The sequence below is a fragment of the Notothenia rossii genome, assembly GCF_949606895.1.
Source record: "Notothenia rossii genome assembly, chromosome: 4".
In the NCBI taxonomy this organism is placed as follows: domain Eukaryota; kingdom Metazoa; phylum Chordata; class Actinopteri; order Perciformes; family Nototheniidae; genus Notothenia; species Notothenia rossii.
Genome location: NC_136902.1, coordinates 40,915,366 through 40,987,454, shown reverse-complemented (window position 1 = coordinate 40,987,454; position 72,089 = coordinate 40,915,366). Strand labels below are relative to the sequence as shown.

At 40.5% G+C, this 72,089-nt stretch overlaps 4 protein-coding genes across 11 annotated transcripts; 3 read left to right on the top strand and 1 right to left on the bottom strand.

Moving 5' to 3' along the window:
* Positions 1-19,853: 19,853 nt before the first annotated feature.
* LOC307036302 (G2/M phase-specific E3 ubiquitin-protein ligase-like) lies at positions 19,854-27,309 on the top strand. 7 transcript variants are annotated; one of them, XM_079676491.1, is made up of 16 exons: positions 19,854-19,895; positions 21,416-21,491; positions 21,839-22,029; positions 22,209-22,410; positions 22,614-22,689; positions 22,958-23,369; positions 23,459-23,512; positions 23,619-23,690; positions 23,803-23,874; positions 24,131-24,336; positions 24,520-24,616; positions 24,706-24,868; positions 25,030-25,133; positions 25,292-25,436; positions 26,343-26,469; positions 26,776-27,309. In XM_079676491.1, the coding sequence occupies exons 6-16, from the start codon at positions 23,338-23,340 to the stop codon at positions 27,174-27,176; spliced, it is 1,473 nt and encodes a 490-aa protein (XP_079532617.1). In that variant the 5' UTR covers positions 19,854-19,895; positions 21,416-21,491; positions 21,839-22,029; positions 22,209-22,410; positions 22,614-22,689; positions 22,958-23,337; the 3' UTR covers positions 27,177-27,309. The 7 variants fall into 7 exon arrangements, with proteins under 7 accessions (XP_079532617.1, XP_079532619.1, XP_079532620.1 ...); XM_079676493.1 differs by having other exon boundaries at positions 21,839-22,034; XM_079676494.1 differs by lacking the exon at positions 19,854-19,895 and having other exon boundaries at positions 21,325-21,491.
* A 344-nt stretch (positions 27,310-27,653) lies between these two features.
* Positions 27,654-32,487, bottom strand: LOC307036304 (uncharacterized protein; the record flags this gene model as incomplete). Of its 2 annotated transcripts, XR_013807309.1 has the most annotated exons (6): positions 31,921-32,487; positions 30,674-31,342; positions 30,509-30,554; positions 30,024-30,116; positions 29,807-29,917; positions 29,387-29,658 (listed from the first exon to the last, which is right to left on the bottom strand). XR_013807309.1 is itself a non-coding variant. In XM_079676499.1 (5 exons), the coding sequence occupies exons 3-5, from the start codon at positions 29,869-29,871 to the stop codon at positions 27,654-27,656; spliced, it is 432 nt and encodes a 143-aa protein (XP_079532625.1). In that variant the 5' UTR covers positions 29,872-29,917; positions 30,024-31,342; positions 31,921-32,474. The 2 variants fall into 2 exon arrangements, 1 of the variants encoding a protein (XP_079532625.1); XM_079676499.1 differs by adding an exon at positions 27,654-27,743 and having other exon boundaries at positions 29,382-29,658; positions 30,024-31,342; positions 31,921-32,474.
* A 16,190-nt stretch (positions 32,488-48,677) lies between these two features.
* On the top strand, positions 48,678-53,441 carry LOC307036989 (uncharacterized protein). Its single transcript, XM_079677684.1, has 5 exons — positions 48,678-49,845; positions 50,587-51,168; positions 51,277-51,420; positions 52,060-52,315; positions 52,442-53,441. The coding sequence occupies exons 1-5, from the start codon at positions 49,096-49,098 to the stop codon at positions 53,101-53,103; spliced, it is 2,394 nt and encodes a 797-aa protein (XP_079533810.1). The 5' UTR covers positions 48,678-49,095; the 3' UTR covers positions 53,104-53,441.
* Positions 53,442-53,944: 503 nt separating this feature from the next.
* Positions 53,945-58,663, top strand: LOC307036990 (uncharacterized protein). Its single transcript, XM_079677685.1, has 4 exons — positions 53,945-54,769; positions 55,044-55,199; positions 55,827-55,919; positions 56,195-58,663. Exons 1-4 carry the CDS (start codon positions 54,632-54,634, stop codon positions 56,510-56,512), a joined length of 705 nt encoding a protein of 234 aa, XP_079533811.1. The 5' UTR covers positions 53,945-54,631; the 3' UTR covers positions 56,513-58,663.
* The last annotated feature ends 13,426 nt before the right edge of the window (positions 58,664-72,089 follow it).

The following is a 72,089-nucleotide window of genomic DNA, read 5'->3' as shown; positions in this document are numbered from 1 at the left end:
TTTCAGACAACTGTTACATGGGTTCACAAGATTGTAGCAAAAGTATAGCTAGTAAAGTGAATTGTAACTTAGGTCAACCTGTTATCATGTGCCAGAAACACACAAAAAATGCTTTTATTAGTTGAAAAAGCTCCATGGTTTAAATAACTCAACACACAACTCGTGCACCGGGACATCATGCTATCTGCTTCTCTATGTGCATCAACATTTATGCCATGCCCACTCCACCAGAAAGAATATAAATTAAATAAGAAAGGTAATATTTAAAGAGTGTGTATGTTTGTGGAGTTTGTAACCGCAATATTCACACAGTGCAAGTTATTGTCAAACAGTGCAAGTTATTGTTTCTTTATAACCATATCCAAACAACACCAGTACATGTTCACATTTTTCTGATTCATCACGGAGCTGAAGTCCAGAATGAAGAAAAATCCAGCTTGACCAATGTGGTCCAAATCAGCTGGACTCAGGGTCTCTGTCCCCCCAACACCAAAAGCAAGACTACAGTATGAGCAGCTAAAGGAGCGACACATGCTACACTCTTCACTGCATTTAATACCTTTTGTAGGTGAAGAACAAATATGTGGGATAAGAATAAAGAAGAAACTAAGACTCATACAGCTCATCAGCGTGTAAAGCAGAGTTGCCAAAATACAGCATTTGGTATTCTGACATATCTGAGGCTGTCACAACATGTACGAAGCAGCAAAAGTCGTTATTCCATCCATGGCTGATGAGACCTTGGTATCTACCTTCATTTAACCAGGAGAAGTCTCATTGAGAATAAAAAATCAGTTTTACCAGAGAGTCCTGGCCAAGATAGGAAGCAGCTGAGTTATAGACAACAAATTAAAAACAAGAACAGAGAGCTTATCATAGTCACAATCAGAGAGGTAATCACACAAATCATCTACAGACAGAGCTGCCTGCTTCTCGCTCATTAAGAAGCACTTTAAATCTGTTCAGAGAGACCAGCTCCTGAGTTTTAGACCCTATTAGAGCTGGTTCCAAGCAACTTGAGCAGCACGACTAAAAGCCTGCTTAGTGTGCAAAATCAATGAGTTCCTGTTTCCATTGTGCCAATGGTTTAGGATTGACAGACCATCCAACCAGAGCATCCAGGGAGCAATGGTGAATAAGGGTTTTAAGGTTTAAAATAAATCTCAGTATCCTGTTTCTAAAGTAAAAACATATTTTATCCTACATTTCGTTTAAAGTGGTTGAATGTGGGGTTTAAAAAGAGAGGATCATCAACAGGCTTGAGGAGTAAAGGGTTACATGTAACGACATTTCATAATCAGGATACAGAAAAAGTAACCTTATTCGATTACAATTACATTAAAAATAAGTAATCAGATTACTGTTACATTTAAAAAAAAGAAAAAGAGACTGCTAGCAGAATTACAGTGTTACAATAGATTTTGAAATAAAGATCAATATATTATAAGTAGATTCTGAATTCTGAATGAATTTTCTTTATGGTTTATATTTAGACTACTTTCATTCTTTATTGTAAATACATTTGTTTTCTAATGCAGCAGGTGGACACTTGATTTATTAAACACAAATACAGTCTATGCTTTTGATGAATGTATAAAGCTTAAACAGCATTTGAGAACTATTACTGTTACTACATTCTTGATGAGATATCTTGATTTCTTCTTCTCTTATGTTACTGTGTTACATACACTTAAAGTAAAACACATCTTATTGTTATTTATTTTCAAATTATTTTAATTTGCATTGCATTTGATAGTGAGGTAATCCAAAAGTATATTTTGATACTTAGGTTACTGATTAAATTTTTGACATGTAACTAGTTATTGTAATATATTACATTTTTTAATTAACCCTCCCAACCCTGATCATCATTTATAGTTCCTAGATATTTGCAGATTCAAAGGGGTGATAGGAGGGATGTTCAAGGGTTTAAAGGCCCACCACCTCTCCGATGCTTCTATCTCGAGTGACGCGATGCTGCGGTCAGAATTCTCTTCTGGTCCGTTGTGAATGCACCACAGTGGTGTTCTACAGCATGTGTGTGCTGCTCTGGAGTTGTTAAGTGTGTCGCCTCACAGGGACCTGACTGGCATTTAGGCAGAATATTCCCACAAGCCAATGTGTAATTAATTAGCCTGCTGTTCACAGCCACAGCATCCCACCTCCACCCCTGCTTCCTGCCCTCCCCCCACAACCATAAGTTAAGATGGGGATAATCAGTTCCTCTGGGAACTCTCCCCCCCATCTCTGAGCACATGCACAGCCCCATCATTACCGTGCCCTCCCTGTGCCTCTAAAGCTGCTAACTGACGCTGCATGTTACGACAGTTTGGCCCGACACCTCTCCTCATCAGTGACATCCCCATCTGGACGCACAGAACAACAACACTCAGCTGACTTCTCACATTTTCCTGTTGGGGCATCAAACACAGAGAGGCATCAATCCAGGCTGAGGTAGACATTTGTAGGGTCATTAAGGTTCAGATTTACGATGCCTCAAAGGGAATAACTTGAGATGATGTGATGGCGATGCACACTCAGCACAGCCTGGGTCACAGGGCGCTGATAAATGTTCGAGGACTTTGACTGACAGGGCACAACAGAGATGAAGACATGCTGAGAAGTAAGGCACCGTCTCTGTGTTGTCTGCTCATCAGATTTGAAGATTCTAGACTGATGGTGGCGCTAAACAAAAGGTCAGGCATATATCCTTTTCAATATATATATTAAGGCTGTCATTTCAAGTTTTTAATTGAATAAATGACAATACATGGAGATTATTTAATCAAATGAATCACTGCAATGATACAAAACGGGTTAAAACCGACCATTGTGACCATGACAGTTTTTTGCTATCCGTTAATTTGTGTTATTCTTTTTAAAATTGTGGATCAAAGTCAACATGTTAATTTGACAGCCCAAATACGTATATAAGAATGTATTAGTTGAATGTTTCTGTTTTACTATTGTCCAGCTTTTTAGCTGTCTGTATGTATTCATGTGTACAATGAATGCAACACAAACACACATTCATTGTTTTTGTACACAAAGTTGGCAATAAAGCTTTGTACTAAACATAATTACATATTGCCTTTTCATTCAACTGCTGTGTTTAATTCTGAGGTTCCACCAAGACAAATATATGTATATCATGAATGTGATTTAGCTACCAACAACTTTCCAAAGAAGTTAAAAATGTCACTCTGACTGAGTTTGCTATTAGTGCTGATAATGTAAATTATGCATAGAAAGGGGCAATTTTTGTGCTGAATGCTTATTATACAAAAACATGCAAATAGCAGAGGAGTACCATGAGAAGATGGCAGCAGAATTGGGGGTGGATTATTATTTAAGAATGGGGGGGTGGATTACTATAAAAGGCCAGACCTCTTCTGTGCATGTGTGTATGATCTCACTGGCATGAACAATACAGCAGCACCACACCTGGATGTGATGGAAACAGATCCTCTCAGGCCACTAGCCCCTTTGTGCTTTTTATATTCCCAATATCAGACCTGACGGCTGTCACATGAAGAGAGATAATGTATATAGGAGCTGCTCTTTTCACAGAGCCTTGATGAACACAGTGGGGCTGATATGATGATGTGAAAGTTAATAAATGCACTGCAGGAGAGTTTTATCCCAGCATACAGGCTCCTGTGCTTTATTCACATGTTTCCCCTCATGAATTACACTCATCTTAGATATTACAGCTCACCATTGAGTTGAGACTATATAGGAAGACCCTTTCTGACATACAGAAACACAATGTAACAGGGTGATTGCTTTTGCCTTGGGAACATATAAGGTGCACCTGTTGTACATGTGCATACAATTGCTGATTCCAATGCCCCCCAAAGGTGGTTACAATACTGGCAATAGTCCAGTTCAGCTAGCAGATGACGCACGTATGACATTACAGGCTCGATATTAAACCTGTAAAAACTAAGATAAATACAATATTATCAGTCTTAGCGGTACCTTCACGGAATAAATAATAAAACGACATTGCAGGTTAATTAAATAAATAAAAAACAACATATAAAGTGCTTTTGCAATATGATACAGTTTCATTTCCATAACCAGGCCCAATGTTATCCAACATCCAACATTTTTAAGAGGTTACTGAGAGAAGCAGAGACAAACACAGGTGACTTTAACAGTAAAATACTTTCTTGAATCCATCACTGGTGCAGCTTTTCAACTCAGTGCAGTTCTTTATCAGTGACACCACTCCTGCACACCAGGTGCCAAATATTGTGCAAGCATTGTGGCTCTGTCTTTGTGATGTCATCCTGAAGCCATTACAGAACACTGTCACTTTAACCTGTGTATGACTCCAACAATGCTAGGTGTTCCTGAACAGGGCTTTAGAAATGTATTAGCCAACAACCTAGTATATTTGGATTTGAAAAGCAGGGAAGTCGTTATTTAAAGGTGACCTATCATGCAAAATGCACTTTTGTAGGTCTTTTATACATGAATATGTGTCCCCGGTGTTCCAGGGAACTCACCAAGTGTCAGAAAACCCAACCCTCTCTATTTTCCTCCATACCCACATCTCTTAAAAAGGGGCTGCAACGGATCTGATACAGACTGATCCAGATTTGAAAACTTCTTTGAAGTCACAGAAGTGGCGCTACGGCTATCGGACCAACTCCACCAATCAGGGGGAGACAGCCACGGACATTGCTGTTCGAAAGCGCTGGAGACGCTGTAGTACATATGCCCGGCCTGCAGATGGTGCTGTTCTCACAGAATCAGCCCATGCATAGACAGAGTTAAATTGAGCGAAATGAGGAATGGCTAAAATGCATGATCTGTTTGGTATTTTGAAAAATAAAAAGTATAAATATGACTTATATAGGTATGGTCCTACACTATATTATTCAGATATAGCATGATAGGTCCACTTTAAGGTATACAAGAGGACTGCGTGAATGAGTACTTTACTGTAAATATGTAATAAAAGTAACATGTTTTACTGTCTAGTGTTGATAGAGAACAACAAATCAGGATGATTTTTGCCTGACTATAGCATTTTAGAGGGTATCCCATAGCGTTTAAAAGGGACTGGCATTCATGTACGTCTAATAGTGCACCCACTATTTAATCCTTCACCTTAGAAATTAGAAATATTTTTATGTAAAGAGATAATGCAAATGAGTGCAGTGTAGTGTCACAGTTCAAACACACACACACAGTCTCAGCACAATCATATAGGACATGGTTTTACACAAGGTGTTTACCAAGGCCAAAAAGAGTGACGCCTCCACAGACCAATAGGCCGTTACACATCCCTGAACTGCATATCCTGTTGAACCCTGCATCACCTGTCCTGGCTGGGGGCCCAAACTGAGGCCCTTAGCTTTCTAAACCCGGCACGCTTTCTTTTGCTTTTCCACTAGGGGTAGTTCCGACTCAGGGCTACTTTTGCACCTTTTTTCTGGCCCTCCAAAATCGAGGTTCTTACCTGGCCAAGAACCGGGCTGAATATGCTAAACTAGTGATGTAAACACTCTCGACTGCTGATTGGTCAGAGAGAATTGCTGGCAAGAGGGGGCTACAACTACAACAAGATGAACATATTTTTCCGTGATTTAATTGTAATACACGTTTCAAAATGATGCCGAAGCAACAACATACTGATACCGGTTAGTAAAAACCCTGAATTAATGCTTTGACAAGTCTGCAGACAAGACGGCAGGCGAAAAACCTTTTAAAATGCGTGTGTGGAGATCGGATCGATCAGGCTAAGCTAACGTTGTATATGCTCCGTCCACACTCACAACAACGACCTACAGGCATAAATAAACCAGTGACTGTATTCCCCATGACACAGACCGTCTGTGGTTTGTACTTGTTTAACTTTTGTCTAGTTTCTGAACAGATATGAGGAGCTGTGATTGCTAACAGCTAGCGGCTTATGTTTTGGTTTTGTGGTTCGCATTGAAGATGACGTCACGGAAGTTTTATGCAGCGTCGCTCCGCCCACCGAACAGTCGATCGCTCCGCCATCACTGCGTTAATATAGTTACTACCCCAGTAACTAAACTGTAATGGAAACGCAGCATAAAGTGAGCCTGAAGTGAACCATACCATACTAAGCCGTGCTAGGTCCTGCAGTGGAAAAGCGCCATAAGACAGAAAAGGCCTCTGTTCATCCAGGAAAGTCAGCATGCAAGACACCCTATACCTACACTGTTCAGCTCCTTCAGTGACGAGCTGCTTCACCTGGGGGGGGGGGGGAGACTGTAACAATCTTCTGCAATATACACTTCTTGCATTCTACTTGCGTTATTCTGCTGGTACTTCACTCAGCAATAATGCTACATTCACTGTTGTGTGAAAATCATATACAGCTGCAAGAAAAAGTATGTGAACCCTTTGGAATTACCTGGATTTCTGCATAAGTTGGTCATAAAATGGAGGAAGCCACTGATGTCCAGAAAAAACATTGCTGCACTTCTGAAGTTTGCAAAAGAGCACCTGGATGTTCCACAGCACTACTGGCAAAATATTCTGTGGACAGATGAAACCAAAGTTGAGTTGTTTGGAAGGAACACACAACACTACTGTATGTGTGGAGAAAAAAAGGCACAGCACACCAACATCAAAACCTCATCCCAACTGTGAAGTCTGGTGGAGGGAGCATCATGGTTTGGGGCTGCTTTGCTGCCTCAGGGACTGGATAGATTGCCATCATCGACGGAAAAATGAATTCTCAAGTTTATCAAGACATTTTGCTGGAGAACTTAAGGCCATCTGTCCACCAATTGAAGCTTGTCACGGAGGTGATCTCTGGGCCCATAGATCTCGGCCTCCGTTACGGGTTGTATAGCTTAATTGTGGTTGATTGTGTTCACCTGGTGCCCTGTGTTGTCCCCTCCCCCCTCACCTGTGTCTTGTTGATTGATTAGTGTGTGTATTTAGGCTCTGTTTTCCCTGTCAGTGGAGAGGTGTGTGTGTGAGATCCTGGTGCCTGCAGGCTGTGCTCAATGAAACCACAGCAGGATTGAGGCTGTGTGTGTCATATCATGTGTATGGTGTAATAAATGCCCACACCGGGTTGTATTTTGGACATTCTGCCTCTGCCTCCTTGCTTGGTCTGGCGCTCAACGGTCAGTCTCACAAAGCTCAACAGAAGATGGGTGATGCAACAGGACAACGACCCAAAGCACAGAAGTAAATCAACAACAGAATGGCTTCAACAGAAGAAAATACGCCTTCTGGAGTGGCCCAGTCAGAGTCCTGACCTCAACCCAATTGAGATGCTGTGGCATGACCTCAAGAGAGCGATTCACACCAGACATCCCAAGAATATTGCTGAACTGAAACAGTTTTGTAAAGATGAATGGTCCAAAATTCAAAACTATAGGAAACGTTTGGTTGAGGTTATTGCTGCCAAAGGAGGGTCAACCAGTTATTAAATCCAAGGGTTCACATACTTTTTCAACCCTGCACTGTGAATGTTTACATGGTGTGTTCAATAAAAACATAAAAACATATAATTGTTTGTGTGGTTTTAGCTTAAGCAGACTGTGTTTTTCTATTGTTGTGACTTAGATGAAGATCAGAACACATTTTATGACCAATTTATGCAGAAATCCAGGTAGTTCCAAAGGGTTCACATACTTTTTCTTGCAACTGTATATACCATCTCCTTTATGTTCACTTAGCTTTGAAATGCTGCTACTTATTTATTGAAATGTTGTGGAGGGCCATTGCCTGAAATGTTATGCATATTTGTCTATATTCATTTTCTAAACTCTTTCTAAATCACTTTTGAAAAAGCTGCGGCACAAATAGAGGATTTCTTTACTCAGATGGACAGGAGTCGGATTACAGGGGCCAGATGGACAGCTACCCCTGAACGTGACCCTGAACAAGGAGAAGGTCATAGACTTCAGCAGAAGAAGGACTAGTGTTGTTCTCATTAACATTTTTGGAAAGCAGGTGCAGGATGTGGACAAATTGGAGCTCACTTGATAACAAACTGGATCGGAAATGTCTCGGAAATAAAGAAGCGCACTATATAAATAGATAAAACATGTGTCCTTTAATATTAAATCATATTAATAAATCTTTATTTACACTTTTCATAAACGGTACAGGCCAAACTGCTTTAACAACATGGCGACACATCACAAATGAAAAAAGAGAACAGGAAATTCACTTTTTGCACAAATGCAGCATAACAACATAATATAAAGTGCAATGGGCACAAGGTGTGATAATAAAAAGACAATACAATAAATAATGATCCCTCTCGGTAAAATAAAATAAGACAATATGAATACAAACAAAAAAAATATTAAAACCTATAAATAACTGAAACCATAATTTAATTAATAGAAAAATAATAATAAATGTTTGCAAGAAGATGTTATAGATCTTCTACCGGTATTTTATCGCAAACTAAATGTGCAGGGTTATAGGGTGAGGGTTGGCGATCAAAACGTATCTGTCATTGTGTGTACGGTACTAGACATATACCAACAAATCAAAGGGAGTACAGATGGTTTTTCCACTTGTGGCTCACTACACATTCCCCTTTATTTACCGACCTTGAGTCACCTAATATTAACGTTATGAAAAGGTTCAGGGTCTTGAGTTTGAAAACACTCCAAATTGTAGTCTTTGAAAGGTGACCCCCTGCGAGTGTCTGCAGAGCATCACAGGCCTAATGTGTATGTTCTTTTGCACTTTTCCCTCCCCCCCCCGGGCATAGCTGCAATTCACAACAGAAGCTTTTCAAGAGCGTGACAGCCCCAGCAGGCGAGATGAAAATAGTGATTTTATTCCTCCCTCCATAATTCTAGCCTGTTTTGTCCACTACATGTCATTACAGGGAGCTGCATCTAGTTATTTGTGTCCTGTGGCCGGATGCATGTGCACAGAGGGAACCAATTTGTGTGAGAGGCGTATCAGGACAAAGAAGGAGACTGATTTCAGATCAGTGAGCCTGCAGGCAGAAGGGCTGCGTGTACTGTCTGTCACCACAAGCAGCACCACTCACTAACATTGTTTGACTGAGCCTGCTCTGCTGTGCAACAGGCTGACATCTTTACACTGCAGCTGAGATCTAGGAAAGCTGAAGCCATGGTAAACTGTATTAAACCAGTGGGAGCCAGAATGGAGGTGCAAGAACAATTTTACTGGGGGGAGGGGGGTGTGGGGGGCTGTGCCGGGCCAATGAGAAGGGGCACATTTAAAGCTGGACAAGGGAGACAAAGACAGTGTTCAAGATTTAAACGTTTCAATTCAGTATGAAGCTATAAAATACCATTACTGTTTTTTGTTTTATTAACAGATTATGTCAATGACTTGACACCATTTTAGTTTACTTTTACTTTACCATTAACCTAAATACAGTTTGGGGTAATAAATACATAAATGTTTCAGTAACAGAAACGTTTTTTCAATAATGTAATTAAATACATTATTAAAAAAAAACATTCCTCTTATCTTAGGCCCAGGTTAAAGCACAGTATTGCTCCAATACTATCACAAATTGCAATTATCATAGATATATTATTTTGGAGGGGGGCCCAAGGGGGGTCCAAGCACAGTGTAAAAGGGTCACTGGCCACTTGTTTTTACCTAAAAAATATGTTTTTTTGTTATTAACTTAGGATAATATGTTTTTTTTTTCGATTTAAATCAAAAGTTAAAAAGAGGAGCAATGGTCATTGAAAGGAAAATAGTTAATGAGCAAACATAAACCACAAGTATTCATTTTAAATGATCTTTATTACAAAAATGGTATGAAATATAATATAAACTGAATTGGGTGGAGGCAGTAAATGGGTGGCAGACTGTATGAAGTGTACATACGGTGCTACCATACTCACCAAGTATAATCACATCAAACCACACACAGAGCAAACAGGTCACTCACTTGAGCGCTCTAGTGCTCTCCACCACAGCTGCAACAAGTCCTCCAACTCACACGACCAAATAGGTTGATTGTTCAGCAGCTTATTACGACCTACTGTATAGTCACGTTTGAAAGTTTAGCACCTCTAGTGCTCGTGTAAGAAACAACAATTTGCGGCAATTGCAAACGCTCCGGAGGGTCGTATATTAAAAAAAAAACCTCTGTAAAATCCAACATTTTACAATATTTTGGCCATTAAAATGCTTTTTGATTGGATTTCTAGCTAGAAGTGTATATTGTACTTTTAGAATCCACGTCCAGTGGATGTGTAGGATCTATAGTTTGATAGATATTACGAAGATTATTTGAGGTCTCGCCAGGAGAATGTGTATGTCTTTCCCCCTATGTAAAGTTAGCGTCAACTCTCACGGGGTGAAAACAGTATTTCCGGTCTCGAAGTTTTCATAATAAAACCATATTCCCCTCACTGTCAAATGATTTCACAGTGATATCTGCTGTACTCATCCACTAAAACACATCAGTTTATCCTTACACAACATTAATTGGTTTAATTGGTTCGATTCTGAGAGACACATTTCTCTTTTCATAGGTTTTGGTAGGCTAAAACATTGAACTAATAATAATAATAATATAATAATACATAATATTTATATAGCGCCTTTCCCGAAACCCAAGGTCGCTTCACAAGTCGGGCAGGGGGGGGGAGTAGGGGAAAAGAGGCAGACAGGTCAGGGAGGGGGGGGGCAAGCAAGTAGCGGAAAAATAAAAATAAACCTATCAAACTAACTATATAGTGGGGAAAGCCTTGGTGAAAAGGTGCGTTTTGAGGGCTTTTTTGAAAGTGTCCAAGGTTGGGGCGCTGCGGATTTCGGGGGGGAGAGAGTTCCAGAGGGTGGGGGATGCTACACTGAAAGCTCTGTCACCGAAAGTCCGCAACCTGGTGCGGGGGGTAGAGAGGAGATCCTGTCCAGACGATCGGAGCCTCCGGGATGGAGTGTGGTGGCGGAGAAGGTCAGACAGGTATTGGGGGGCGAGGGCATGGAGGCATTTGTAGGTCAGAAGAAGGAGTTTATATGTGATACGGTGCTTGACTGGGAGCCAGTGGAGGTGGATGAGGGTGGGGGTGATGTGCTGCCAGGGCTTGGTGTGAGTGAGCACCCTGGCAGCCGAGTTCTGCACATACTGGAGCCTGTCCAGGGCTTTACTGGGAACCCCGAACAGGACTCCGTTGCAGTAGTCCAACCGGGAGGAGACGAATGCATGGATGAGGGTCTCGGCCACGGAATCGGAGAGTGATGGTCGTAGATGGGAGATGTTCCTGAGGTGATAGAAGGCAGACTTGGTGACGGATTTGATATGTGACTGAAATGAGAGAGTTGAGTCAAGGATGACACCCAGGTTACGGACTTCGGGAGACGGGGAGATGGAACAGCCGTCAATGTGGAGGAGGAGATCCCCAACCTTCCGGAGCAGTGCCTTGGGGACCACAACCATGAGCTCAGTCTTCTTACTGTTGAGTTTGAGTAGATTTGTTGTCATCCAGGTTTTTATGGCATGGAGACAATTGACCAGAGACTGTGGAGGGAGCTGGGCAGATGGTGAGGTGCTGAGATAGAGCTGAGTTGTATTAGCGTAGCAGTGGAAATTGAGACCGAAGTGACGTATGATCTGGCCAAGGGGGAGCATGTAAATGGTGAAAAGTAGGGGACCAAGCACGGAGCCTTGAGGGACACCATGGTTGACTGGGGCCGGGGGGGAGGATGAGCCGCTGATGCTGACAAACTGAGACCTGGTTGAGAGATAGGACTGAAACCATGACAGAGCTGTGCCAGTGATGCCAAGGTTGTCGGAGAGGCATTTCAGGAGGACTGTATGAGAAACGGTGTCAAAAGCCGCAGAGAGGTCGAGGAGGATGAGAATACTGATTTGTCCGGAGTCAGCAGCGAGAAGGAGGTCATTAGTGATCTTGAGGAGGGCGGTCTCTGTGCTGTGATGTGCTCTGTAGGCTGACTGTAGGGGTTCGTAGAGCTCATGGTTTGACAGATGTTGATGAAGCTGGGCAGCGACTGCTCTTTCCAAGGTTTTACTAAGGAAAGGAAGGTTGGACATCGGTCGGTAGTTGTTCAGCTCCTCAGGGTCAAGACCAGGCTTCTTGAGGATGGGAGTGATGGAGGCGGTTTTGAAGCAGGAGGGAACTATTCCAGATGACAGAGAGGAGTTGATGATGTCTGTTATGATGGGGCAGAGGGTGGGAAGGCAGGCCTTGACCAGCACCGTGGGCATGGGGTCAAGGGAGCAGGTGGAGGCCTAAGCATTGGTCACCAGCTTCGAGACCAGTGGAACATCCGCTGGGGAGAAGGAGGAGAGAGAGCATTGGGGATTGAGGGGTTGAGCTGGGAATGTGCATTTCTGTGTCAGGGGCCAGTGCAGAGAGGGGGAGGGTGCGGGCACCAGGAGTTGTTGATGAATGGAGATCACCTTAGCCTGAAAAAAGTTGAGGAATTTGGAGCAGAGGTCAGGAGCTTCAGCAGTGTACATGGCAGGGAGGGGGCGGAGCAGTCGGTTGATGGTGGAGAACAAGGATCTGGGGTGATTTTGTTGTGAGGTGATGAGGGAGGAGTAGTAGGCGGTCTTGGTCTTGGAGAGAGCCTCCTTGTAGGACCTCACATGGTCCACCAAGGCCATACGATGGACGGTGAGGCCAGTTCGTCTGGAAAGCCGCTCCAGCCGACGACCAGTTTGCTTCATTGTGCGAAGATCAGAGGTGAACCATGGTGCCGGGCGGAGAAAAGACACCGTCCGGCTTCTGAGGGGAGCCAGAGAGTCCAGGCTGAGAGAGAGGGCAGTGTTGTAGCGGGCCACCAACACGTCCGGCTGAGTGTCGGAGAGAGCCGGGGCCATGTGGGTTATGAGGAGGTCTGATAGGGCTGATGCACTCACTGATTTGGTGTCTCTAAAGGTGATTGTGCGCCTGGGGCGCTGCCTAGGCAGGGGGATGGGGATGGTGAAGATGATGGCATGGTGGTCTGATACTGCCAGGTCTAGGCGCTGCAGGTGAGAGGGGAGGGCACCAGTGGAGCAGACTAGATCCAGCGTGTGACCTTTGGAGTGGGTGGGGCCCTGGACATGCTGTGTTATGTTGAGGCAGTCCAGAAGTGACAGAAATTCTGCGGCAAAGCTACAGCTGGTGGAGTCGACGTGGATGTTAAAATCTCCCAGCAGATAGGTGGAAGGTGATTTAGAGCAGAGAGAGGACAGAAGCTCACTCAGCTCGGACATGAAGGTGGTGGAAGCTTTGGGGGGGCGGTAAATCAGGGCAACCTGGAGTAGAGGTGATCCGGAGAGCGAGAATGTAATACACTCAAATGATGTGATATGTGGAGAGGGAATCTCCCTGACCCGGATGCCTGCTCGGTGGATGACAGCCAGCCCCCCGCCGCGGCCCGTGGAGCGAGGTTTATGGAGGTAAACGTAGCCTGGGGGAGTAGCTTGGTTGAGAGCGAAGAAATCCTGCTGGTTCTGCCATGTCTCCGTTAAACATAAGAAATCAAGTTTCCTATCAATGATGATTTCATGGATGAGTAGTGCTTTATTGTTGAGGGAGCGGGTATTGAGCAGCATGAAGGTGGCTGCAGAGGAGACAGGAGGAGTGCTACTGTCAGAGCAGGCCAGGGGCTTCAAGCAGCTGGTGCGCACGTGACGTGTGTTTAGATGACGTCGACAAGCAACACGGAAATGCAGAGCCGATTGTACCACAGGAATATTAGAATTTGTGTGAATAAATTTGTAGCGGGATGATCTGTGTATGTAGCGGGGGCGCTGCAAGAGTCCTGATGATCTGATGGCATCCAGGCAGACTGGTGCAGTAGAGCTGAAAAAACTCAGAAGTTGGAGAGCAGAGTATTGAAGCACCATATCCACAGCAGCTAACCGGCTAGCGACCGAGCCTCGAGCAACAGCACTCCGCGGTGCAATGATCGGAGCTAACTACCCATAATCCTCAGCTATCGTTGAAGCTCGGTGATTTGGATGTTTTAGCCGCAATGCACGCTGGGATATGGTGTTTATGCGATGTGAAATGTGTGGATTCACTTTGTTAGGAAAGACAATGGGTCGGCAGAGTGCAACACCTGTTCCAAACTTATTTCCTGCAAAGGAGGGACCACGACCAAAATGACAAAACACCTTCGCCTGCACGGTATACAGATCAAGGAGTGTACCGTTTTCAACCTGTTTCGCCAGTCTCCGTCCGCCTCACAACCACCGTCGTCTTCCGTTGTCGTCCCGGCTCAACCAACACCGAGCGCTCCCTCAGCGGAGCCCTCGCAATCAGGTATGTTAAGTTAACATCACTCAAAACTAAAGGATGGTTGTTTTGTTTGAGAGGCTGTGTGTAAAATGTGTGGATATTCTATATTTTTGTAGATGAAAGTTTGCGGTCGCGTAATTGCGCGGCTACAACGGCTCAAGCTAACAAGCCCGTCCCATCCCGTGTCAACCCATTCACCTTAGCAGCAAAGGGAAAGATGACAGTAGAGAAACGTGAGGAGTGCCACAGAAAAGTCACCGCTTTTGTGGTGAAAAGGCTGCATCCCTTCTCAGAAGTAGAAGCACCTACATTTCGGTACGCAAAGACAATTATACTAATTTTCTAGCTGCCCAGACCTCACCAACAATAACAATATCATTTTGTTTTTGTGTTTACAGGGACATGCTTTTTACTCTTAACCCCAACTACACCCCCCCTACCAGAGATTATCAAACAAATCAGTTAATACCATCTTGTTATGAGATTGAAATGTCAAATATAATTACTGAGCTTAGTGAAGTTAGCTATGTTGCCCTCACATCTGACGGCTGGACTAGTATTGCACAAGACCACTACCTTACTGTCACAGCACACTATTTAGTGGAGGGCAAAATGAGGCAAAAAGTGCTCCAAACCAAGGCTGTCTACAAAGCCCAGACAGGAATCGTCATAGCAGAGGAGATTGCAGATGTCTTGACAGATTTTGGCATTTTTTACAAAATAGTGGCAGTCACAGTTGACAATGCTGCAAATATGGATGTAGCCATACACAGGCTCCAATTTGTGAAGCTGGGCTGCTTTGCTCACACTTTGAATCTGGCAGCACAGAGTCTCTACTCATTGGCCATCATGTCTCAATGGATAGCAAAGATCTGTGCACTTGTTGTGTGGATTAAGAGGTCATCAATGGCTAAGACCGTGCTCCAGGAGAAGCAGGCTAAGAATCACTGAGTTACATTCATTTGATTGTTGTGAATTGTATTTAATTAAATAATGCTTGTGTTTTTTTCAATACAAAGCACTATATGCGTTTTTTCAGGTATTAACATTTCAAAAACGATGTAAAACATACATGTCAAATGATAACTAATCCATGTTAAATTGAAATCCCATATGTTAAAGTATTTGTGATTTTCTTGTTTGTCAGAGCTGCCTCAACAGTCGCTCATACTTGATGTGAGAAGTCGCTGGAATTCTCTCCACTTAATGCTGGAGAGATTTCTCGAGCAATAGGCTACCCAGCAATTCAGGCAGCCAGCTTGGATCAACGGTTGAGAAAGCCTATGGAGAGGGACAGGTAGTCAGACTGATAGATAAAAAGGATAGCTACTTTATGGATTCAAAAGAAAATGTAGGCATCCAGTAGCTTATAGTTATATGACTCATACAAAACACCAGTGGCGGCCGGCCCATAGGGGCGCTAGGGGCGACGCCCCCCTCTTCCCACATGTTTGATTGTCATTAAAAATTAAAAATAAATAAAAAAATATATTTCCCAAAAATATATATTTTTATTTTTTATTTTTAAAGAACAAGGTAAATATTATATAGTTGGTGTCAGTAAAATGTATAATCTACAAGAAAATCTCGTTTAAAATTGTTTTACGATGTCTAAAGTTACTGACAAATCACATGTTTCCTGCCTGGCCGCAGCGTGTATCATTACCCTCTCTCGTCCGGGCGGTAGAAAAGAGCCCTCAGCCAGAGCAGCTGCAGCCAACAAGCTGACTGTTGCTATCTGTAAACTATGCCGCCGAAAAATAATTTTAGCCAATCAGTGTCGTCAGATCTGATGCTCAAAGGGCGCCCTTTCAGTGCCCTGGCCTGTGTGTCTGTGAGTTGTTTAGATTCGTATCCAAGGTGACGCTACAGTAGGGGATGGCTGCGTCTGCAGGTGTAGACTCCGGTGCTAGTGGATCGCCGGAGCTGTAGATTAATATTTGCATGCTTATTGTAGTTGTAAGGGCGATGCCTGTGGCACCATGGAGCATATGTGTGGGCTGGACCTGTATTTTACAGGAAAGGAGTGATCAGAGGGTCGAGTTGTCGATCCTTGTTCAGTTTTCATCTTCCTCACCCTCTCAGACTTTGAGTTGCGCGCGCTGCTAAAGAGACGCACTACCATGGAAACCAAACAATGGTGTATTAAAGCCAGAGTGGAAACAGTCGTGAGTAAATCTGATTTTGTCAGAAATCGGGAGAAATGCGGGAGTTTCCCGCGAAAATCGGGAGGGTTGGAAAGTATGACTGACACACACACACACACACACACACACACACACACACACACACACACACACACACACACACACACACACACACACACACACACACACACACACACACACACACACACACACGGTTTTGTCACCATTTCCATAGCCCCACCAAAAATATTTTCCACCAGCCGCCACTGCAAAACACTAATACTTCATTATCAGGGAAGTGATTGTCTAGCCACCAGAACTAGTGCAGAGAGCTGTCAGCATGTGGTAATGCAAATGCAGATGACTTAAAAAGTAGCTAGCAATGTAAACTATACTGATTAGTGTGGATAAGTGATGGATTTAAAGAGGAGCAGTTCCCTTGTCAAACAGCATTGTTTTTGTTTAAAATGTAATATTTTTAACTTATAATTAAAAATAATACAAATATTCTTTATCACTCAGACTTGCCCGGTTCACTGACGAAGACCTCAGGCAGGCAGAGGACTTCATCAGACTGATGAGGGTTATATACACGTCCACCCTCTGCGTTTCTTCGGGAAAAAAACCGACATCTGGGCAGATTCTGCCCATTCTTAAAAAGCTTGAGATGAATTGTACTGTTACTGATTGGGACACAGTGTTTGTGTCCAACCTTAAAAAGCAAGTTTGGGGAAATCTGTCAAAGCGTTACCAGGTAAAATAACTGAGGCTATAAAGAAGTTAATGAAGAATACATTAAATAATTATATTCATTACTTAATCCTACATTTTCAATAATTGTGTTCAGAGTGATGAAATCAGGAGCTTTCTGGAAGAGGCTACTGCTTTGGAACCACGCTTCAAACAAAAGATGGACGATAATGCTGCTGTCTGGGACCGGATCAAGGGGAAGTTCCAGGCCAAAAATCTGACCGACTCTGAGAAGGTGAAATGTTATTCATGAACAAATAATGTCTCCTCAATCATTAAAATATTTGATCATAATGCCAGTTTTTATCTGTAGTCAACAGATCTAGACTGTGGAGGAGATGGTGACGAGAACATGGAAGGAATGGAGAGTGAGGCAGAGGAGAATGTAAGTGTATGTTTGCAAAAATATATATATGCTAGGTTTCTTAATCATGATCTATGCTTTGAATGGAAGTTTCCTTTTGTGTGATATGCTGTTCTTTATTCATTTAGAAAATGCATCCCTGTAAAAAAAACAAAATTACCCCATTGGAGGAGCTGTTTGCTGATGAGGATGCCCAAAAGGTGACACCACAGCAGAATTCCATGTCCATCCAGGACCAGGCAGAGAAGGAGCTGTACATGTACAAGGCTATGCCACGCATAGTTACTTCTGATGACGCTGCGGCCTGGTGGTGGAACATGAGAACAACCTATCCTTGCCTGTCAGACATGGCCTTCTCATATTTATGTGTCCAGGCTTCACTGTAAAAAATGGCTGTAGATTTTCCGGTGTAAAACTGTCAAACCACGACAGTAAAAGACCATAAACTCAAAATTGGTTTACAGTTTATTTAACAGTTTATTTAACAGTAGAAGACCGTAAACATAAATATCAACCAAAACAATCATTTTTACCTATCTTTTCTGAAAAAAATGCATTTCTCCACTGTTAAATACTCTTGCACTGTGTTTATAACAAAAATATACCGTAATATATATAACAGCCAACACTGTAATTTTTGCCATTTTTTTATGTAAAAAACCATTTTGTCCCTGTTAAATATACTAGCCATTGTGTTGATAACAGAAATATGCTGTAATATATATAACAACCAGCACTTTAATTTTTGCATATATTTTGCTTTCCTTTTTTGTTAAATATACATTATGTCACTGCTAAATACACAAACCATTATTTGCTGGACAACTGTGAAACCCTAATCCATTTCTATGAGCAAAAACAATAAATCAGAATGTCCTGTGTTTGCTTTTTTTGTGTTCTATTACACAACAGTTAGATCAGGTTGACCAACTTCTTAAGAAAATAGCACAATGATTTTAAATGCATTTCAAATTTGAGTAGGCCTACAGGTTTTGAACAGAAAGGGCGCCTGATTTCAAACATTAACGTCTGAACTCTGTGATGCGCCGTCCAATCAGGGCATTGCATTTTGGATCACATTTTTTTTTAACCACTCAACTAAGGGTACTCCATCTGAATTTTCTGGACTTTGTATTAACGTCTCAGCCTGTCTTCAGTTACCACGGTGAAATCAATTTTAGCAAGGTAAAAACAAATGTATTTTCGTATGATTATTTCGATTATGAATGAGTTTGCGCAGCTTTGGTCGCACACCAAAGTATAGTTAATGTTTAGCTAGGCTAATACTGTTCCGATGGCTTTGGGAGAAGGGGTAAATTGATAGCATGTTTTTCTTTGTAACAAGATTGTCTGAGTGTAGTGACTCTTGAAAAGTGCTTTGAAAAAAGTGGTGCCCGTTCCCAGGCATGCCTGGACACATTTCAGGCTAAAATGCCATTGCCCGTCAAATTTGAGCGGAGGTTGTGGATAGAAAGGGCTCTTGAATTCAAACATTAACGGTTGCCTCTCTGATGTGTCGCTTCCGTGTCGCAGTGATTTGGATTACTCTCCAGCAGGTACTTCGTCTGATTATTCTGGACTTGTCTGAACGTTGCAGCTTGTCTTCAGTTAACACGGTAAGGTGAAGTCAATTTTTGCCCGTCAAATTTGAGTGGAGGTTGTGGACAGAAAGGGCGCTTGAATTTAAAAATGAACGGTTGCCTATTTGATGTGCCGCTCCCGTGTCGCAGCTAGGCTAAGTGCAGTGCTAGGCTAATAATGTTCAGACCTCTTTCTGAGACATGGTAAATTGATAGAATTTTTTTGGTAATGAGATTCTGTTTTTTGTGGCTCTTGCAAACAAAAACATGGTGCCCGATCCTAGGCATGCCGGTGTTACAGTATAAGTTGAGTCATGACAACTGGCGACATTCTATTATTTTCGTCATCGGAATCCGGGGCGTGTACATTGAGGACCCATTGTTGACTTACCAGGAAAGAAACATCGTTTGTCGTTTACGTTCATCTTTTGCTATATCTGCTATGGCGGCAAATCTCTGTCATAAATCGCGAGGGCATATGAGATCCACGCGAGCACAAGTCAAGCAGCCGCGGACATATATTATTTTCGCGAGCACTAAAACGGCACTCGCGCGAGAGCAATATTGAAGCCTGCAGGGGAGAAACATGCCTTGAGCATGTGCAGCATCTACATGAGCTCTCCTTGGTCTCCTGCGCTCTCGCGAGCAATTCCTGCTCTTCTGCTCGTGAAAATCTGGCCTGCTCTCGCGCGCGGAGAAATGTTAGGAAGTGGGCGTACCGTGTCCCAGTAACGCCAAATCTAATTGGTTACACCCCTCCTCTTTTATGATTGGCCGTTTTGAAATGAAGAGGGATATTGGAGCGGGAAAGCCCCGCAGAAGAAGAATGGCTGACGACAAGGAGGTACGTACAAAAACCGGTACTTTTAGCTATGCATATAGAAAACAATGGTTTAACATAACTATCATTTTATCTGCTTGACGGGCATTTAAGATATTTACATTGCATTATTTACAAGCCACGGTATAAGAAGAAAGTGACACAGCTGTCTGCCCGCAAAAATAAAAGTTAGCTAAAGTTAACTGTTAGCAGATCTGGATAAACAAGACGACATGTCTTTGCACTGTGATTGTGACAATTAATTTGACTATTTCTTGTTTGTGTCTGTTTTAGATAGATAGATAGATAGATAGATACTTTATTTGTCATTGTAACAAGTACAGCAAAATTACATCGACTCAAAGTCAAAGTGCCAGTGCGCAACAACAAGACAATAATTTAAAAACAGCAAGACAGTATAGACCAGGGGTCGGCAACCCCTGGCACGCGTGCCAGCATTGGCACGCGGCACCGTAACCAGTGGCACACTAGGAATAAGTGTGCAAAATATTTAAATTGTATTTTCGGATCCTGAACGAGACCGCCGCCAGAGCGCGTCTCCCCGTTACCTGCAGAAGGAAGCCATGCACGCAACGCAGCCCCGTTCTCTTTATCTCCAGGTGACTTTCTGCCGCTTTCCTCCGTGGTGCAGTGCTGATCGTTTCACCACGGAGGAAAGCACTTCACTAATTGCAGTACCCATAAGGAGCTGTACAAATGCCGCAGTTTTTGCTTGGCTGTGTATTTAGTTGAAAGCCCAGTGGCGATCTGCTCATCTCTCATCGAAATAATATGCTACAAAGGGCCATCTGTGTGTTGAACTTTCCTGTCGGCTCCCAGACCGTAGTCGAGGAGGGAAGAAGCAACAAGCTTCAGGTTCAATAACCCACTTTAGCTTAAATGACTGGAGAGAGGCGAGCTCTTCTTAGGAGGCCTTGCATTTATTTAGCTGTTCTTCTGTTTCACAAAATACATCACAGACCTCTGTTTTTCTGCTGCCTCGTTTCACTTCCAGAAACAAACACACGTTCCCTCACTGTCGCTCTACCATCCACAAACACACATGCACAAGCCACACCCCTCTTTCTCTCTCTCTTAAAGGGACAGCGATCTCATCTCACTCTGCATGACCCTAATATCATAACATGTGTGTTCTGGAGAATCACAGAACGGACGATCGTCCTTATTATTATGCCGTTTAAACCAATTATTTAAATGTGTTTGTTAAATGTATGTAAGTTGCGCTGACAGGTCCACACACTGCTTCCCCGCAGCGAGGCTCCTCCTGCTGATAGTTCACGAGCGTCAAGCTCCTCTAACCCCCCCCCCCCCCCCCGTTGATAATTCTCGATCGTTGGCACGCTGATAATTTTTTTTTTTTAAATGGCACTCCATATCAAAAAGGTTGCCGACCCCTGGTATAGACAGTATAGGAAGACATGATCCATTTACACTTGAAGCGTTATTTGTCTAAAGTGTTCATTTATGTGCATTGTCCCTATTGAAATAAATGATTAAATGAAAAATGCTATCTATTTTAACAGATAGAGTTACAAAATGCTACCAGGCGTGTCGTTGAGTTGCTGAGAAGTGCCTTGGCTGAACCAACTTCTCAAAGTCGTAAGTGAAACTAGGGGGAGATCACTTGTCTTCACAGATTCATCTAATGGTCAGTCGTTTACAAACAATTACAGGTGCAGTCTTGGCCGGTGGAAGCACGCCGAGGTGTTTCAGTGACAGTTTTACCAACCTATATTAAAACCAGAGTGAAAAACTGAATTTCCCCATGGGGGATAATTAAAGGTTCATCTTCTTGTTGTTCTTCTTCTATTTATTTTCAGGCCTTGTGACTATCTGGGTAATGTTTAATTAATGAAGCCTTTATATATTCTACCTACTTTACGTATTTAGTACTCAGTTTATTTAGATTCTAGGGAATCATAGACATCTTTAAATTGTGTTCACAGATGAAGTACAGGTTCAGGGAGAGCAGGTGGAGGTGGGCAACAGACAGCCTACTATACAGGGACAGCAGCAGTCTGCTCTTGGCAACAGGCAGCAGGCTGGGACAAGGCAGCGTCAGGCAGTCCAGGGGCAGAAGCAACAAAGGACCCCTGGCTTTCCTTCTACAGCAGGAAATACAGTGGACCAAAATATGGTCAGGTTTGGATCCGTTAGGAAATAAAGATAGTTCTGTACTGAATTGCCATTGTAATAACTCGGCAATTGACTATAATTCAGGGTATTTTTTCATAGAAATTAACGCTCTTCAGATTGTTTAGAATGAATATATTGCTTCTTAAATGCCTCTCTTACACATTGTTTTCAACTCCTCAGGGCTTTCCCCGGCCTATTCAAATCGGGTAAAAGTTATACCCCATCTCCCAAAAGAAGGGCTGTTAGGTCAACCCCAATCCAGTTCTTTCTGCTCAATAAGAGCACAGAAAGAACACCAAAGTCATCGGATGAAATGGTCCTTCTCCAGGCTGGACTTGGCAGGAGGACTCTCAATATCCCCAAAAATGCTGACCACTCCCAGGTAAGATAGAACAAATAATGAGGGAAGGAGTCAAGATAATATAAGAAGCACTTTATTGATCCCAATTTGGGGACATTTTTTATGTATTACTGTAGTTTCCCAATCCACTAAAGTACTACTGGTCACAAATCAGCTTCAACAGTGGTGACATGTGTGGAGGGTTATAGTTCTAACTGCACACTTGTTTTGCTCTTCTCACATAGATATCATATATACTTATGGTATCATATTCCAAAATGGTACCATTGGAAGGGGCCTGGATGCTACATAAAGCTGCTGGCAAGATACAATCTCCCTTATTAAATTCAACTGTGGTCTAGTATTTCTGCAGTTAAATCCTATTGATACCCTCTTTCTTCTCCTACAATAGCTGCTCTTATAATAGCTCATTAATGCCCTTGATGGTTAGCATATTTACCTACCCTCTTGTTTTTAGCAGTCCATGAGAAAGCCTAACACTGCAAGTGTGCATCTTGTTAAAATCAACTGCCTCCCCTAGAACATTCTGTGCATTAAATAACATCAACTTGTTTGTATTCCCACATAGGAGGATCAGGTCAGCGGAAATTAAGTGTTTTGGCACCTGACGCAGAGGGTTACACGGGGGCCTACCTTGCCAAAGCGTAAGGTGGAAAAGGCTGTCTCTATATAATGCCCATCCAGGACACTTTGGACACCTCCCCCTTGCCCTACTCATCGAAGGAGTTCGAAAATATGCCAAAAGCCAGATGTGCCACGTGTCATCTAAGCATGCCTGTCCAGCTGTTGGCTTTACATGCACAAGAGTGTGAACCAAGCAGCTGTTCTGACCGCATGGATCTGGAACCGCTAATGTTATTCCACAAATAACTATGCAGGATCATTATCATCCTGAATCGACAGCTTTTTTAACTGGTTACGATTTTCAGGATCTGGACCCAGATTTAGATGAGTCTCCAGCTACAAGCAATCCTGGGAATGTAAGCTCACTAATATTGTAGGTGTTTGTTTCTGAACAATTTTCATTGTATGTGTCATTAATTGGCAGTCTTTCTACATTTTATTATAGGCTTCTCCAAGTGTGCTCCCGTGTAGGACCTCCTGTTCTAAAATCGATATTAAGGTAAAATCAGGGCATTATTTATCAATTACATTATTGCAGATGATGAAGGTTTCTGCGTCTCAGTAATTCACTTGAACATTTGCTCTGCTTTTCTGTATTTTTAAAGGTGGCCTGTCCATTGTGCTCAGTTATTTCCTGAGTATTTGGTTGAAATACATGCCAGCACTTGTAGAGAAAGGTTTTTTTTTCTCCTATTATGCACATTCTTTATATACTTTTTTCTTGCAGTGTTAGATATTGTAAACCATGATTAAGGCATGCCCCATTGAAATATTTTTTTCCCTCATCAGTACATTGCAGTCGACACAAATTATCAATTTGGAAGAACATGCCAGTGAAGAACTGACAGGGCGAGATAAAAGGTAATATGCTTAAAATGCACCTGTAATTGCTTATTTTAAACAAAAACGTCCTGCAGTTATTGTGTTCACTATTTGTGTTAATTGTACTGTTCATCAGTTGCCCTGCATTGTTATTGTTAATCCTTGAATATCATTTAAAAGACGCCACTTTACATCAGTCAGGGGTCGTCAGTTTACTCAATGATACAAAAGGGGTCTCTTAAGGGAAAACGTTTTGGATCCAGTTGTCTAATCAACTTCTAATTGTTTCTTCAAGTCTTGCTGAAGCCATCAAAACACTTAGTGGACGAGTGGACACAACGACACTCTTTAATGTTAGTGTCACTAGGGAGGACATGTTTGAAAGGGGTTTAGGGCAGTGGAGACGTCAGAATAGGTCTTCTCCCAAAAAAAGACTCCGAGTGTCTTTCATTGGAGAGTCTGGAATTGACCATGGGGCTCTCAGGAAAGAATTCTTAACAGGTATATGTTTACCTCCTTATAATAAATGAAAATATTCCTAAGTGTGTGGCGGTTCTCTGGTTGCATGCAATTTCTGTGCTTGCACAGGTTAAGGGCTTTGCATGACGCGTGCTGTTCTTTAACATATACAGTGGTCTAATTGAGATTATCAATGTATTGATCCACTTTTCCTTTCAATTATAGAAATGATGGCAGGTGTTGAAAGGAAGTTTTTTCAGGGAGGGAGTACAGGGAAAACCCCCAAGTACTCAATTACTGACTACCACAAAGAGCATTTCAAGTATGTAGAATTGTGTTCTGCAATGTCTTTTCGATGTTTATTTCATTTATTAATAATGTCTATGCATTGATTAAACTTTGTTAATGCAGGACAGCTGGAGAGATTATGGCAGTCAGTATAGTACACGGTGGTCCTCCACCTAACTTTTTCAGAGAGTGGTGCTATGGATACATATCCACTGGGGAGATTGATAGAGATTCCATTGCCAAGGAAGATGTGACTGATCCAGAGCTCAGCCAGCTTATGGAAGAGGTAATATTTGTCTTCTCCTCAGATACTCCTTCATATAACATGACGTTTGTTTTAGTATGGTTGACACACACACCTCTTTGTAGTGTGAATATTTTCTAATTCTTAAAATAAGCTAAGGCTCCCATGACTTACTGTGTGATACTGTTTTTCTAATTGCAAAGGTTGAGATAGCTGAACCTGAAGCTATGTACGACCTTCTGGATCGGATAACAGCATGCGGGTACAGTGGTCCTGCAACTTGGGAGAGGAAGGAAGACATAATAAAGTATGTACATATGCTAAGTGATTTAACCCATAACAACCCATGTTTAAAACCAATCAATTATTCCTTTACACTCATACTTCATATTGAGTGTGCAGTCACTCTTTCCCTTTTTTATGTATGATTTTATATTATTGCTGTTATCTGTTACTGAATTATAGGGCAATTATCTTGCACTCATCGGTCCGCACTCTACCAATGCTGCAGCAGATATGCTCAGGCATGAAGCTGTATGGCTTGTGTGAGATGATAGTACAACAACCACAGCATTTCAGGGATCTGTTCGTCGCTGGCCTTCATGAAAAGGTCAGTATTATGTCTCTAGCTGATTTTACCACTGAATTTCAAACCTTAACCCTTTAACAGCCAGCGCCACCATTTGGTAGAGCACATTTTGTGTCTTGATATCCTGTTGAAAAAATGTTTTACAAGTTTAACTCTACCTGATTCAGCCATCTCTACCATTTGGTTGACATGTTATGCACAAAACAACCTCTAGATGTCACTGTGGTTAGAACAGAAAGCCATTCAGCTTTCCACTGAGAAAGTTGGCATGCTAAAAGATCACTGCTGAAGAAATCACTCTTTTTGGTCAACTTTTGTAAGGTAACCATATCATTTTTGACAGACCATATCATTAATGTCAGAGCACTGACTGAACATAATTAGATAACTTGATGCACAAAAAAGGTTTTAACAAACTAAACTAGCAATATAACTTTTTCAGAGTTTCAGAGATTTTTTCCAATACAATATGGTAAATAGATAGATTCATTGTAATATTACGAAATCTTATATTACATTATTACTACATCTATACTGCCTTATGAGTCTCAGAGTGAAAGAGTGATAATAATTTATATAGCAGCTTTCATGCATGGCATACAGCCCAAAGTTGCACACAGATGAGCAAGTTAGGCCAACACAGAATATAGACATTTGCTGTTAGGCCAGTGGTTTCCTGTTAGGCCAATTCAGCATCTACAGTAAGATGAGCTCGTTTTTTTTATTATTATGAAAAACATTTAACATTACTTTTTATATCAATATCAATATTGATACCTTTTTTTTTTTAAATGTGCTATGTGTGTCCCATTTGATAAAAAAAAGCAAACAAATAATTTTTCCATAGTTTTTTTTCTTGGTCTGGCAATTAAAGTGTTAAGCTCATCCAACTTTGAGCATACATCATTGTTTTTTCCTCTCTCCAAGCCGGATGCTGAATCCCTGATGGGAGCCATATCTCCAGTCTTCAGCGAGCTGGGCTCCCTGCGACGCCAGAGGGAATCGAAGATTGTTAACTTTTTACAAGACTTCATCCAACACATTGAAGAAGAAGGTGATACTACTGCCCTGACATTTTATAAACGTATTTGTTCTTGAATTTCACCCCCGATTACGACAGGCAACTCAATGACAGCTTTGCATACCCTTTTTATTCATGTTTACATGTCTCAGTTTAAACACAACTTTGCATCATGATGGTTGCGATGAAACAATGATAACTAAAGCAGGACTGGCTAATGAGGTTTTCTTCTTCAAAATATCCACATAAAAAAACAATTTAAAAACAAAAGCCATATTTATTGACATTGCTTAGGTGAATATATGCATTTCTTTGTATTCATTTTCAACTTGTTTTTAGAGGAAGAAAAGAGCTTCGTGGTTGAAGAGAGGGGGACCCCTGTGAAGATAACAGAGAGTGATGAAAGAGACTCAAGAGAGACAGAGTCTACAGGTGAAGCGGCAAAAGATGAAGAGGAGATGAAGGAAAAACCCAAGATCACTGTTGGTTGCTTCCTTCAATGGCTTACGGGGCAGGCACACGTCCCCATCACCTCAACAGAGAGAGAGATGTTTAAAATCTTAATTGAGTCCGACCATGATTGCAGCGTGCACTATGGTACACACACGCTATGCTTTCCCGTAGTGAATGCATGCTCCAACTCCATTACCTTTCCGACAAGGCACCTCGGCTCATATCCAGAGTTCCTGAGCATCATAACACAGGCTGTTATGAATAGCAGGGAGTTTAGCCGCTCATAAGAGTCATAGAATCGATGTTTTCTGGGTTAGGGTTAGACAGTCTTTATTGCACTTTATTTGACAAAGTTTTCATTTGTTCAAGATGAGAATACAGTCAAACTTTCAAGTGACATACTGTTCTAGTCAAAATGTTTTGGAAACAAATGGTGAAGTTGGGGAACCATTATAGTGTTGAGCTGTATTTTGTGTCAATTGTTTCAATTTAATGGAATAAAAACCCAGTCACCAGTTGTGCCAAGTAACTTTACTCTATCCTGAAATCGGCATCATGACTTATTTTACTCTTGGTACTGAAGTAACACTTTGAACACAGGAATTTTACTTTTACCTCATCTGTGTCATTCAAGGGAGCTGTATTTCTTAAGAGCCACATCTTTCAGCTACATACTCACGGCAGAGTAAGTACAGTTCCTTGACCGGAGTGTTTGGGTCAATTTGCTGAAATACTGATTGAAGTTCAGTTGTGTCTTCTGGACTCTAAGGGCAGTCGAATTCGGGGACGACAATCCCTGCATCCTCTTCTTCTCCATCGTGGTCAGCAGCAATTTCCCAGTCAACATCTGGCTCCTAATAACCATAACAGAGGTTTTGAACACTTTGGTGAAATAAATGTCTTAAAACAATGTGGAACAATGACATCAAGTAATAGTTTGTTATTTTTGTAGTTAAAATAACACAAACTGAATAAAATGCCCACAAAATGGTCATGCCAAGAGTAGGGAAAGAAAGTAATCTTTTGACAATGTATATTCAGTGATGCAAAGCTTTTCGGCGCCTCCCGCTTTTCTAACGCTGATTTGGGTGACTTGTGTAATTCGTGGAGAACCAAAGACTTTTCGTTTTGGGGGGGGGGGGGGTCCGTCCGTCCGACTTATGCGGACAACTTCTCACTTCAGAAAGAAGAAATCTAGATCGCAAAATAATTAAACAAGCGAGTGCCTATTTTTCCTGGCCAAGGACAGGTTCCTTGAACACAACACGAGCGTAATGTGTCTTCACGTGGTTATGTCTCGTCTGAAAGGAGTAACGGAGAGCATCGGAAAGCCGCTCCAGCTCTTCAAATATTGCAGTACCCATAAGGAGCCGTACACATGCCGCAGTGTTTGCGAGGCTGTGTCTTTAGTTGTAAGCACAGTGGCGATCTGTTGTTATTAGCATCTGGTTAGCTAGCTATGCTAACGAATTTAAAGAGCTTTTCTACAACCAGGTGGAAGAGAGCTCTCTCCTGAGAGTCTCAAATAACCTCAGCTCAGTGAGGTTAAGGCACACCTTGATATGATCATTAGTCATTAATGAGACATTAGAGACTAAATTATTAACAGGTATAACATATTATATGACAGTAACAAAAAAGTTGTTTAAAATAACAAGAATAGAGTTTGAAAGGGAAGTGATTTGTAAAATATCCAAAAAGAAAAAAAATCTGCTTACAGTTCTGTTTCATATGGGTGTTGAGAGATGTATCCATAGATCTCCTCATGTTGCTCTTAAAGTGCACGAGATTGATGCTTTTAACTTCAATAATAAAAAATAAAAAATCCCGGGGGAGCATGCCCCCGGACCCCTAGAGGAGGTTGGATCCCCCCCACTTAAATCATGTTCACATGGATAGAATACTAAATACATTTGCACACATCTTGTGTCCATATCTTTCTGTTTTGGTGGTCATGCCACAACCGTGCACGTGAATGCATGCATGCGTCAAACATGAGTCATGGTAAAATATCTGGATTAAGAGGTTGCTTTTTCTTTCCACAGCATGAAAGAAAGGCCAAATGAATGGGCTGTGATTTTCTTTTTTTTAAGCAGAGGTTTAGTTAAATAATTTGTACGGCCCTCGGAGGATGTTGTACAAATTTAAAGGAAAAAGGGTCCCCACCCCTGCTGTAAATAATAATAAAAACCCTTGATTTATAACTTAACATCTCTGTCTCCTATTGATCTGAGTATGTTATAAAGAATAGCCAGTTAATTGAAGCATTATAGCACAGGCCTTTGTCAGATGGTATATTACGCTGTTTTTTTTCTGCTTCGAATAGTTCTCTCTTTTTTCACCATACCTGTGTTTGCATCACTGATATTACACAAAGTAAATGGTAAGTAATTACTATCGTGGGATTGCCCACAGTACTGAGTATGTAAGTCGCTTTGGATAAAAGCGTCTAACAAGTGACATGTAATGTAATACTGAAACGAGATCAATACCTCTGGGCTCTCCGGCTGATCAATGTTTGTCTGCATCAGTCCAAGTTGCCATAACTGCTCTGGACATTGGTTCCGTTCAGTGCTGAGTGGATGATGGTTCCAGCCTTCTGTAAAAATCCCCAAGTCCATCTGAAGTCGGGGAAGAATGATGTAGTGCACACAGAAGAGGTCGTCTGTTGATGAGATGTTGAGCAGACCATCCTCTTCGAGGGAAAGCAGTATCGCAGAGTACTTGTTGATGACAATGACTCGTACATCACGCCAAAGACGCTCAATCCTATGGATGAAAATAAATGGTTTAGGGAAAACCAGTTCAAGTGATCTATTTTCATGCTGGCCTAGCATGCGCTAAGTGCAAGGTGCTTGGTCTACACATCAGATAAGTTCACCTCACTAATTGAGTTACTAAAGATGCTGCAATTTACCTCTGGTTATGAACACTTTTACCAGAGATGAAGCTTCCACGGTCGGTGCCGCGAACCGAAAACATGAATCTCGCGATCTGTACGTTTTCTACTCCTTGGTGTCCTCTGACCCTGAAATGTACACCGTTGACCAAAGGATTGTCAAAGAAAATACTCATCCAAAAGTTTCACAGTATTGATCTAGTTGTCCAAAGAGTGCTTTTTTCTGTGAATTCACCTTAAAGGCACTCCATGTCTTTGTGTTGCCTCTAAGAAGAAGCCATAGGCTGTTGACGCACGGTTGTTAGGTCGAAGCACCCAAGCAGATTAGCTGCAGAAAAGCAGAGAATATTTAAGAATAGGGCAATTACACACAATAACTAGGCAACATTCTGTTAAACTGTGTATTACAGGGGAAAAAAGGCAGAGATTAAAGAATTCCTGTTGCAATAGAAATAAGCAAACAATACTGACATACAGTATACTGACTCATAATACTTGTGCAGCAAAAATAGACAATGCACAAAATCTCCTTTATATCTACTTTGACTTTGCTGCTTCCTTTTTAGTCCATACACTTTCTCCATTTGGACCAAATTCCTTAAGCAAAGCCAGGACACAGCGTTGGGACCTCTTTTGTGGTTATAAGTAGCTAGTCGTAAACTCGTACAAAAAATACATGTTTGTTTAATGTGTGTCTACTGAAGTGAAATGCAGTCTTACCTTTCTCGAATACCCGTCCACTCCACCAAATAAGACAATGTTATAACTGGAAAACCAAAGAACAAACTGTTATAGCACTCTGGAATTGAAACACTGATTCTCCAAAACTGGGACATTACAAAGAGATTATTTCTTAATCACTTAGCGAAATATAAATACCACTACCGTATCAATTTTTGGGTGGTATCCACGTGCACAAGCGACAGAGGCCCTCGCACTGAATATGTTCTCCTCACAACACAGCCCAGACTAGCCGGTCTGGAGAGGATGCCTATGGAATCCACTCGATGCATTGAGGCAGCCATTCTTGTCCATTGTACACGTAGACCAATGGATAACAACCGTCCTTTGACCATTCGGTATCCAGCAGTGGGCATGTCATTCTTGATGGATATGACCACGTTATCCAACTCCTCATCACTGATGGAGCTATACATTTCTGAAACAGATAAGCCAAACTTTCATCCTTCTAAAGACTGTGCTGGAAGAAACACCTAGTAGCTTAGCAATGCAAGGCACCAATAGGTTTGTCCCCAACATCTCAACCAACTGCTGCCTCTCAATTTCAAACTTAGGACGTCCTCTTAGACCAATAACTGATCCCACTGCTGTATTTGGGGCTTCTGAATCTAAATATTGCCTAAGTAGTCCAAACAGCTCTTGAAGAGCTTGGATTATTCCTTGCGGTATGTCAACATGTCTCGAAAGTGCTTGCAGGAGGTACAGCTCCTGGCGACATGCAAACTCCAGGAAATCCAGGTCAAGTGATGCTCGAATGAGTGCAAGCTCAAACTTAGACAGGAGTCTCTCCAGGATCTGCCGTTTCAGAATATGCTGTGAAGAAAAATAAAGTATTAAATAGTATTTAATTATATTTTTAAGAAATGTGGTAAATCTTTATTGAAACAATTATGTCAAATACAGAATAAGGCATATAAACATCATAAACATTCCAAAAAATAAGCTGAGGGCATTTGAACAGAAAAAAAAGAGGTCATTCAGAAATGAAAGTGCCAAGAAACTTGCAAAATTCTTGGGCATTTTCACATTTGCATCATTTTATACTTTTTTTGTATAGTATTATTTATTTGAGAAAGGCAATAAAAACTGTGGACATTTTGAAAAAGCGACATTTGTGAATAAAATATTTTGCTAAAGTAATCAAAATTATTAATTCCAAATTCTGTTTTTGAAAGCTACATTTTATATTATCATATGTCAAGACCGAAAAGTTAATTGGTTCTTATCTTTATAATAGAATTGTTTGAATACTTTTGAAAAACATGTATAAAAATGTATTATCTAAAAAACTCAATCCATTTATAAGTAAGGACGGCTCTTGTGGAATAACCACAGAATACAGAAGCATGCCTTTTATTAAAAACAATCATTAGTAAAGTAAAGTAACATACGTGAGACGTTTCCACAGCCATATTTCATCACGTTGGAGGTTGGAGGGACTTCCTGGTTTAGGTTTAAATCCAGACAACGGCCAATCATAAAAGAGGAGGGGTGTAACCAATTAGATTTGGCGTTACTGGGACACGGTACGCCCACTTCCTAACATTTCTCCGCGCGCGAGAGCAGGCCAGAGTTTCACGAGCAGAAGAGCAGGAATTGCTCACGAGAGCGCAGGAGACCAAGGAGAGCTCATGTAGATGCTGCACATGCTCAAGGCATGTTTCTCCCCTGCAGGCTTCAATATTGCTCTCGCGCGAGTGCCGTTTTAGTGCTCGCGAAAATAATATATGTCCGCTCCTGCTTGACTTGTGCTCGCGTGGATCTCATATGCCCTCGCGATTTATGACAGAGATTTGCCGCCATAATCTGCCTTCCTAAGATCCCTTTGCTGCACATTCAGTACTCGTATGTGAGGTTGTGGGGCAGAGGCCGATATCGTGACGCTTACAGGGAGGTATCGAACATTTCAAAGTAGGTGACTGTGTGGATGCCTGTTCAAAACATTGCAAACTTCAATAAATCATTTAAATTATATATTTGTGTCCGACTTTCATTTGTTCATCATTCTTAATGTGATGTATAGTAGCTTTGATAGCTGTCCATACCTTCAGACAGCCTAAAAGTAAAACTCAAGTTGTTTATTCACAGCCTGAACGCTCATCGAGATGACTGGATCAGTCATGACAACTTGTGATCAGCTCCGATTAAATTGTGATATCAATTCTGTAGCTAACCTCCAGGGATCACGTTTATTTTATGAAATACCTGTATCCCTCTCATCACAACAAGACTCTACACTGTGCAGGAAAAACAATTACATACATGAAAATAATCTTGATGCATGGGAATTAACTGGAATACTGGACAGTTTTTGTTTTATTCTCATCTAAAAACAGGGATGATAGCTCATATATGAGACTTCAAAGGTCTTTTATTTTGAAACTGTACATCAGAATGTCCTGATTTTTTCTGAGTGACTAGATGGGGTGTCCTGCTATCACCCTGGAGTGAGATGGATCTATGATACTGGACAGTTTTTGTTTTATTCTCATCTAAAAACATGGATGATAACTCATACAATAGAGATTTCAAAGGTATCTTATTTTGAAACTCTACATCAGAATGTCCTGATTTTTTCTGAGTGACTAGATGGGATGTCCTGCTATCACACTGAAGTGAAATGATTCTTTGATACTGGACAGTTTTTGTTTTATTCTCATCTAAACACAGAGGGAGGATTTTTTTTTTACTCTGCCGTAATGCATAGGGTATTCGCGCACCGCAATATCACGTGACGGCTGGCTTGACTACGTTTTTCCGAGTGGAGGCTGGCTTGACCGCAGTCTAAACTAGAGAGAGAATCGCTGTCAAGGGGGCGACAACTACAACAAGATGAACATATTTGACCGTGATTTAATTGTAATACACGTTTCAAAATGATGCCAAAGTAACAACATACTGATACCGGATAGTAAAAACCATGAATTAAGGCTTTGACAAGTCTGCAGACAGACGGCAGGCGAAAAACCTTTTAAAATGCGTGTTTTCTAATGGAGATTTGGCTAAGCTAACGTTGTAAATGCTCCGACCGTCCACACTCATAACAACGGTCTATACAGACATAAATAAACCAGCGACTGTATTCGCCATGACACAGACAGTATGTGGTTTGTACTTGTTTAACTTTTGTCTAGTTTCTGAACAGATATGAAGAGCTCTGTTAGCTCTGAGTGCTAAGAGCTAACAGCTGTGTTGTTTTTCTGGGGAGCTCATTGAAGATGACGTCACGGCTCCGCCTACACTGCGTTACTATAGATACTACCCCAGTTCCTCACGAGTCTAAAAAACAACTCACGTCAACGCACGTAAGCAACGTGGGCGCCGAGTGAGCGCCCTCATGACCAAAATATTATACGGCGCTGATTGGCTGAAATTATGTTTCGGCGGCACAGTTTACTATTGAGACTTTTGCAATGTGCTGGTTGCTGCTGTTTGGCTCGGGCAGCGCCCCGTAATGATAAACTAATGCCAAGGGCAAGGCCAGGCAGGAAACATGTGACTTATCAGTAACTTTAGACATCGTAACACAATTTTAAACAAGATTTTATTGTAGATTATACATTTGACTGATACCAATTGTATGATATTTACCTTGTTCATTAAAAATAAAAAATATAAAATATATATATTTTTGAAATATATATATATATATATATATTTTTTTTTTTTATTTAATATTTTTTTTTTTTTTTAAATTGTATGTGGGAAGAGGTGGGGCGGCGCCCCTAGCACCCCTATGGGCCGGCCGCCACTGCCAGTATCGGATGAGGACATTGTAAAAATCTGTGATACAGTGAAGGACTCTGACTTGTTCTCAGCTTGCCACACAGGGCCTATGAGAACAGCCTACTCTAGAGCCAAGTGCTTTAGAGAAGTGTTTTAATATGTTGAGCCCAAAAGGGTGTTTTTAGGCAGAGATGAGAACAGAATAGAAATATGTGCATATTATGTTCCTGTGTTAAACACTTTGAAGAATATGCTAGGGTCAGATTTTTGGAAGGGACTCATGTCGGGAGATTCTAATGATGTCTCCATACCAGATGTTCTCTGTGACAGCTGTGATGGTAAGGTGTTTAAATACAACACCTCTTTTCAGGAAAACCCAACTTGTCTTAAGCTGGTCTTATACCAGGATGCAAGGGTTCTACAAAAAAAAAGCACAAAATGTTGGCTGTTTACTTCTCACTACTAAATTTCCCCCCTCATGTTTGATCAAATGTTGACCACATGCAGCTGGTTTTGCTGTGTAGAGAGAAGGACTTTAAACAATTTTGCCATGCCAAGGTTTTCTCAGAGTTGCTGGCTGACTTGAAAATACTGGAGGAGAATGGGATAACAATGGCAGATGAAACTGTCATTAAAGGGACTCTTTACTGCATTGCTGGAGACAACCTGGGCTCGCATTGCATTGGTGGATTTACTGAAAATTCCAGTTTCTCAAAATATTTCTGCAGATACTGTCTAATTTCTCAAACTCAATTTCGCGGTGATGACACTCAAATTCATGTAGACCAGAGCGCACCACTGAAAATGACAGGGCTGCAGTTGATCGTTTGGAGACTGAGGATGTGACAGATGTTCAAGGAATAAAGTTCCGGTCAGTGTTTAACTCTTTGAACCACTTTGATGTTTGTCTGCCTGGTTTGCCCCGATGTCTTGGCCATGACATCTTTGAGGGTGTCCTCTCTTATGATGTTGGACTTTATCTTAGATATTTTGTTGAGAAAAAGAGATGGTTCACATACTCTATTTTGAACAGGCGCATTAAGCAGTTCAAATATAGAACCACAGATGCTTCCTCCAAGCCATGTGAGGTCAGTCCTAAAACACTAAGACTTTCTGGTCATGCTGTACAGAACTGGAATTTGTTAAGACTGTTGCCTCTAATAATTAGAGACAGAGTGCAAGAGCCACAGGATGATGTTTGGCAATTAACTCTACTGTACAACTGAAAGACATAGTTGACTTGATTTGTGCTCAGAAAATGTCCAGGCCTCAGGTTACTTACCTGGATGCTTTCATTCAGGAATATTTAGAATCCAGGAATGCACTGTTTCCAGATAAACATTTGAGACCAAAACATCACTATTTACGGCACTATCCAGGATTGATTCTAAAATGTGGCCCACTGATGCGATTATGGACTATGCGCTTTGAGAGCAAACATAGTTACTTTAAAAGGTGTGCAAGGCATTTGAAGAATTTTAAAAATCTGTGTCTCACTCTTTCAGAAAGACATCAGATTTTTCAGGCCTATCTTTCAGCTGGGTCAGTAAGTTCTCCAGCCTTGCAAATAAAAGACAGCTCGCCATTTTACTCCGAGCTTTACAGTGAACAAGTTCAAGATGCAGTCTTACAATTTTGCTTCACTGAAATAAATGCAAAGATTCCTGTCGATGTGCAATATAATGGAATAACATACATGAAGGGCCAATTTGTTGTCACTAGGAATGATGACTTAGTGGAGTTTGGTGAACTCATCCTCATTGTAGTGAAAGATGGTTCTGCACTTCATTTTCTGATGAGAGTTTATTCAGCAGAATTTCTTCCACACTACCACATGTACTCAGTGAAAAACGAAAGTGGAAGATTGCAATGCCTACACATTAATGAACTGATCGACATGTGGCCATTATCATCTTACATGAAAAATGGATACCAGATAGTCCCATTGAAGCACTGTGTAATGTCAGAGTATATGCTTCGATGTCAGATGTTTTCCAGAATCTTCCAAATTCTTTTTTGTTTTTATGTATCTGATAGATATGGCTGAGACACAGAAGATAAGCATTGCCATTACTGCAGTTTTTCCAGATCTTCCTGTAGCAGTTCTCAATTCAGTAGTACACTCTAAAAACAAATGCCTTGGCTCAACAAAGAAAATCAACGCAACAGTTTGCATCGATGTTTATTGAGTTAAAACAACTTCTAATGAAATTGTCTTAAAGCAACAAAGTTATTTGAGTTAGGGGGGAAGGATTTTCCGCTACAATCAGAGGTGTTTTTAATTACCACTTACTTAATAATTGGTAGCATAAACACAAGTTTTGAAGTTGATTACTCACAGTGCTTGAATTGGAATAAAAAAGGTGCCAGTACTCTAAATCAGCAACAAGTATTTGGCACAAAGTCATAGTATATCCTATAATGCTGGTGGGTTTGTCTCTTTACTGTATATTTTAGAAAGGCTCACTGTACTTAAACAAAATGACTCAGGGTGCATCTGAGATTAGAGGGGGTGCAGTGGTAAAGTGCTATTTTTATAAGTGGGGAGTGGACCTGACACCCTCTAGTCTAGGAGGGTCCGGGGGCATGCTCCCCCGGGAACATTTTTTTTAAAATATTGAAGTTAGAGGCATCAATCTGGTGCACTTTGAGAGCAAAATGAAGAGATATATGGATACCTCTCAACATCCATAATGAAACAACTGTAAACAGATTTACTTTTTCTTTATGGATATAAAAGAAAGTAAAGCTTGACTCCTACTGGCTGGTTAAATGACTCCTCGTCCCTGAGGCCACTACCAGTTTTTTGTGCCATTTTGCTGGATTTATTTGTCAATAGCGTTGCTGCACAAAGTGATAGCCCTCTAGTTTAAATCTATTACCCAAAAAGAAACATATGGAAATGAGTTACTATTTAAAAAAAATTGCAAATCTATTTGGGAACAGTGGGGCCGGGCCTCAAATCCTATAGGGGGGTATGGGGCATGCTCCCCCGGTAAGATTTTTTTTTTAAATGTTGGACTTAAATGCATCAATCTGGTGCATTTTGAGGGGGAAATAAAGAGACTACACCCATATGAAACAAAAATGTATACATTTAAATAATCATAAAATCATAAGTACATGGCCATAACCAATAACATACAATATCCAATATGAAAAAACATTGAAACTTGTTTATTTATTTGTTTTTGGTTCATTTATAGTTGTGAGTGTGTCTGGGCTCCTGAATCGGCCTCTCCTGTCTCCCTCCTCTCCCCCCTGCTCCTCTTTGAGGCAACAGCAAAGACTAGTTTTAGCTCTCAACAAGTTTATCTTACCTTTGTTCACCTAGTTAACATTTTGTTTGTATTATTCATGCATATTTTACTCATCACTACCCCCTCAAATGGAAATATGTGTTTACATAAATGGTGACCGAACCGTTTGAGACCCACTGAGATAACTTAAACTAAGTGAACTATCTAAAGACTCAGAGAGTAATTTACCTCACCAGAGCTGTAGTTATCAGCCTCTCAGTCTGACAGCAAAGGACTTTCCCTCCACCTTGTTGTTGAAACAGCTCCTTATATCCGTTAGCGCAGCTAGCTAGCACCAGATGCTAACAACCATACACGTAACCGGTGCGCGCGCTTTCTCGCTCGCTCGCGCCACACATACACCAACACACACCCTCCCGAGCTTGAATGACACACAGAGACCAATCGAGGGCATTAGTATGATCTGTATGAAAGTGGCAATGTCGGCAGGCCACGTCATGTAGACAGCCAGTCACCCTCTGTGAGGCAGAGTCAGACCCACATTTGCGCTGCGTTGCGTTTACAATATATACGTATATTGCCGGTGGCTGAGTACCGGCATTTTACTGAGTACCGAGAAGTGCCGGTACCACATGGGTAAAAATCAGAAGTGCCGGTACTGCGTACCGGTGAGTACCGGCCCAATTCAAGCACTGATTACTCAAAAGATTAAGTAGTTCCGACTAGTTTTACCACATGATTTAAAATGGATTTTAAGTTGTATGTACCGTAATTTTCGGACTATAAGGCGCACCTGAATATAAGCCGCAGCAGCTAAATTGAATGATGTGTACATATATAAGCCGCACTGGACTATAAGCCGCAGGTGTTTTAATGTTTAATTACCATATGTAAGGGTTCGTGCACAGAGGGGATGGTCGGGAAAGAGATGGCTGTTTGAGGAAGCTCCCATTTATTAACATTTCAACAAACAAGTTGCATATTTGCATAACGTATTCAAGTGTTACCATTTAGTGCAATAGTAGCTACAGAACATGTACTGTGCTGTGTAAACTGTACTGTATCACATAGCGTTTCAGACACACAAACTTTTCAACTTTCAAACTTAAACGGTGCGCTCCCAGCGCACGTACCGGCAGTGATCTACAGGAGTGGTTTTCAACCAGTGGTACGGGGACAAACTGTTTCGCTCTCGTAATGTCTGTCTGTCTTGCTCTCGTTCTGTCTCTCGTATCACTCTCGGTTCCACTTTTACTTTTGCGCGCTACCTGTCTCACTCTTTTCCGGCCTCCAGCTTTTCCTGCTGGAGCCCACCGCTTAAAGAGCAACTTCCAGGTTAAAGACACCAGTGAATAAATGTTCAGGAAAATGATGAAGACACTAGATTTTCAAAAAAATATACAAAAATATACACTACAGTGACATCTGGCGTCGTTTTTGTAAGAAATGTTCACTTCCGCATAAAAAAGCCTCGGCACGTGACCTCCCGCGTGTGACGTAACACGGGGGACACAAGGGGGAGAGCGGCCGGTGTAACGTATTAATAAACATGGATCCCAATGCTAGTTTCGACACAGAAGACACAGAAGAAGTTGAACATGAATATTCAAATGCATATGACGGACCACAACCTTATAATTATGAGCCTGCTAGGCGTCCCAAGAGACCAGGAGCAGCCAAGGATTAGAAGAAATAACGGCCATCGGAGAGAAATTGAGCTGTGGTGTGAGGAGGACCAGTGGAGAACTGGGCAGCTATCTTGGTGAGTGACCGGCGTTAGCTACAGAATGTTAGCTAACTTCACATCACAACATTGTAAAGTTAGCTATCATATATCAGGCTATAACTAAAGTAACATTGATAATATAGTAACGTTACTGGCAGGACTGTTGATACTGATCCATAACAGAAACTAATGCGCAAGTATCAGCCATATCTCGCGTTACCTAATGCAACTCAACACTACGGTGCTGTGTACCGGAGGAGAGGCGCGAGATACGGCTGATACTTGACGATCTGGCGGAGAAAGGTTGTGGAGCCTCCGTTGATATGCCGTTGTAAATGGCTTGATGGAAAACAGGTGTGTAGTCGGGGAGGGTGCACAGCTGATTGCAGCAGGTGAGTGGAGGTTGAGCCGGGAGCCAGGAGTGACAGCCACCACGCCCACACAAACAACACAGACAGGGGGAAACAAACAAACACAAAGGAGACGGCTGGAGCAGTACAGCCACCACAGCGTTACCTAATGCAATGTCTTACGGTGCCATGTACCGGAGGGGAGAGAGAGAGAGCAGCAAAGGGGGGGGGGGGGGGGGAGAGAGAAGTAATACACTTTCCTGATAAAGCTGTGGAGAGTATGTGCTGCAGGGAGGTGGATGCACAACGCACCCAGGAACGAACGCTAGCTCCGGTCCTTTTTACTGTGGACTCAATGTCCTGGCAGGCTGGTATTTTTGCAACCTGCACAAACACAATACTGCACCATGATTGCAAATGGTGAAATACAATGTAAAACTACAGAAAAATACCAGCTCCTTAAAAACAACCGCTCTACTCAACGCAACTCTACAATACCCGCGGTCAGAGAGCGGAGATGTTTCCCCTGTGTGATGTAATAGGACGCGTTTGACGTATGACCTTAAAAAAAAGACGTTTTTAAGAGCAGAGCTCAAAATTGCTCCTTTCCCTCTGAATTCCTGCCCTTATGTCTCGTAAAACATATCAAATCCTGCATTCACTTTTTTAATTGTAACTCAGCTTTAATCGGATATCTTGTTTGTGCAGTGACGATAAGTAATAAGCGCATTGCTATCGTGAGTGCTGTGCAAAAGTCCGTTAGCATTAGTTAGCATTTTTTCGGTCTATGCTAATTCAAAGGCTTGGTATTACTCTTGTGTTTCTTTTAGCTAAAAATGGTTCATATTGTTAGTTAGCTGAGTTTCTTATCGTTAAAAGGGTATGGAACATTAATAGTTTCATAAATGTTAAGAAGCCCTGAGACATAGTCTCGTAAAAAAACGGTGGGAGGGGGGGTCCACTGGGGGGACCCTCTGGCTTAAGAGGTTAAGGTGTACTGTACTGCAGATATTTGTTAAATTTGTATCGAATTGATAGTTCTGAAAGCCAATGTAAACTTTTCCTTGGAAAAGTGTCTGGTATAGTTTGTAAAGTCACAGTACATATTCAGCTTTACTGAGTGAGGTCAATAGTTTTGTGCTGCAATCAAGTTCAGGCGAACTTGATAGTTCTAGGAATTTGGAACTCTTAGTCATCGAGGTAGTCGTTTTTGTGAAAAGCAAAAATCCAAAACCTTTGCTTAACAGTAATTAAATAAAACTTTTCTTTATTTTAAAATGTGAGATGTGACATTTTTTGTGTGGCTGCTAGGTAAAATGAGCAATTTAAAAACATAAATTTGCGCTCAGAAAACTTGTTAAGTTTAGAATATATTAGATTCACTTTCATTGTCATTGCAGAGCACAGATACAAATCCGATGAAATGCAGTAGCATGTAACCAGAAGTGCAAATATAGATAAATGCAGGAGTGTAGTTAATACAGCACAGTAATGCAATACAATATGTATTGTGATGGACAGTGGAGAGTTACAATATACAAAAGAGTGCAAATGTAGGGTTGTCTGTAGAGTATGAACAGCATATGTGCATTTGGTAAGTATGCAGAGTATAACATATGTATGGGTTGGTTATTTGTACTATTACAATATTGAACAGTGTAGGTGGTTCAGTCTATCATTTGTTTTAGAGGAAATGATTATGAAAGTACTCAAGTCAGGCCAGTTCTGTTTCCACTGATGGCATCATTAAAGAACTGAGCTGGTAAGTTGGCTGAATATTTAAAATATATACATCAGATTTGTATTCTGCGTCTAAAGTATTGTTTCCCTTCCAATAGGCCAAGCCAAACGTGTTCAGTGGTCCTCAACTGGATTCTTCTTGACATTATTACCTTTCCAGGTAAGAGATACAAGTCTAGAGAGTAAATTATTGTTTTTGTTAATATTACAATTTAATCTTTGACTTTCTTTTCTCACTTGTTAGGGCATTGATAGAGCTGCACCATCATTAGGGCTGGTCCCAGTCAAACTACCAAGTTCCACTCAGCGTTCTCCTGCTGCTGGAAGTTCTCCTCCCTGATCCTTCAATGTGGACCTGTTTCTACATTCAGTCAGGACATTTATGGTGAGTGATTCCACACAAACAGGTTTTCTATCATGCACGCTTTCAGTAAATATTGACTTTAGTATAGTGGTATATACTGTGCTCTTTAGAAATGTGTCTACCAGTAGAGATTAAGTGTAAATGAAACGACTTTTGATCCTGTGATTTTTCTCTCTGCTCTCTCCCTGATTCTGGTGTTAGGTCCTGGGTTCCCGATCCATTCCACCCACCCTGGTGGGACTCTCGATGTCCACATGCTGCTCCCTTTCCTCAACAGCTACAGGAGGGCAACACATTGGAAACCCCTTGACTGCTTGCTGATCTTTTTAATGGACTATAAAAAACTTTGGACTTCTGCTTGACTATGGACCAAGAGAGGATTTTACGTATTAGAAGTGAAATCATTACATTATACTGTTAATTTCACAATAAAACCATATTTCATGGCAAAACCTTTTTTTGTACTTCTTTTGTAAGGGAATTTATATGGGAAAAAGTAGTATTGTATTTTGCAAACTGATTATTTTACAGTAAAGCACTGTCAAATTTCACAGCACAGCATTTCCTTGTACGACATTTTAAGGGAATTTATATGGGGAAAAGTAGTATTTTTTTATGACAGACTGTTAATTGTACAGGGAACCACTGTCATTTTTCATGGCACAACCTTTATTTGTACGGCATATTACGTGAATTTATATGGGGAAAGTAGTATTTTTTATTACAGACTGTTAATTGTACAGGGAACCACTGTAATTCTTCATGGCACAACTTTTATTTGTAAGGCATATTACGGGAATTTATATTACAGACTGTTAACTGCACAGTGAAACACAGTCTAATTTAATGGCAAAAACTTTATTTAGACGGTATTCATAGAGTATTTTCATGTTCATTTTATGGCAAAAAGGTGTTTCTTTCAGTAGTAAAAACCTGTATTTATATGTTAAAATATGGAATAAAACTCAAACATTAACCGTAAAGTCAGCAGTACTGATATCCTTTTACCATAATCGTAAATAAAGTTCTACCGTATTTTTTACGGTAAAGTTCTGGCAACCGCAGCTGCCAGTTTTTTACCGTAAAAATAACATATTTCTTTTTACAGTGTTCCTCTGTTCTCAAACTCAATTTCATCACGGGCCACAAAGGGCCGGTTGTAACTATATACATATATATATATAAAATAATGTATTATATTACATTATTGCCTCTGAATTGGAGTATTATCCGATAGGATAATAACTTAGTAACCAACTACGTCTGAAAGCAGAACTCTAGGGCAAATCATTGCAAGTCTCTTCAGTGCGCATGTCTCAAAACCAGATGCATTGTGGGACATGTAGTTTATGGGCCACCTGCTTCTGTAAAGTAAATGTAACCGTATAATAAACGTATTATATTCTTTCAGAGTTCTTGCGGGGCCACATAAAATGAAGTTGCGGGCCGGATTTGGCCCCCAGGCCTTGAGTTTGACACCCCTGCTCTACACCCAGTGAACGTTTTTTCTTGACTGCTGGTGACACAATCTGTGCTGAATGCTCACGCATACTGCCTGAGAAGCCAGATACACTCAAAAAAAGGACTTTGGCTGGCTGTTAAATCAAATAAAATGTAACATGTATAGTCAACGTAATAATTTCATGTTTCCAAGATGAACGTGATGAAAACATGTATGGTTTGCATGAATCGCAACAACTTCACATTTATTAGATTCATTCATGTTGAGATAAACTGAGACAAAGGGATTAGGTCATATATGATTCCCACTCCAGAGCAGAAGGTGGCGCTATAACCACCAATAAACTGGATACCAACTAATGTAAAAGAGACAAAAATCTATCTACTTTTAAATGTTCACGGTTGTAAAGATGTGAAACGACAAACACGGCTTGAACAATAAGGCATGCTACATTCTTGACAGCTCCTTGACACTTCCATGGATGTATTAAGAGAACTCTGCCAGACTCTGCCATTGTATTAGTTTTGACCGCGATCTGGCGGGAAAGTTTTTTCCCTACATCCTGTGTGCACTCTCGATATTTGGGCGTAACCGTAAACTTAACCATCATCATCGCGAGAGAGGATCGTTGAGACAAGCAAGACCGTTGGCGAAAGTTGGAGGAGGTAAGCAGAAAACATTGTCATCTAACTGCCAAGCTGTTAATAAATGTCATCAACTGCTAGTCCATCAGCGATATTGTGGTAACGTTGATAGTTAATTTGTTATTTAGTGTTATTTTGTATCTCACTTAAAAAGCCGAATGAGCCGATGAACATGCTAAAGCTAACGTCGTTAACTAGCTCGTCTGTAACTGCCAGTTAGGGAGATGGTTAAAATATAGGATATCAGGATTGAAAACTAAATGACGGTAGCATTACCCTGGGAAAGTTAAACGAAAAGTGTGCTACCCCAGGCGCTTATAGGTCAGTAATATCAGCCCCTTTTACAAAGGAATGTTGCGCTGTTATTCGGCTACGTCACGTAAATTAGCTGTCAAGCTAGCTGCCATGCGGAGCTGACTGCCACTGTGGTTTTCGCTCGGCAGTTAATTTTACGTGACGGTTGCCGCTCTGCCAGTGTCGGTAGTCGCACTCTCCGTCTCTCCGCTAGCTCTCCCTGCTCAGCATATAGTTATGTTCGGCTCTGTGTCACTGCACCCCCGGGCCAGTAACATACATGCTGCCTACACTGCAGTGACAAAGAGCCGGCTGAAAATCGGCAACGTTTCCTTAATATTCCTCGATTTTAAATATTGATGTCCACGCATTTTCAGTTATAATGTTGTCAGGCACTTAATAATAATACGTGTGCATGTCAGTGGCAAAAACAAGCATTTCAACTTTGAGTAATATAGGATAATGTAACAATTCAGTAGGTACCGAGCCCCGGTATTAATCAAAGGAGTCCCGGGAATTAATTATTAAAGACTCTGGTACCGTTAAGCTCCAATGTTATCAGTCTTTGTATCGGTACTGGAGACATTTAAAACATATGTCATATATGTATTACGCTACACAAACATTATATTGCAGTTTTAGTTTCGCTAACTCTGTTTTTAATACGCAAAAAGACTGCAAAATGCGATCTTTCCAATCCAGCGCCTGTGTGCGAGGGGGCGGGGCAGTTTACAGACGCAGCTGCTACATGCAGTACACACACACACACACACACACACACACACACACGGCAGAGAGCCATTTGTCTAAACATCTTGCAAAAGTACACCACACTCAGACAGAAATGCACCGTTTTCGACTTTTTTTTTTAGTAGCTCTATAGCCCGAGTAACGTTTCCACGTCAGGTATTATGTAAGCAAGCAGCAACACACAGAGTTAACATAATTATACAAACATGGGTTAATGATTAGAGGTAACTGAGTTATTTATTTTGTTAAAGTTTCAGCTATAAAACAACCATGGTGCTGTTTCTTTTGATGTGAAATATTATTTATATATTTTTAAATAAAAAGCAATGTTAATTCTGTTTACAGTTCTGTCATCACATTATTTAATGTGATTTGTTAATTCAGTTTTAAAGCTTAGCACTTAGGCTGGATCCATGTCTTTTTTAAATTGAAGAACTCTGTTGAATTGGTTTGGATATGACTAAGTAATTTGTCAACTTCTGTCTGATAAGAGGACTGATAAGGTTCGGTGTAAAAAAAGCAGATGTCATGATGAGTCTTAATTTACAGCAATATTGCGAGTTCTCTGTGTAACTTAAATTTCATTTATGTTGATTGGTCTCTCTCAATTTTTCACAGCAATTTGTGAATGCAAAAGTTCCTGTGGCTGCTGTCCGGTTGCAAGAGTGTCCTGTCTAACCGTCTAACTGTGTCTGCAATCCAACTTCATCAGTGACTGCAGGTAAAAGGTGTCATCTGCCATTCTCAAGTTCAAGATTGAAATGTTTTTTAAACATTTTTGCTGGTGATTTTGTTTTGGTGGGCAAATGTGGAGGTGTAAGGAGTGTAGTGAATCTCTTTCTGTTAGATATGAGTTACTAAAGCATTTTAGACTACAGCACCGGCATAGGCAACGCTATCCATGCCCACACATAAACTGCCCATGTACATTTAAGACATGGAATGCTTTGCACATTCATTTAAATAGAACCCATCCCAAACAAAACTCTCAGGAGCAGCTGGAATTGTCAATATTCAGTTGTCATTTGTGCACTTCGAGCGATCTTCCTACGGAGAGGGATTATTTTGTACACATTGGAACTCATTTTAAGAGTCATGAGACTGTTCCTTGTATGTTTGTGGGTTGCAGTTTTGAAACAAATATATACGCAACATTTCACTCTCACAAAAACAGGAAACACAAACCGCATACGTTGAAAGATTTCAAGCCTGGTGTAGTTAGAACCACTCTAGTTGCACAAGAATCCTCTGATAATCCTGAAGAATACGCACATAATCAAGATGACTCTGCAGTTGAAGTACACAGTGCTTGTTCAAGTAGTGATGTGGATGTAACTCGAACTCTTCCAAAGTAATTGAGAAAAACTTTGCTGCATCGTTGCTCAAGTTAGAGCATTTTGCACATGTGCCAGGTACAAAAATTGATGAGTTTTTGGAAGAACTGCTTTACTTAAGTTCAGCAATGTTGCCCCTCTCCATTAACATTCTTGAAGGTGTATTTTAGAAACATAGTCCCACAACTGATTAGTCTGTGATAACAGAAGTAGCCACTGCTCTCTGCGCATCAAACCCCTTGCTCAAAGCCATAGGGAAAAAGGTGGTCCCCTAAGGAAATCTTATCTCCGCAATCAGTATTACAAAGACAGCTTTAATGTTGTAGAACCCATTGAGTACATACTCAATGCCAAGGAAAAAAGGAGTTTTCAGTATGTGCTTGTACTCAAGTCTTTGCAGCAGCTCTTTCAGAGGAAATATTTTGTAGACAAGGTAGTTGAAAACCACAGAGTGCAGCAGAGTAATAGGGGGACTGGTTAACAACAGATTTACAAATCTTCCCAGGATGGTTCACACTTCAAGGAAAACGGTTTTCTATCAGGGGATGACTTAAGAATTTTGTTGACTATATACATAGATGACTTTGAGATTTGCAATCCTCTGGGTACTTCTCGCAAGAAGCATAAGCTTTGTGGAATCAACTGGACTTTGAGTAATTTGCCTCCAGGCTCACATTCATCACTATCCTCGATTTACCTGGCGGTCTTGTGTAAAACTGATGATGGAAAGAAGTATGGTTATGACCGTGTCTTACATCCTCTTCTTGAAGATATGATAACTCTAGAACAAGTTGGTGTTTTCATTCCATTGCTTGGCAGATGTCTCAAAGGCACCATTCAGGTTGTTGCGGCAGACAACCTGGGAGCTCACAGTATAGCTGGTTTCAATGAGAGCTTTTCTGGTGGATATATCTGCCGATTTAGCAACAAGTACAGACATTCAAACAAAAGAGGTAAAGTCAGGTGCATTCAGTCTAAGGACAAAAGAACTCCATGACTCATGTGAAATCAGCGCAGGAGAATGGGGCAAGCTGTTTTGGGGTGAAAAGACATTGTTCCATCACTCAATCTCTTGACCACTTCAGTATTGCCACGGGTTATCCTCCAGATATTATGCATGATATTTTTGAGGGGTTAGTGCCAGTAGAGCTTGCACGTTGTTTGGCATTGCTGATATCTAAGAAATATTTCAATCTTGAAACCCTCAACAAATCTATCCTCCAGTTCCCTTATAAGTGGGCAGACAAAACAAACAGGCCACATGTGATCCCACACACATTTTCTAAAAGAAAAACAATAGGTGGGAATGCCCATGAAAATTGGGCTCTGTTGAGACTACTCCCATTCAGAATTGGGGCATCTGGTGCCTGAGGGTGAAATTGCATGGCAAATATTGTTAGACTTAAAAGACATTGCAGAGCTTGTGGTTGCGCCAACACAAACAGATGAGTCAATTGCCTATCTTGGAGCAAGATTTCAGAGCACAGACAAAAGTACCAAGAACTCTTCCCTGATGTGCGACTGCTACCAAAGCATCATTATCTGGAGCACTATCCACAACTGATCAGGATGTTTGGTCCTCTTGTGGGCCTATGGACCACGCGTTTTGAGGCCAAGCACAGTTTTTTTAACCGGTTGCGCGACACACCAATTCCTTTAAAAATGTGCCCCTCTCGCTAGCTACTAAGCATCAGCTAATGATTTCCTATCAACTGGTATCATCCAGTTTTGATGAAGCTGCCCTGGAAATCACAAAGGTCTCAACAGTGCCTTTGGATGTATTGAAACAAGAAATAGCTCAGCCAGAACTTCCCTGGTACAACTGAAGTTCACTTAACAAAGTATGTCAAGCAAAGGGGTAACATTCAGAAATGGGATGATAGTTGCTAATGGGTCTACAAGTGGACTGCCTGACTTTGGAGAGATTCTTCAGATTTGCATTGTACAGGAGAGACTATGTTTCATGGTGAGAAGGCTTTATGGGTGGTATAGGGAGCATTTCAGAGCCTTTGAGCTGAGTCCAGCAAGAGAAACTGTTTTGATTGAGCTTGAGGAACTGGCAGATGACTATCCTTTGGCAGACTACTTTGTTGGACCTCTCAGAATGGTGACATTAAAAAGACACATAGACATATGAGGTAACCGACAGATTTAACGTTGAATGGTTATTTTGTCCTCTCATTGCTCTGTTGAAATTAAGATTAACCCTTGTGCATCCCTTGAAAAAAAGGTTCTGTGTAACATGTAGGCTAATTTTATCATCCCTCTTTCACAGACGGCCGTGGCATGGCTACTCCAGTGAAGCTCAGAATCATTTTAGGAGAACACAGTTCCCAGAGATTGATCCTTCCAGACGGGATTCCAGAGTCTGTCACTGAACTCACACAGCAAATTAAGAGGCAGTGTGGAATAGAAGGGGAATTCAGGCTCCAATTCACAGATGCTGAGTTTGGGAATGAATTCACCAACTTGCTGTCAACATCAGATGTCCAGGACAGAACAGGGTGTCCGCGCGGTAGTAAAAGGTAGTAAAAGGTAGTAAAAAGAATCTACCCAAATTAAGGCCCTTGAAAGGTAGTAAAAGGTAACAAACGCAATTTGACTTGGTAGTAATTTTTTTAAAACTCTGCCTCAATATATAATGAGTTTCCATTGTTTGCTTATTATTTGTGTCTGCATGTTTGAATTTCATCTAGCCTACGTAGTTTAAAAATATATACGGTGCTAACAGGACCTGAGTGAGGCGTAGTTGATAGCAATGACGTAGAGGTAACCTGTGTGGACTTCATAGCCTATCAGCGACGCTTACAACATTTTCCGCCTTTTTCCAACAATTGACGTTAGCAGAGCCGCCTTTTGCCACAGTTGCAGTCTACTTTTTCTGATGTTAGCAAATTCGAGCAAATTTAGTGTGAAATGGGGAAGTGCAAGTTTTCGCAATTATGGGTTGATGACCCCTTATATAAAGACTGGCTTAAACCCGTCATAGGAAATGACCGTGAAGCATTTTGCAGTGTCTGCAAAAAAACTATAAATGTTACCTGGAACGGCATTACTGCTATCAAGTCCCACAGTGGATCGGCTATACACCAGCAGCGGCTTCGGGTGAGGGGGGGACAGCTGCCGATTTCGTTGTTTTGCGATGCTAGCAGCAGCACCACACAGATCGCGGCAGATCATGCCAACTTATCAGCAACAGTCGCACCACCTCGGCAGCAAACCAGTGCCACCAGCACCACCACGGCTGCGATAGCCAAACAGCAGACGTTACCGCCACAAACATCAGCCCTCAGGGCTGAGGTTCTCTGGTGCCTGAACACAGCAGCTAACCATCATTCATTCAATTCGAATGAGGGCATTGGGGAATTGTTCGAAAACATGTTCACTGACTCCGACATAGCCAAAAGTTTTGTTTGTGGCAAAGATAAGACATCGTATATCCTTGGATTTGGCATTGCTCCACATTTTAAGAAGCTTCTTATAAATAGCATCAATGCTTCTGGGCCATATGTTGTCATGTTTGACGAGTCTCTGAACCAGTCCGCCAAGAAGAAGCAAATGGATATTCACGTTCGGTTCTGGAGAGATGACCGCGTGACGTCTTCATATTTTGGGTCACAGTTTCTTGGACATGCAAGGGCTGAAGACTTGCTGCAAAGCATTAAAGTGAGTTGATATTTTCTTGTTTGTTCTTTCTTATTGTCGTTATATGCCCATTTGAAAATGTTTATGTCATAGTTAGCCTAAGCTTTAGCCTACACGACGTGTGTGTCGGGTGTGTTTTGTGACCCTGCAAGGCGATATCAGTCGCTTTGCGCTCAATGCTATTTTGAGAAAATCCACGGTAAACAAACATCCGGGTTAAAATGTTGAATTTCATGTTTTCGCATAATTTGACAGTATACAGTCTACATATCATTTCATATCGTGGACAAATCACGGAAAAACATACGTTTTGACTGTTAAGCCCGGTGAAGATGCAACACATTAGCAGTCATACCATTTGTCAACGCCGCTTAAAAAGGTGATTTTCTCCTCTTCTAGCATTATCATGACAGGAGAACCATGCCACTTTGGATACAGTTATCTTAACGATTGTTCTAGCAATAGCCTCAATATACATATCGTTGGAAAGCTTAGTTTATGGCCGTTCATATGAGAACAATAACTTAGTTTTGTACATTTTACCAAAGCGACTGGTTTCGCCTTGCAGGGTCACATTTTGATGAAGGATTTGGTTAATATTTCTGAAAGATGCATACTGGTACTACAAAGGGGGAAACACGTTTGACTTATACTTACTGGCACTGTATTTACTGTCTATCTATTGTCTATTTTATGAATAACCAAAAACCACAGGACAGATTAAAATTTTCAATAAACTTTGTTTTTTGTGACAATTCACAGGAATGTGTTGCACAACTCAACTTGAGACACCTGCTGTCTGTCAGTATGGATGGCCCAAATGTCAACTTCAAGCTGCTGAAGCTCCTTCAGAACGAACATTCAGAGCTTCATGGGGATGCACAACTCATCAGTGTTGGCAGTTGTGGCTTGCACACCCTCCACAATGCCATGAAGGCAGGATTCGCAACATGGCAGGTAGACAAACTGTTGCGAGCTATGCACTACATCTTCCACAATGTTCCTGCCCGTAGAGAAGATTACACCGCCACCACAGGATCTTCTACCTTTCCCCGATCTTTCTGTGGCCACAGATGGGTGGAAAATGTCCCTGTGGCTGAGAGAGCTGTCGACATTTGGCCTGTGCTTTTAACATATGTTGATGCTGTTCAGAAGAAAAAGGTGACAAACCCAAACACGGCGTCATATGATATCATTTTGGCAGCACGGGATGATAATTTGATAATTCCAAAGCTCCAGTTCTTCTTGTCAGTTGCACGAAGCTTCAACCCCTTCCTGACCAAATATCAGACCGACGAGCCTGTGCTGCCCTTTTTTGCTAAAGATCTGAAAGAACTCCTGATGGTAAGAAATGTAATTCCTGTAGAGTAACTGTCTTTATTTGAATGTGATTAAACTGTATCAGTTGACAGGTGTGACTTGATTGCTAACAGTTTTTGTTGTTCTTTTAAGGCTTTACTGCGGCGATTTGTTAAAAGGGAACTTATACAGGACCGAAGCCCACTGCAACTTATCACAATCCAGGTGTCTGAGGAGAAGAACTGGGTGGCTCTGAAAAATGTGGACATCGGCCTGGGTGCTGAATCTGCCATCAAGGTAATTACTGCAGATACTTTCAATGTCATACATGAAATGTGCTGTCGGCACAAATAAATAGTTACTTCGAACTATTAGGGTAGAAAATGAATGAGTAACATTGGGCATTATTTAACCACCTCTGTGGTAAGCAATATAGCTATCGTAATTGTGTGGTTGTTAATGGTTATCTTTCAAACTTCAGTGGTCTTCACCACCAGGCCTTTGGCATTGAGGCTTAAACTGAACCACAGCCATGAGGATATACCAAACCTCTTTCTCACTCTGGTTAAATTGTTAGGATTGTTTTAAATGTGTAACTTGTCATAGTTTAATTTCCAATCATAGCAGTGAATGTTTATGCATCCTGAACTCATCCTGAACTATACTCACATATCCCATCACTCCCCCACCCACCCACCCACACACACAAACACACCCACACCCACACACACACACACACACACACACACACACACACACACACACACACACACACACACACACACACACACACACACACACACACACACACACACACACACACACACCCAGAGAGCAGACAACCAACATCTTTTCCCCACAGGTTTTACACAAGTATCTCTATATATGTGACAAATAAATATCCTTGTATGAACATTAATGTTCTCTATTTGTTAGGCCCTTCAGAGCAAACCAGGAGGCAAGATAGGGGAGCTCTCTCTGCTAACCTTCAGGAAAGAATGTTTGCAGTGCCTTGTTAAGGTTGTCATGAAATTGCAAGACAAATCCCCCCTAAAGGTTCCAATGGTTAGGCACATTGCATGCCTTGATCCCACACAAATCCACCAAGAACCGGAGTGGTGCATCAAGCAAATGAAGAGTGTAGTGCAGACATTCCTTCAGGGAAAGAGATTGACAGGTGGCATTCCAGCTGGTAAGAAAAAATACAGTATGTCTAGGGACAGGGAAGGTCATTCAAATGAAGGCCATGTTCTAAGGGTGTTCTACTTTGAAATGTACTTAAATGTCATTAATGATTATGTTTTTGTCAATATTGTAGGTGATGTTATCATTCAACAGTTCGAATCGTTGACCTCTGTGGAAGGACGGGATGAACGTTTCCTGGCTTTCAAGCCACTGAAGGACCGCCTTGATGTGTTCTTCTACACAACCCTCAGCAGGCCTTACCCTGACTTGCTGCAGTTTTGCCAGAGTCTCCTCCTTCTTTCCCATGGCCAAGCCACTGTGGAAAGAGGATTTTCAGTGAACAAAGAGGTGGAGACATGCAATCTCCATGACCGCACACTGGAATCACTGAGACTAGTTTGTGACAGGATCAACAGTTGTGGTGGTGTTTTGAAAGTGCCCCTCACAAAGGAGCTCCTTGCCTCTGCCTCATCAGCTAGATCCCAGTACAGACTGTACCTTGACAGTGAAAAGAAAAAGAGAGAGAGTGCTGCCCATGCTCTGAGGAGGAAGGCAGTGGGGGAGGAGCTTCTGGACCTCAGAAGACAGGAAGAGGTACTTCGCCGTGTTTGTCACTCACTGGAAAAGGACGCGGACAAGTTGGCCGAGCAGGCTGAGGGAAAGGCTGGGTCCAAAATGGCTGAACTGATAATCAAGTCCAATACCCTTCGCAGAAGGCAGAAAGAAAAAAAAGAAGAGCTCTGCAAATTGGAGAAAATAATTGAAGATAAGTCCTCACAACTGAGACTTCTGTGACTGTACACCCCTCACAGTTATTGTTTTAAATGTTTCTCTTAGATACAATGTAGATTGCAACAACTGCACACAGGCACACCCACAGACGAATGCAGGCACACGCACACACAAACACACACACACGTACACCCCTACAGTTATTGTTTTAAATGATTCACTTAGATACAATGTAGATTGCAACAACAACAACATCCATACAAAGGCGCACCCACAGACATGTGCATACATGCACTCCTCACACACGTTATTGTGTTTAAATATGGTGAATGTTATATTGAAGCAGATCTTTGAAAGCTGTAGTCCTCAGAGCATATTGTTCATTAAAGTTATTTATTTGATTGATTTTCAATTTTTTTCATTAATACGCATTATTAATACGCACCAGTAACTGCTTAAGTGTGTGTGTGTGTGTGTGTGTGTGTGTGTGTGTGTGTGTGTGTGTGTGTGTGTGTGTGTGTGTGTGTGTGTGTGTGAGAATGCGTGTTTGTGAGAGAATGCGTGTTTGTGAGTAAGTGTGTGTGATGTGACACTTTATTATTAATATTTATGGTTGTTAAGTGATATGTGTTTAAGAAGTGTCAAGGTTATTACTCACTTTATTAGGGCTAAGGGTCAACTCAACACTACAAAAAAAAACACAATTGACAATGACAATACTTAATGATCACAATTAAACATTAGTGTACCTGATATGTATGACGGGTGTGACAGTGTCACACTAATACCTTATAATTAGTAGTCCAAAAAGGGCTGCTGCTTGATGTCGTGTTGGTAGTAAAAAATATTGTGGAGGTAGTAAAAAAGGTAGTAAAAGGTAGTAAATTCATCTCTATGAATCCTGCAGATACCCTGCAGAAGTTCCATCAAGGTCATCTTTACATCAGTTGCACCTGCACAGCCTGTTGGCTCCCTGCCCCCTCCCTACTCAGCTGCTGCCACTTCCCGCTGTCTAAATGACTCCTCATCTCTCTCATCTGGAAGCTCCGTCAATACTGACATACTGTCTTCTCCTGAGTCCACGTCAAGATCATCTGGATGGCCCCCTGTCTTCATTGTGCCCCGGTTCTCTTACGACACTGAACTACAGCTGGACAGGGCCAACGCTACTTTCAAAACGGACGGAACATTGTTGAGTCCTGACAACAAACTTCAATCTGCCATTCTTGATGGCTTAGCTGAGAAGATTATAGAGTACAAAGTCTACCTCTCTGACAGTGAGTTTGAGGAGGTACCAAAAGCTCTTGTCTCATCACATCCATGTTTGAAAGAACCCGGTTCTTTCACTGGATATGGCGGATGGAAGACGAGCTTGAAATATAAACTTGCTAACTACCGAACAAAGCTTAGGCGGTTTGGATGCCCCGAAGTTGTAGTGAATGCCCTAAAACACAAACCTGATGGCAAATGCAGTCCTGGCTATGGTGAGAAAAAGCCGAAAAAAGCAGAGGTGAATTACTGCCCCACCTACCCATCCGGGGAAACAGCAGAGACGCTTGAAAAGTTAAGTGTGACCCTCCTCTCAGAAGTAATGCAAAGGAATAATGAGGACAAGGTGGCAACATTGATGGAAAAGACCTTTGCATGCAGAAGGCAAGAGGTTGTTCGGCAGGCACCAATGATAGCCGATTTCAAAACCAGGTGGCCGGCTCTCTTCAATGTGCGTGGGGTAAGTGAATGAATGTGTGAAGGAACGTCCCCTTTTTACTTTTATTGGGATATATATAGTAGACAATGAATGCTTACACAGTATGTATAAAAGACATATTGACAAATTCTGAATTTTGTATGTACAGTGGCATTTGTATGCAGGAATCATATAAATAAATACATGATTTATGCAATTGCATGTCTTAAACGGACTGAACTGCTAAATCAAACCTGTAAACAGTGACATCAAAATAGCCAATCTGAGTTTTGTGGGTTTTGTTTTTTTGTTGTAGGTGAATGAAGAATTTAAGAGAATCACAACAATTAATTTGCAATCCAAGTTCTTCTCTTCGCTGGATATTAACTCTACAAGCCTGATCGACGTGTATACCAAGAAAGGTGGAGTTCAAGGGAAGAAGATCAAAAGCATCATGCTTCCCATAACCCAGGTATGAAAACAATGTAAAGGTGACAAAGAAACTGTAGGAGCTGTACAAAGTCTAGGATGTTCCGTGAATAGCATAGCATCCGGAGCATTACGTTTTTGATATTTTTTTGACACTTAGCACCACATCCATTCCCCCAGTGGGGGTCATTGTATCAGAGTGAGCGGCATACTATTATGAAGGCCTAAAATAACGCACTACAAAGCTGTCCCTGACAGCAGTCTTTCATGGAAATGGCAGATGTTCCCCAATGGTCACTGAGTGTACTGTAGGGCTGCAGCTATCAATTATTTTAGTAATCGAGTAGTCTATCAATTATTCCATTGATTAATCGAGTAATTGGAAACAGAGTACCTTTTTAAAGCAAAAGTATTTCTTCAATAAAAAGCTATTTTAAATATTCAAAATAAGACAGGTCTCCTCAAATGAAAAATCAATTGTTTTCCTTTTTTATAAAAATGTATTGCTTAAATTGCATAGTATATTATCTGTCCAAACTAAACCCATTTAATTAAAGTGTAATATTACATTCAGGGTTTTAAAGAAAACATTTGTGAAACGGTGAAACCCAGTCTGCTTGTTGTTCTTAATGGGCTTTTTTATTGTATGTTTTCTGATCTGCATACTTAGACTGACAGCATTGACGTGAGATGCGAAAGCATCCTCAAAGGTCTTTGTGTCTACTTCAACGAAGATCCAGAGAAGCTGGTGAAGGAATACATGGTATGTTGATTTACCTTTTTTATCTTCACAAAGAGGAGGATGATCATAGTTGGAATGGATTGTGTTTCCTCTAAAACTAACCCTTAGGGCAATGTTGCCTTTAAATTTTGATGATGTTGGATGTGTTAATGCTTTTTGGAAACAGTGTTTTTTCTTTTTCTTTTTTTTCAATTTGGAAAACCCAAACTACATAAAGCTCGATATGACACATTATAGAAATGGGATGTAATGCACATCAGTGAAAATCACTCTCCTTCTTATTTGTTTTTTCACAGACCATTGACAACAGCAGTCAAACGGCAATGGCAGAGACGGTCTTCGGAATATTTGTCATTCGACACGAAGGTGCAGAGCCTGGGGATGACCCCGAGAACGTTGGGATCATTCTGGAGGGGGTCGAAGTGCTGGATGATTTAGGAAACGTATCTTTTGCGGTGGCGATGATGTTTGCTCTCGTGTATGCTCTAAACTTAAGCTACCCTCCAGAGCTGAAGTTTACATTTGAAGCACTGCAGAAAATAATGATGGAGTTAGATGGAAACAGACTATCCACAAAAGGACGAGTCCTCAAAACATTGCTTTCCCGCGCCTAATGTCACTGTTTGGGATCGCCTCATGTTCCAAACACGCAGCATCAGAGAATCGGTGACTCACCTTGACAGAAATGTTGATTATATGCAAGAAGTATAAAAGTAAGCATTCAAAGTTGGCTGTAGCATGGTTACGTGGACCTCACTGAGCAGAGGGCTGTGCGAGGAGGCAGATGTTACCATGTTGCCTTAATTGGTCTACTGTTGAAACATTTTAATATTTGGGAAGAAACTTAATTTTTTCAAGCATCTTTCAGTGTAAAGCATTGTTTACCTTTGCCTATTTTGGGAAATATATATTCACTGTTATATTTAATAACATCTGTCAGTGTAAAGCATTGTTTACCTTTGCCTATTTTGGGAAATATATATTCACTGTTATATTTAATTACATCTGTCAGCGTAAAGCATTGTCTACCTTTGCCTATTTTGTGAAATATATATTCACTGTTATATTTAATAACATCTGTCAGCGTAAAGCATTGTTTATCTTTGCCTATTTTATGAAATATATATTCTCTGTTATATTTAATAACATCTGTCAGCGTAAAGCATTGTTTATCTTTGCCTATTTTGTGTAATACAATTTTATTTCAACATCTCGCGTTTGTGTTATGTTTCCGCCCTTGAAGCTCACTAGACTGTAGACTGTTGAAATTCTGTTTCTGTTAGTTCACTCTAAACGTTTTAAATGTGTAAACACTCAAAAGTTATTCTTTGAATTAACTTGATTAAATCATGGACAGTATTTCCACATGATGAAATGGCTTTCTTTCCGCTTTAAGCAATTACGTTGACCCAATCCAAGTAAATTAAGTTGGGAACAAACCTTATAAATAAGTAGTATCAGTCCTAATAGATTACGTTGACCCAACCCAACTAAATTAAGTTGGTAACAAACCTTATAAATAAGTAGTATCAATCCTATTAGATTACGTTGACCCAACCCAAGTAAATTAAGTTGGTAACAAACCTTATAAATTAGTAGTATCAATCCTAATAGATTATGTTGACCCAACCCAAGTAAATCAAGTTGGACCAATGAAATTGCTTAATCTTGAAAGAAAGTGATTTAATCATGTGGAAATGTTGTCCATGATTTAATTACGTTCATTCAGAGTTATTTTTTTGAGTGTATGCTTGTTTTCCTCAACAAGAACTGTTTTTAAATGGTGGGGGGTTCCTTTAAAAGTTGGACTGTTGCTGTGTTGTAGCTTCAGTGGTTCTCAGGTTACAGTTACATAGCAGTGTATATAAACAGACTGATTAATGTGAGTATTACTTTAAACTAACCTGTGTAAAAGTTTCTCAAATAAATGTTGTTTTTTTGGTGGAAGAAGCATGTAAAAAAATGTGTCCCTTGCTCCTTTAACAATCGGATTCGAAAACTAGAATCGGAATCGTGGAAATTCAAACGATACCCAACCCTAGTCTCAGGGGATCTTAATATTTAAGAACCTATTAATGTGTTATACCAGATTAACGAGAATAATCACAGCTAACTGACGATACAAACCATTTTTACCAAAACAAAACACAAGTCTCATAAGAAGCATCTAAATTACTCCTGAGCGAAAAATGCTAACGCACTTTGGCACAGAACTCAATATAAAAGATACCCTTATTACATATCGTAGCTGCACATACAAGATAAAAGCTGAGGTTCCACAGATTATTTAGGTATATATATCATCACTGAGTGATCCAAACTCGCGACAGGGGAAGCAAACACAGACATGACAACACGTACCTTTACGGAGCTTTTACGGGAGATCGTCTCACCGTAGCTGTCAATCTGATCAAAAGACTTGTTCAATGGCATTAAAACGAGAAAAAACGTGGCTGAATCGGTTAATCCATAGGTTGATAATGTTTCTGAGTAATACTTTTTTTAATTTATAATCCATAATTCAATTTTTATGTAAAAATCGGAGAGTAAAAGTTAGCTGCTAATGGTAGCCACCAGAATTATCTCAGTTTACGGTCTTGGCTAAGCGGCAGTCTCACACACACACATTACCAAATAAGGAGTATGTGGGAGTTCCCCTCGATTCCATTGGCTCTGACGGTTAGAAAGAGATGTCAATCAGCAAAATCGAGCAAAGGGGGCCAGGTCAAATCCACCCAAATGACCCCAGACGTGTTTTTTTTTTGCTAAATCTCTCTGAAAAGGTCAAATTTCACATGTTTTGCATCAATCTTGATACAGGGTAATTATTATATATTGTAGTTTGGATTTCTAAAGCGTTTAGTCTACCATCCCATCATTCAAGGGTGGTTCACTGTAAGTAATTTTTTTTTTGGACAGACACAATAATTTACATTGTTTTACTGTGTTCAATCTGAATTTACTTTAAAATTAAAACATCTATATTGATTCTGACACTTCTACATCCAACTCACAGGTGTAACCTTGCTTTGAGAAAAAAGATTATTAATTTAACCCTTTTAGAAGGGAAGATTATGGTAATTTGTTCTGGGAATGTCATTTTCGAGCCTGAGACCTGAAAAACAGGCTGGGGCTTATTAAACAACATCTTCAATTGCTCTTCACACAATACGTCTCCTTGCAGTATCAACATTAATTTGGCTGACTTTTATATTTTATCCAATTGGTAGATAGGCTATATTTACACCATAACGGTGCACAGCTTATAGAAAAGGACTTGTAGTTTTTAAAGATATTACTGATTTTCTTTGAATATAAGAATGTAAATACTGAGTTGAAAGAATAGTCAGGGGTTTTGGGTGATGGGAGACACATCTATGGAATCAGAATTTCAATAGCTTACCATTAAATTACGGATATACCTTTCTGTCTGTGATGTTTTACAAATCAGATATTAATGTGTAGAAGTAAAACGTGAAATAATATAGAAATATCCTGTAAACTGTTGTGAAAACATGAATAAAACTACAGATCTTCAGATGTTATAAATACATAAGTATCCTACACTAATAATAAAAAGTTATTATGGCATTGTATGCTGTTTGTACCTTTTGTGCACCACCTAGTGGTTAAAGCACATTATTTCATTTTTTGTTGAATATGTTGGATTTGATGAAAAAAAGTACATACAACATAGGGGGAAAGTAGTATGTCAATGATAGAAATATAGAATATAAAAAAATCAAGAAGATACTGTAAGTGATTTCTACAATAAAACATTTTTGTGCCGGATATACAAAGATATTAATAGGAGGAGTTGCAAAACAGAAAAACGAATTAACCTTTATTTAAACATTAAAGGTACATTTAGCTTAAGGTCCTCTTTTAAATAAGAAAAAAGCTTTGGGGGTATCTACAGATAAATATTAAGCCTGACAAAGTACTTAACGTTTAATATATTGCTTTCCTGCAATGTTAACTATGTTGAAGCACTTATTTTAACTGATATTATACATATGAATTATACTCTTATGTATTTAGATAGTATAAGAAATGTGCAGAATATGACAGTTTAATAGTGGAGGTATACATACATATTGATAGATGTCTTGTAATGCACTGTTGAGGAACCTGCGACCCAAGTTTTTCATTCATTGCATAACTTCAACGTAGTTGTGTATATGATATGTCAATAAACCTTTGAAAATCTTGAAATCTTGAAAGGGATGGCTCAAAATAGCCATTATATACAGTCTTTAATTAACTATTAGTAGAGAATAATGAGTAATGAATATACTTTATAGCATGGGCGTGTGAAGGGGTGCTGCAGCACCCCCTAGCGGCAGGCAAGCGGTGCGGAGCTCCCCTGTCTGAATTATTATTTGACGGTTATTGCTGCTCCCGCTGTGCATAATCTGTGTAATATGTAGCCAATAAATTCCACATTGTTGGTAAAATAATATTTTACATCTTTGTAGTGTGTGTGCTCGCCAGTGGCGTCGCCTGACCTGCCCCGAATGTTTTTTCTGTAGCCCCGGACAATTGTACCTCAATAATATAATACATTAACCGTGCTTTACGTGAACCTCATCATGACACTAGAGAGGACGGCAGGACTGTAATTTCCCGTGTTCAGTGAATGCAACAGACGCAAGACACCAGACCAATCAGAGAGTTGCATGGAAATAAAAGTGTGCTTGTGTCATTCAAGCTCGGCTCTGTGTGTGTGTGGAAATAGTGCATTTAGAGAGAGAGAGAGAGAGAGAGAGAGAGAGAGAGAGAGAGAGAGAGAGAGAGAGAGAGAGAGACCGGTGCCAGCTAGGGGCTTCACAACTACCAATATTTACTAGTCGACACATTTTTCAAAATAGTAGTCGACTAGTCGACTAGTCGTTACGTCATAATAAAGACACACAAAGAGAGGTGTACAACTGTATTTTTATATTGGAACTCATACAGTAACATTAAACACTGCATTTTAATTTGTGTTACATGGCTGAGTAAATAACAAACAGTAGCTGGACTCACCAAAATCGACAGCAAAAAACTCTTGTTTACATAAATGCCACGTAAATCCAGTGCACAACACTTTATTCGCCGTCCTCCACGATAACGTCCACCTTTCCATATTTTTGGTTTAGTTTGAACACCAACGCATCGACATGTGAGGGAAGGAGGCTTGACCGCTTTCGGGTGACAATGTTGCCTGCCAGGGAAAAAACCCTCTCACTCGGGGTGCTTGTGGCTGGAATAGCCAGGTAGCTCCTCGAAAGCGGGAGAAGCGGTGCACGTTTTCTGCCCACCACTCCAGTGGATTATCCATTGTGGGGATATGCGGTGTCCACTGGCAGTAATCCCGTAGCTCATCATCCGCATCACTGTTGACCCGTGTTTTCTTGCTGTTCGTTTGCCTCTGTTCAGTGCTGACGCCGGTCCGTTGCTCACTGGTGCTAGCATTACTGCTAGTGCTAGCTGTCGGCAGCGGGTGTCTCATCTTCAGAAGGTTGCGCATAGCAGATGCATTTGTATTGTACTTCAGTACAGCTGTACACAACTGACACTTCACTGTGGAGTTGGTTACATCTTCGTTGAAGTACTGCCATACATAAGAATGTCGGACGTGTTTTGGAGCATTTTGCAGCACCTCGTTTACCTCAATTTTTTTCACGACTAGTCGACTAGGGCCTATAGCGCCGACTAGTGGTAAAGGTAGTCGACTAGTTGACTAGTCGATTAGTTGGTGAAACCCCTAGTGCCAGCACGGACCGTGTTGTTAGCATCTGGTTAGCTAGCTGCACTAACGGACATAAGGAGCTGTTTGTTCCACAACAAGCTGGAGGAGAGTCCTCTCCTGTCAGACTGAGAGACTCAGGTGAGCTAAAGGACTCTCAGAGTGTTTAGATAGTTAACTTTAGTCTTAGTTATCTCATTGGGTCTCAAACGGTTTGGCCACAAATTATTCAAAAGATTATTTCGGCGGCACACCTTCATATGATCATTATCGTGATAAAAAAAAAATCAGAATAAAGGAAAAACTGTTAAGAAATACTATATGGCAGTAAAACAAGAATACAGTTTGAAAGGGGAGTGATTTGTAAAATATCCTTAAAGAAAAATAACATTACAGTTGTGTTTCATCTGGGTGTTGAGAGATGTATCCATAGATCTCTCCATGTTGCTCTCAAAGTGCACCAGATTGATGCTTTTAACTTCAATATTTAAAAAAATCTTCCCAGGGGAGCATCCCTCCGGATGGAGGTGAGGCCCGCTCCCCACTCGTAAAAAATAGAACTTTGACCCTGCCTATATGCCGTGAGCTGATTATCGAGCCTTCATTGTTACAGTTGCGGGTGTACTGTGTTTGCGTGTGGGGAGTGTTGCAGTAGAACATTCCACTGTAGCGCCCCTGGTGCTCGCGCTTTTTTGCATGCTCTATAGTGCCCGTAATAGTGTTCACTGGAGTCCAGCACCTCAGCACCCCCACTCAAAATACCTTCCCGCGCCTCTGCTTTATAGGGATCTGCAGATAAATGTTTAGTCTTTTCAAGCACCAACTATCAAATATCTCGCCTGATTGTTGGCACTTGACAATCACCTTCCCTGAATTTTACTCAGGTGTAACTAAAGTCTGATTTAAGGGTTGTTTATATTTCACATCATTAATCAGAATCTGCAAAGTAACTAAAATGAATGTAGTGGAGTAAAATTACCAGGTTAACCTATGAATTGTAGTGGAGTAGAATTACAAAGTCACAATGAGCTGTCATGTGGGCATATATTAATGTTGCCCATTATGGACACAAGCAATTTTCACCCATTTATTAATTATATGTTTTAAATTTGATAACACCAATGTGTTTAATACTGGCAACCTCTAATTGTGGGAAAAACGAAAACGTTTTCCAGTAGAGACGTCCCCATAGAACATTTTGCGAAACACAATAGCCAACATGTGTAGTTCTGGGGGGGGGGGGGGGGGGGCTGGTGCCGTTCAAGTCAACACACTCTCACTCCATAAACGTCCAGGTGCGACGCTTGGTCAGGGTCCCGTGGCGTGCAGTTGTGACGCTCCTAGGCTCCTTCAGCTTCATAAAGGGACGCAAATAGCTTTCAACTGATTGCAATGTATTCCCATCTGCGGCGGGATTTGACGCTCATGGAAGCACGGCATTCGTTTGTGTCGGCTGCCCTTAAAGGCAATGTGAGCATCCATTCCCATTGTATAACGGAGAATTGTACACCCGGAAGTAAGTATTCCCCTTACTGTCGATTGATTTTACAGTGATATCTGCACTACTCATCGACTAAAAAACACCAGATTATCCTTGTTAATTACACAACATTGATTGGTTTAAATTGTGTGCAATGCTTTTGTATTTTTCCCCTTCGACTCGGAAAAACTAATATTTTTTCGGAGTAAAGGATGGTAGAAGACACTACCCAGAATCTCCACCAATCGTTTAGGACTACACCATGTGCTCTGTTTGACAAGCCCCGTGATTAGTTCTCAAGTTCTGTGATTGGTTGACCTCGAACTGCATTCCATTCATTCCAATGGCTGGCGTCTATGTCACGTGATCTTCAAATTTCTCCCTGCAGAAAAAAAAAACATGGCCGAACTTCGTTCTATTCTCGGTGGAAAATGCCTATTTTAATGTTAGTTTGGCCATTAAAATGCGTTTTGATGTCATTTGATGCGAGAAATATGAGTTGTTATTTCAGATTATGGGTGCAGTGGATGTACATGATCTTTAGTTTGCTAGCTATTACGAGGTTTACTTCAGGAAATTGTGTCCATACAACATTTTCATTGTTACCAAGGTGGTTGCTAGGAACGCTGCTATTGATATTATTTCTGTTATGTTGTGTAACTGTTTAAAGGTGTTATCTTTATTGCTACCCCCTTCCCCGTCAATGTATAGTGTTGGTCCACAGCGCAAACGCATTAGTTTAACACTAGGACCGCCAGAGGTCGCTGTATACCTAAAACTGCCAACGGGTAAAATGTACCCGGTATAGATTTTCAAGGTAAAATGTTATTTTATTTATCATACAGAACAGTGAGTTTTGATCGCACAGGGATGAAACTTATACCAATATAATCTGTGGACTCTCAGCTTTTCATATGATATAGGTTGTGCAGATAGCATGAAGTTTAAAATATAGCTAAGAGTGCTGATTTAAACGCTTGGTGTTAGACTTGTGTTTTGTTTAGGTACAAATCTCTCTATCTCTCTTTATCGATATATCTGTAATGTTCTATTCTATGAACATATAATTGTCTTCATAAATAGACGACGCGGACTACTCTCATTCCGAGTGTCCATCTTTATTCAACTGGCACGTAACCTGCACACATGCATTACGTCCTCAACGTGAGCTCAGTCATCCAAGATCTTGTATTCTCCAAGATGTTACACTATCTATAACTATATATCTGTCTATCTCTCTCTCTATCCATCTATCAATATATCTATCTATCTATCTCTCTCTCTCTCTCAATCTATCTCTCTATCTATAAGGAACCACAGTAGACAAAAGGCGTTGCTATAGCAACACGTCATGTTTACGCTGCATTTTCTATGAGGTAAATATTACCCGCTGGCGGATATAGGTATAAATGGCATTTTCTTTGGCGATTTTTTCAATCTGACTTCATATTGACAATTGTTAACAATAGAGGGTTCTACATAACACACTTTCAGGAAATGTCACGGACTGGGAGACTTTAATATGTTATTGAACAAAAGTTACATACAATAAAAAAACAGCTGCTGGTAAAATTTACCCGTTGGCGGTTCTAGCGTTAACAAAATCCGCATCTAAAATTGTGGCATAGATACGTTATTTTCGCCTGTGCAATTCCAGTCTCACATCACATCGTCATTAACAAATACCGGATAAAATAAATAATAAATAATAAAATAATACTTTATTCCGAGTGTGCTTGCTTTCTCTTTGACAGTCATCACATAACGGCGTTGTAATACACGGTTCGGCTTCATTAAATATTACATATCTGCTGTAGTTCTCTATTTATAGAGCCCTGATGAGAAGACTTCTAGACAAACATGACGAACTGTCGCCAACACTGAAAACAACATCTTACATTTCTTTCCACACAATACGTCTCCTTGCAGTATCAACACTAATTCGGCTGACTTTTATATTTGATCCAATTGGTAGATAGGCTGTATTTACACCATAAAGGTGCACAGCTGATATAAAGGGACACCTAGTGGTTAAAGCATGTTATTGAATTTCATTATTTTTATTATTAGATATTAATAGGATCCCTATAAAGTATATTCATTACTCGTTATTCTCTACTAATAGTTAATTAGAGACTGTATATAATGACTATTTTGCACATCCCTTTCAAGATTTTCTAAGGTTTATTGACATATCATATACACGAACGATGTAGTTATGCAATGAATGAAAAACTTGGGTCGCAGGTTCCTCAATAGTGCATTACAAGACATCTATCAATATTTGTGCATACCTCCAGCAATGTTAACTATGTTGAAGCACTTATTTTAACTGATATTATACATATGTATTATACTCTTATAAGATGTATGCAGATATTTCATATCCGGCCGGTCAGGTATTGAACAATCAACAAATAAAGAACACTGAATTATTAAATATAAAACACAGAATTTGTGGGGATTATACTAAATTATTTACAAATAAACACCACTGCATATTTACAACTGTTAGACATGCTGATGTAACGCAAATGTTTCCAACTTGGGATCAATAAAGTATATCTTATCTTAAGATGATCTGCCATATTTGCAAAATTTGCCTCTGAACCTTGACAAGTGCATGTTTCAGGCTTATCAATTAACAACAGGAGGGGTCACAGACATAAGACCAGCTGTTAAATAAAGCTCTTCTGACCATAGCTGGCATGTGGGTATATATATTAATGCTGCCCATTATGGGCACAAGCAATTTTCACACGTTTATTAATTATATGTTTTAAATTTGAGTGTTTTCTATCCCCTAAACCTCCAGGCAGGCCCGGCTCCAGGATGAAATGACAGAGGGGGCTGTTAAAAAATCAGAGGGGGCGATTTTTTTTTCACAACAACGAAAAATACTGGCAATGTAATTAATTGACACACCAAGCTTTTTTCCTTCTCTACAATCTCTTTGCTTCTTTATTCCAGATTTACCCCTGTCATTCTGTTCTTTTCCTCTGATCTTTAATAACAGATAGTAGCCGAGATAGTTGATAGATAGATGGCTGCACTTTGGTTAACAGACTAACATTGATTTCCTCAATTTATAAATTGACAGGCTCTGTAATTATACAATAACCTTTTCTCCTCTATCACTTAACTCCTTCTTCCTATACAGATTTACTTACTTACTATCTGCTCTAGACATGTCAGGATTAAAGAACAATTATTTTCAGGATTGAATGTTCAATCCAAGGCCTAAAACCTGGCATTTCATAAGAACGTAACTAATAAACCAAATGTAATATTGGATAAAATACTACACCAAATGGACAGACACAGATTAAAAATACAAATAAAGTCCCCTGGTTTGTCTCTAGAGTCTAACTGTCATGAGAAAAATCCAATCAATGTTCCAAACTAGATGTCGCTCATTGTACCAATACAACATATTATTATTCTAGTAAAAGGGCTCGCTTTGGCAAAAACCTGATCCATACAGGCAGCCCTAAATAATAACAAGTAACCATCATGTGTGGTGCTATCTGTAGTTGTCTGTCTTATGTTTTGTTGATTTCATATTGTTTTCACAGAGCTGTGAAAATGAATGTCCCCCTGCAGACAATACATCTAAACTAATTTAATATTCAATCCCACACTTGACGATTGAGAACATAAATTCGTAATTTACCTCGTTTAAAGCACTTTTGTTGTAATACTATGGATTTAGTTGACACTACTAGCTAGAATTTCTTTTGTCCAATATCTCGCGGGAAGGTACATTGAATTAGAAGTAGAAGAAGAAGAAGTAGAAGAAGAAGAAGTAGGTAGAAGAAGAAGTAGTAGAAGAAGAAACACGCTAACGCTGCAAAAAGCACAACACTGTTACTCTGTTTTTACTGAAGTGTAACATTTTATTTCACCTTGTTCTATGTTTTTAACGCACATTCCAAAACGGGAACATTTTCAGGAGTTTCAACTGGGTATCGGTCACCGAAAACGGGGACTTTGCCCGGAAAACGGGGACATTTGGTCACCCATCCGACTGTGTTTACAGCTAAGCACACACGCTAACATTAAGACTACAAGCTCACTTGGAGATGAGGCTTTTTTACACGTTGCTTGACTGCCTGGCCACATATCTGATCCAAACATAGTAATGTGTATTGTGAAGTATTATTTGAATTATTTGAAGTATTAAAGTAACGTGTTATGGCAGGAAAGTTCAATCTGGTATATTCATTTTAATGTCACCTTATATATTCGTGGGTGTTAAATTTGAAAGTACATTTTTACTGTTTAAATAATAGAGAGGCTTTTCATATATTCCTGAAATAATGTCCCACTACTTAGTAATAATAAATTAAAGCAATAGTCTTTTCTTCCACTTTTCATGTGTAGTCAAAAGGGTGTTTTTTTTACCTTTGACATCTGCTTTGCAGTTCCCAGCAAGGAAGGGGCCCTGAGTCTCTAGCTTCCTCTGCTAATTGCTAAAACCCGTATTGATTAGCCCAAAGGGAGATGTGCCTCAGATACAAGACAGTTGAAGCCTTGTAGAATTAATGATTTATCTCCTACAGACCCCAAAAGAGGCCTTGAGACTTGGGTCACCCAGCAGTAAATGAGATAAAGGTCCTTTTGAGCTTATCAATAAAATGTATTCATTCCTAGTAAGCTGACTTTGGGGTGAAGGGAAGTTCAGGGAAGCCATTAAGCGATAAGAACAATTAACTTCTGTTAAAGATACATGATACGATGTTTGTGTGTGTTGAAGATGTTTAGGGGAATGAGTATGTGTCCGGTCAAAGAGTCCTCTGTCATGACTCCAAATCATTGATTGGGGGATCTGCCTAAGGGCAGAGGGACAGAAACACACACACACACACACACACGCACAGAAGCAACAGATGGAATCAACAAACTGACTTACTACCTGGGATCCCGCCTAGAAGGGAAACCGACCAATGGAACACTGCCAACTCACTGTCCAGCTCGCTCAGAAGTGAACTCTGTGTATAAATGTTGTGATCATTTTGAAGATCGGGGCTCTTGTTTTTGACTGGCCGTTCCTGAGACATGTCTCACACGGGGGTAGAACCTGAGCCCGGACTACTCTGCAGAGTGCTTCGTGATTCGGTGATGTATTTGTAAGTTTTACCATTAAAGCAGATTATTGTTTAACCCTTATCCTAGCTGCTTTGAATTTTTCCTTCTTTTGAGAACCCGCTCATATAGGAACGGCGCGGAGCAGAGATTCTGCCCGAACAAATGGTGTTTCCCCGACGTGATGACGTCATGACGTGGTGACGTCATGAGTAGGGTTTTTGAGAGGAAAAATCAGCAGCCAGCGGACGAATGGTCCGGAGAAGAGGCCTAGAATAATCTCTGACAACTAAAACGAGGATCCTACAATTGAAAGGTGAGCAGACAAGCCTGTTTCTATCGAAGGTCTGTAATTGGCTAAACTAAATTTTAGAGTTGTCAGAGACATATTCCGGTGTCATAGTTGTTGCGGTGGAATATACAAATACATATTTTAGATAGGTAGGAAAGTTATATAACATAAAAGTGAATCAACGAGGTAGGTAAGACGAAGGTGAAAGGCCCCGTACTTTTTTCAGAAAGTAGACAGCTGAAGACTCGTTGGGGGATGTCCAGTGGCTGTTTTCAGACGCCATCCAGGGACAAATCTGAATAATAATTCTTAGGTTCATAGGAATCGAAGTTGAGTTATAAGTAAATCCAAAGGAGAGTAATGCAACCTTCAAAAAGCTATTTTGAAGTGACCAGACCTCATTAATCCTTTGTTCTGTGGGGGTTGAATCTATAAAGCCAAACGTCACGATAAAGAGTTCTGTAAACCTGGGTTACGACTCCATGTCAGCGTCACATCGTTGAAAGACGGTGTTGAAGCGTGCTGAGAGGCTCGCTAAACTTGTTGGAATAAACATCGGACAATAAAAGCTGAATAGACTGTACGGGGTATTTTTTCTGTGAATATTTACTGGTAACAAAGACAGTAAGTCAGATCAATAGGTATTTAGTCTGTGAATATTTACTGGTAACAAAGACAGTAAGTCAGATCAATAGGTATTTAGTCTGTGAATATTTACTGGTAACAAAGACAGTAAGTCAGATCAATAGATACGAAGTCTGTGAATATGTACTGGTAACAAAGACAGTAAGTCAGATTAATAGATACGAAGTCATAATGAAAGGAGAATTTGAACGAGAGGAGCGTGAGTTAAGAGCTTACGAGAACAGTGGGTTCAAGCAGAAAAATTGAACAAAAGGATAGCAGAAGTGTTAATTGTTGAAGGAAGCCCCCCTTTTTCCTCTCGAGAGCAGCAGCAGCAGCCCGGAGTGTGTCTGCTTGCTTTTTTCTCTAGTGATCTGAAGTTGGACTGAAATACATAGAAAATTAACAGATCAAGGTGTGATTTGAAGTGGTAGATATATTGAAATAAATAAGAAACAATGATTTGCTGCTATTTAAACATAGTCTTTGAGAACTGATTGATACCGTTGCATTGCGTTGTGAATTTCATGGTATTTGTCATTAACTAAGGATTGTATTTAATTATACTTCAAGGAAAATTATATTACATACAGTAACCTTAGGGGAAAGTAAAAAGAGATTTACTGAGTATATGAAGTACATTAAGGGTAAGGTTTTATTCAAATTAAATATGATAGGTGGATTTTTCCATCTAGAATACGACATGGAAAGAGGAGAATTTGTTAGACATGAAATAACGAACTCATTGGAAGAAATATATACTGTGAGGTTATTTAGGAGTTGTTATCATATACAGTTACTCTCAGTTGATGGTTGTTTAAAGTAGATAGGAAACGGAAAACGTAAACGATTCACCACAATGGTGTTTTTAAGTTTATGATGAAGGAGTACAAAGTAAAAAGAAGTTTTTTGTAAATTTGCCAGTCAGAGGGAATCTGTTCATGTTTAAGCACGACAGAGGTCCTGCACGAGGTTTTGCTCCAGCCATCTCACACAGTTTCACAAAGGGGTGATTTGTGAGGGGCTGGAGCGGAGGCAGCTGCAGGGCGCAGTGAGACAGAAAGACAGGAGAAATGAGACGGTTTGAAAGAGTAGAGAGAGTACAGGTTATATAGAGTTACTACTATTCTGGAAAATGTCATATTGTTTTATGAGTAACATAAGATACGAATATATTTACTAGATATGAGAACAACAGGCTTATCTAGGTTAACAGAAAATTGCTATTAACCAGTTTCAGCTGCAACTATCCTATCTTTGTTCTGAAGAGAACATACGTTTCATTTACAATTAATATTAAGAAAAGTTCACAATTGATACCATTAAATACCGTTTGGGATTAATAGGACGAGTTTGTCATAAACATTCGTGCTTAGATGGAATAAAAGTGTTGATATTTGTTCTCAAAAATGGGAGTTTTCACAATGCTTTTTAGTTTGTATTGAATCAATTAAGTAATAAGGACAGAAAAATGTTCCGTGATGATTTATTTAGGTTTCAGTTTTAGTAATAATGAAGATTACATTTTGTAATAATTCCTTGAAGTGTTCCAAAAATATATTCATTAACTGTAGTCAGATTACTTGTTTTAAATATATAGCGCTGAATACAGTTAGTTTTGTATTCTGTTACAAATCTAACCATGCTTGTAAAACACAACTTAGATAAACAGTTTGAAAAGAATAGAATAAGCAAGAAGATTAAAGATGAATCTATAGTGGTTAAGAAAAGTTTTTTGTTTTGCCTATTAACTTAGAACTGAAGTAATGAAGAATAGGAAGACTGTTACCATTAATGGGTTTGGCATTCACATGTTTCAGCATTCCTGACCATATAGACACTCAGCTGTTTTATTTTGTCACCCGCTGGGGGAGAGATTTACATTGACTTTTTCTCAGTAGCTGATTTGCTGTGATTACAGCAGCATTGGATAGTTGTGCGCCACCTTTGGGTTGTAATCTGAATCAGTGTGTTGGTGAAATGTTGCTCATTGCAAACAGAAGAACTGTGCAAAGAACGCATCTCTGAGGAGGTTTTGACAGTTTGCTTTTGCCTCATTGTCAAGGCAACAGTGGTGTGAAGAGGTACTGCAGTTTTTGGGGATTTCTGCTGTACAGAGGACAACGTGTGTCTGCTGATTGTATCACATTGATCCAGAGGTCCCTTCCCCCTCAGAACATCTCAATGCCAGAGAGAGTTTCCTTGGAGCCCACTGACCAGGGCCGGTTCTAGCTTTTTGGGGCCCCTGCCACTGACTACAGCTGAAGAGGACAATGAATCATTGACTGTTCTCAATATGACAAGATCAAGAGACAGGCTGGTCTCAGTCTGTTCAGACTCTGAAGAAATCATGCAATGATTTTACAGCATAACTGTGCAAGAGTTTACCGGAAGGTGGTGTAGAACGATATGCTTAGTGTTTAGGAAGGGAGGCTGATTGTTTAATGATGGTCTGGAATGCTGAAAAGAATAAAGTTGAATATCCTTGTTTGGCAAACAAGACATCTGATTATTATGTCACACATGATAATCTTGACATAGTGACTAGCTACGGGTAAACGTGTGGACGTTATACCATTATTATCATGAACTAAAAATAAATAGGGAAATAGTATCTGGTTAAAGATGAATGGATTTCATATCCTAGAGAGGATTAGTTATATTGTGAATACTTCACAAGGTATTTACTAATGTATTTTGAAGAACACATAAGAACACAAGTCCAGTTTTGTTTTGTTTCTAGATTAAATTGTCCATTACCAAAACTGTTCAGTTTAGGTCTAGCTTTAGACTTTGATAGTAAAAGAGTATTTAGGCTTATTTTTGTATATCTGACATTTTTTAAATATGTTGGCTATTCACTAGATAGAGAGATGGCATTACTCTCCATTTGTTAAGAACATTTCTGAATATTAACTATTTGTTTCATTTCTAATATTCCTATTTAAGACGTAATTTTAGAGTAACAAGGCTGATGCT

Coding starts and splice junctions, on each gene's coding strand:
- LOC307036302 (XM_079676491.1), top strand. CDS start 23,338: ATGAGTCTCCAGCTACAAGCAATCCTGGGAAT. Junction 23,691..23,802: donor GCCAGCACTTGTAGAGAAAG/GTTTTTTTTTCT, acceptor TTCCCTCATCAG/TACATTGCAGTCGACACAAA. Junction 23,875..24,130: donor CTGACAGGGCGAGATAAAAG/GTAATATGCTTA, acceptor TGTTTCTTCAAG/TCTTGCTGAAGCCATCAAAA.
- LOC307036989 (XM_079677684.1), top strand. CDS start 49,096: ATGGGGAAGTGCAAGTTTTCGCAATTATGGGTTGATGACCCCTTATAT. Junction 51,421..52,059: donor GTGCTGAATCTGCCATCAAG/GTAATTACTGCA, acceptor TCTATTTGTTAG/GCCCTTCAGAGCAAACCAGG. Junction 52,316..52,441: donor GACAGGTGGCATTCCAGCTG/GTAAGAAAAAAT, acceptor TCAATATTGTAG/GTGATGTTATCATTCAACAG.
- LOC307036990 (XM_079677685.1), top strand. CDS start 54,632: ATGCAAAGGAATAATGAGGACAAGGTGGCAACATTGATGGAAAAGACC. Junction 55,200..55,826: donor TCATGCTTCCCATAACCCAG/GTATGAAAACAA, acceptor CTGCATACTTAG/ACTGACAGCATTGACGTGAG. Junction 55,920..56,194: donor AGCTGGTGAAGGAATACATG/GTATGTTGATTT, acceptor GTTTTTTCACAG/ACCATTGACAACAGCAGTCA.